This window comes from Semicossyphus pulcher, unplaced genomic scaffold, assembly GCF_022749685.1.
Source record: "Semicossyphus pulcher isolate SPU_LCO1_2020_fin unplaced genomic scaffold, fSemPul1.0.p SCAF_13, whole genome shotgun sequence".
NCBI classification, from domain to species: Eukaryota; Metazoa; Chordata; class Actinopteri; order Labriformes; family Labridae; genus Semicossyphus; species Semicossyphus pulcher.
In genome coordinates, this window is record NW_027211637.1 from 8,342,039 (window position 1) to 8,414,127 (window position 72,089).

At 40.0% G+C, this 72,089-nt stretch overlaps 2 protein-coding genes across 2 annotated transcripts; both read left to right on the forward strand.

Moving 5' to 3' along the window:
* Positions 1-9,541: 9,541 nt before the first annotated feature.
* Positions 9,542-28,217, forward strand: LOC138589185 (uncharacterized). Its single transcript, XM_069659376.1, has 11 exons — positions 9,542-9,626; positions 11,889-11,997; positions 21,262-21,366; positions 21,448-21,552; positions 21,634-21,738; positions 21,820-21,924; positions 22,006-22,110; positions 22,192-22,296; positions 22,509-22,564; positions 26,609-27,027; positions 28,179-28,217. Exons 2-11 carry the CDS (start codon positions 11,960-11,962, stop codon positions 28,215-28,217), a joined length of 1,182 nt encoding a protein of 393 aa, XP_069515477.1. The 5' UTR covers positions 9,542-9,626; positions 11,889-11,959.
* A 14,305-nt stretch (positions 28,218-42,522) lies between these two features.
* LOC138589731 (protein NLRC3-like) lies at positions 42,523-53,131 on the forward strand. The gene is made up of 6 exons (XM_069660150.1): positions 42,523-42,638; positions 43,583-45,374; positions 46,897-47,073; positions 48,896-49,072; positions 49,914-49,960; positions 51,560-53,131. Exons 2-6 carry the CDS (start codon positions 43,663-43,665, stop codon positions 52,417-52,419), a joined length of 2,973 nt encoding a protein of 990 aa, XP_069516251.1. The 5' UTR covers positions 42,523-42,638; positions 43,583-43,662; the 3' UTR covers positions 52,420-53,131.
* Positions 53,132-72,089: the final 18,958 nt, after the last annotated feature.

The window sequence follows — 72,089 nt, forward strand, 5'->3', positions numbered from 1 at the left end:
CCTCCAGCTGCACAACAAAGAGAATATTTTTACTCTCTTACATACTTAAATAAAATGTATTAATTTTTCTTAAATACAATGCTAACGATGTTGATTACTTGCTACAAAGGGAACTGAAAATCAGTTATATTATTAAGAGAATGGGGTTTGATTCAGTGACAGAAAATGTTCCAACCTTCAGTTAATATCTGGACCAGAATCAGAACTGTCTGAAGTCTCACTTGTGTGACAGCGTCAACAACACAGGGAACAGTTTCACAATGAATGAGGAGGAATATTTCTGAAACACAAATACCATGCTGTCCCGTACAAACCACGTGTCTCCAAAAAATCTTTCTACACCGTTAGAAACAGCCTGTTTTAAACTGTTCAGGAATTTCTCTTGAAAAAGACACTTAAATTTGATCTTTTGACTTTAAGCTACTTTATTCAAATCACTTCAGACCAACATCTCTAAGGATTTTATGACTCATGAGTCATTGTTTTCTATTTCTTAGAAGATAATTACAGTATATAGTCCGAGTGTAATTTATTAGTGCAAGTTCATGAGTTTGTCCACTAGATGGTGCTAAACATGAGCAAGTCATGGAAATGGCTCTGCTGGGCTTTAAAATTGAATCACTTGCTGAAGTTCAACTTGACAATGCAAAGTCAAAAGTTAGACAGATAAAAAGAAATATCAAAAGCAAAATATATATTAAATCTATTTATACAATGACAAATAAGTTAAAAGGTATTTTGACATACTGGTATTACGTTTTTTTTGATGTTCTATTATTTTAGATATATTTGTGAGAATTTGAAAATTGTAAAAAAATAATAACTTAGAGGGGCGTCTTTTAAATCCCTTATATATGAACATTTTATATTTACTGTCAAATAATCCAGAAAACCAAATAATTTTTATTCATTTTTTAAAATGAGTTTTTAGGGGTAAACAAAACAAAACAGAAATAACTTGATACATAGAAAACATGGACATGTAACGTAAGGTGAAATAAAGAAATACAAAATACAAATACAAGTGAGAATAATTAAAATGCTGAAAAGTACAACAGATGTATCAAGAGCAGCAAATGTAAAAGAGACAACAGAGTTCATAATAGACGTAATTATTATATTTAAAATATGAAATATTACAATAGTTATAATAATAATAGTAATAATAATAATAATAATAATAAAGAAGAAAACAAACATATTTAAGGATTTTATAACTTATCAATCATTGGTTATTTCTTAGAAGACTAATACACAGTCTAAGTGTGATTTATGAGTTTGTCCACTAGATGGTGCTAATCATGAGCGAGTCATTATGGAAATGGCTCTGCTGGGCTTTCAAATTGACCCACTTGCTGAAGATCAACTTGACAATGCAATGTCAAAGTTCGACAGATAAAAAATATACCTTTTAACTTAATATTATGCTTTTGATATTTATTTTTATTTATATTTACTATCAAATAATCCGGAAAAACAGAGAATTATTTTTTTCCCTTTTCTTTTTTAACAAAACAGAAATAACATGAAACATAAATAACATGGACATGTTGTAACATAAGGTGAAATAAAGAAATAAAAAATACAAATAAAACAGACAATCATTAAAATGCTGCAGAGTACAACAGACGTATCAAGAGCAGCAATTATAAAAGAGTCATTCAAGTGAGACAAGAGTTAATAATAGATGCACTAATAATATCAAGTAATAAAATAGTAGTAAAGAATATCAAAGACAGCTCTTTTTACATAAAGTGTAATTACAGAACCAATATCTAGAATCCTAAATTCAGGTGCGTATGTGGCTTCAGAGAAAGTTGTGTTGGAGGTGGTCGTCCATTTGTCCATGAGGGGTTGCCATACTTCCAAGAATGTCTCTCTAAATGTGATATATTTCCCAGATCTCTGCGCCGTCTCTGAAATGAAGGACCGCCCTCTGGCTTCCACAATTGTAGAATAAGACGTTCAGCCAGCAATGTGCAGACGGAAACAGCTCGCCCTAAATATTTGTCAATACACAGGTTTGTCACTACTGAACCAAAGATGGCAAGAAGTGGGTCTGGATCAATAGTTCTATTGAATTCTGCTGATATATAGTCGATACAAGGCACCAGAAGGAGGCTAACTTAGGGCAGCCCCAAAACTGATGAGGAAGTGTCCCGGTGTCTTGTTTACATTCGTCACATAAGAGGGAAGTGTTCGGGTATAAAAACAGATTTTTAAATGGTAAAAAGATCTGACAGGACAATTATGACGTGAAATCAGATCAGAGTGATTTAACTGAAAGGATGTATTTTCTCACGGAGACATCGTCATCTGAGAAAACAGAAGGGTGAACATTTTTTTAAGCTCCCTTAAGGTTAGTCTTTAATCAGTTATTAGCAATCAATAAGTCTGTGTTACAACATTTACTATAACTCAAGATTCACAGATCTTTAGAGCATAAACATGACAAAGAAGGCCAAAACACTTATTCAAATCAAGTCTCTCTTCATTGGCATCCCATTTTCTTCACATAATAGATAAAAGGTTTGTATATGTATGTATAGGTACGACTGAAATCACTTCTGTCATCATCTGTTTCACTGTGAGTCTGAACTCTGAACAGGAAGTGTTGAATCTTTATTTATTAAGTATAAAAGTTTATTCCAAATGTTCATGCAGCCCTAAACGGATGAAAATCAGCGTGTACAGCAGTGTGGGGGTCCAGAAAGCAAACAGGTACAAAGTTTTGTTACAGTACAACACCGCATCCTCCACAGGACGGGCCTGTGGGGCGTTCAGGTGCACTCTGTTAGTCTGATTGCTGCTGTTGCTGAGTGACAAAGTTTGAATCTGATTCATTAAAGCCTAGTTGGTGTTGCTGATCATCCCAGTCTGGTTTAAAGTCGAGGTGAAATGAAAAATGTCATTTTAATCCTTTTAGATCACATCCCCGGTAATATTGTGCATCTATTTGACAATATAGGCCAAGAAAATACAGAAAATCAATTTCTTTGTTTGCTTATATCAAAATCCAATAATTTTTTCTTCCTGTAAAACAAAATATCATGTGTGCCTACGTAAGCGAGGACCAACCAATCTCAACCAATCAATCTGCAACATTTAGCCGCAGAGCACCAAGAACGCTCGGTCAGTTAGCTAGCTACTGCGCTGTGGAGAACGTCTGTCTACGCCCACTTCTCAACGATCAAATCAAATCCCTCTAATGATATGTCCCGCCTGCACGTCCTGTTTCACTCGGAAATACGTCACGATATGGAAAGCTAGATACTCTTGAAATACCGTTTCAGCTCTACTTTAAGATCGAGAGGCTCAGGTTCTGGTTCTTCAGGGTGAAGTCAGGCTTGTTGTGAGGTGAAGCAGTAGTAAACATGTTGGTGTTAGTGCTGTTTGGAGGGTGGTCTTGATGTAGTTGGGTTGATAAATCGAATAAACCAGGTAACTACCTGTAGAGGGAAAGAGACGAATGAATGACCTACGACCTTTAGAGACGTAAAGTTATGTAAAATCTCCAACAGATCAGGACAAGGAGCTGGATCAAGATGATTCCTGTTATATGACCAAAAGTCTAAATCATGTGTGTTCAGTCCCTCCAGGAAATTGTGATGTTGCGTTCAGGTGCACACGTTGTCATGTACGTCACCAAACTCACTTCTTTGATATTCAAATATTGATCCCCTGAGGTCTGCAAAGTTAGAACTTTTTTTTACTGTGTCTTTAATATGTTTGTTGGTCTGCAGATGCACTGATGTGAAGTGGGTGGGTCTTGTCTCAATCACATTTGATGGTTCCTACGCCCATGGCTCCAGCTCTTTACTCTTCGCTGGCCCGGTGAGAAGGCCAAACGGCTGTGATTGGCTGGATTGCCAATGACTTGACCAATAGGTTTTCATCAATAAAAAGTGGGGGGATGGAATTATGTTTCATCGAAAGTGCAGGTGTCACATCACCCACAACACCCACGGGTGCGACGCGCCTGGTCAAACTACTGCTGAAGCCTCAACCTCTGAATGTGAGGAGCCAGCTGAGTTGAGTCCCTCTTGCCTGGTGCAGTCAGTGAGTAGGAGGAGGAGGTGTCCATGCCCTCCATCAGCTCCCCGGCACTTCCAAGAAGGGCAAAGAGGGGTGTAGGAATTTTGGCCTTAAAAAAAAAAAGAGAATAAAAAAAGCAGGCTAAAAAACATGAGGCCATAGATGCTGCACTTTTAAAGCAAAATGAAATGGGTCTTAACCTCTTGACTGCAATTGCTAAAAAAAAACCCCTGCTCTTTCAAAAAGAGCCTGAGCAGAGTACCACGCTGAACAGACAATCTGGAGAAGAGTGGGAGACTCTGCTGGGCTTTTATCCTGTAGAGTGGGTAGGTGGCTTGATTGCAGATGAGCGACAGGTGTGCAGGCTTGATTGGCAGCGAGGTGTGTGGATCCATGTCCAGCTCCTGATGAACACGGACACACACACAAAGAAGACGTACTATAAGACCACAGTAACACACACAGAGAAAGGGGAAAGAGGGAGTAAAGGAAACTAGGATCCTCACGAAAACATTCAGCCCACTTGACTAACTCCCTGCACCGTACAAACACCTGTCTTCCATATGGTCAACAGCAACAGAGATGAGGAGCCCCTCCACATGTGACATTTTTGCAGCACAGACCACATTTCTTTACTGCGAGGGCATAGAAGGTTTTTAAAAGTAAAAGCCCCTGAATACAAAGTTAAAGAACTAAATAGCTCCTGCATTTACAGTATAAACTATAAATATAAAACTATATAAAACTAGTGATGCTATGTATATTTCTTCTCCACTGAATTATAAGTAAACAATAATTAACTGGGTTTATTACTTGGTAGAGCAGACTTGGTCAGCTTTGGTCCACTTAGAGACATTTTGAAGCTGCTTGTTTGCTAAAAGTTGGCTAATGGGACATTTTCTGTAAATTGCCTGTGAAGAGTTCATATTGAAAGTGCAGCAGAGGTGAAATGTATATACCTCTCCTGTCTTCACACACACAGTGTTTCTCCCCGTGTGTCCGCTCCGACGACTTTCTCTATCGGCTATATGTTTCATGAATTCGCCTAAAAGCACAACTCTTTTTCCACCCGCAGTCTGTTTCACAACAGCAGGTGACTTGCGTGTGGAGGACGTTTGTTGATAATTGCCTGGCGTATTGAAATGAGCGGAACCAATGTGTTAGTGTCACCTGAATGACATCAGACACAACCAGCTGCACTCAGATTAGTAGGCATTTAAAAGGAGAGGTCCCACAACAATCCTCTCTCGTGTGCGTAGTAAGAGTGTTCGAAGCAGAGCGTGATCGGCCTCCTACAGTCTGAGACAGAAGGGGAGACTTTAGAAATGCCTTTTAACACATTTTTCTATAGCAAGATTAAAAAACAAACAAAAAAAAGAAAAACAGGATCATAACATCTAACATTAACATCAACATAACTGAATTCCTGAGAGACTGAATTCCTGTAATAGACTGAGGTTTAAAGGGATAGTTCGGATATTTGAAAACCAAGTTGTATGAAATACTTGCTAGTAGTGTAGTGGATGCAAAGCTATTAGCTCACTCACCGAGTCCCGTGGTCGGAGTTCTGGCCTGTTCCGAACGTAGAATAAATAGATGCCAGGTGCTGAAACCAAAAAGTTTTATCCTACAAAGACATGCAGGAAATGGTGATCCATTTTCAACAGAAAATCATCATCCTAGGATTTCATATACTGCGCCGTTTGTTGGCCACTATTTTCTCTCTTGACAAATCCAGTATCACTACGCCTGTGGCAGGCCGGTTTCTCAGGTGACGTGATCCATCCGCTGTTTCTAAGAGAACATGCAGGAATTGGTAACTTGGGAGATGATGTTTTTTGTCACAGTGGAAAATACATGTCAAAATGGTGAGAATTTGTGATTTTCCTGGCTGTAGTAATAAAAATATTCCACCGCACGTATTTCATCATTTGCCTGACATGGATTGTAGAGAAGTTTGACTTGTTGCAGTCGGTTAACGCAGATACCAAGGGTAAATAACATTTGCAGTGCAGAAGATTTTGTCCCTACATGTCCAGGACAGAAGAAAATGCATGTTTTGAAGAGCATGGCTGTGTTCGCAGCACGGGTAAGAGAGACGAAGGCCATGTCCACAAGTAACGGGTATTTTTCAAAACGTAGCTTAACACTTTTGGCCTTTCGTCCACACACAAACGCAGTTTTAGGTCACTGATCTTTTGTAAAACTCCAGGCCAGGGTGAAGACTTTTAGAAACTCTGTTTCCGTGGACACATGTAGACGGGGTAAACTGATTTTTTGGCTCGTGGAAAATGAATTGTTTCTGTATTATCTTGGCACAGACGCAGCCATGATGATGGTCTGGTCTGAGACAGTATTGAGGAGTAATGAGTTTGACTGATGAGGCTTCTCTTTGGGGAAAAAACATCAGGTAGTGGGGGTCTTGCATGCTTCATGGTCTTTAAGGATTCAGTGAATTGTTAACCCCCTCCTTTTCAGCCCCCTCTCTATCTGAGAAAACAAAAAAGGCGGCCTACTGGTTCTCTTCAATCCTCTTTATCTGAAGCTCCTTATGCCTCTAACACAAACCTTATCACACCCACTTAATTAAACTCACACACCGGTTGACACAGATAATCTCAAATACAAACATGAGATCTCTGTCATACCACGGATACTGAATATGTGAATAACAAATACATTTGGATCATTTCTGACAGAATATTGTTTTTAGTTTAAACAGGTTTAAGACAAAAATATATTATATAAGTAGAGGAGATATTTCTGTTTGTACATCAGTTAATGCTGATACAAGTACTTTGAATTGACAAAAGACATTCAAGAAGCACTGATATAGAATCCAACAGCACTGGGACTTTCACCTTCAGGTGTTTTTAAATACTATTAAGTTAAGGTTACAGCTAACGGCCTTTCTTTCTCGTCTTTATTGATCAGGCTGCTACTTCAGAATCACACACGCCTCCAAAGGAACTGTTACCAGTTACATATACTGTAGTGTGGGGGGCCAAAATGTGTTTTTATTTGTGTTTGTTTTATCCTTATATTCAAACAATGTGAACACAGACTCTTTTATGTGCATGTTATGACACCATACACAGGCTGGAGCCTGGATTTAGGTTGTGCCAGGCTCCAGGTGATTGCAGCCAGGTGCATGAATTTGGGGCCACAGTTTTTGACCGTGACAGCGTGTTACCAGAGTTTATACTAAGTTTATCCTCTGTATAATTTATTTTAGATTTATTGAATGGAAGGTCATTTTTATGTGGATTAAAGGACAATATGTTGGTATGAATTGGAACCTAAACTGTAAATGAATGGATCGTGGTATACAAAGTGGAACAATGCATTGGACATTGTTTTGTTGCTTTGCCAGAACAGACGTCTGACACTTGTTACACAGTTCACCACTCAGTGACTTAGTCAGATAAATATACATGTAGGTTTATGGAAATGAAGTAACGTACAAATGGACAAACACATTGTAGAAAGAAGGAACATTTTTAAGTGTGGCTTAGCAACAGTCCAGTTGTGTATGCGGAGCAAAATGAATGATGAGATAAACAAAAAAAATCCTAATCTGTTCCTGACAATGCTTCTTACAACTACATGCCACTCCTGGAATTGTTGTATAAAAGCCATATCACACTCAAGGTTGTGCAGTTGTACTGAATATCCGCGCAGTTGTGATACAGCACTCTCTTGTGTTTTGCTGCTTCATTACAGATAGTCTATGAACAAATTGTTGTTCAGTCCATGTTAAGTGCGGCAGCAGGTCATAGCTTGTGTTTGGCGCCTATAGGCTCAGACCTCATCGCTCCTCGCAGACTTAACCCTTTAATACAAATGAAGCTCAGATACATCAGGTGTGTAAAGCACATTTCTAACAGACTTTTTTGAAAATGCTTCAACTCCAATAATTGAAAACTAATGCAAAACAGAAACCAACACTAAATTTGTGGATTTTTTTCTGTTTGATTTCTAGAAATCTAAACATCAGTGTGTTTATCTGGATTGTACAGTTCAATCACAAGAGAAACAAATCTTTCCCCTCCAAATTCCTGGTCATTAAATCATTCTCAATCCTTTAAAACCCCCTCTCACTTCAGAGTTAAGGCATGAGCAGTAAAATTTCACACACCATATTTCAAAGCACAACAGGGTTCAAATCCCTGACGAGCTTAGAGCTGTCAGCATCTCGGCTGTGAAACTGTTCAGTAAGTTTGCTCAGCAGACAGCCTAAAACTATACTTTCACAAGGAAAGGTTGTAAACTAATAACAGGTTATTTTAAATGCTGCAGATGATAAAAAGATTTGCTAATCTGCAGAATTCCTAAAGATGTACTCTGATGGTCAGGCTGCCTGCAGTCTGGTTTGGCAGATTCTCAACATAAAGGACGTCCTTGTTTTTATGTCACACATTTGCTTGAACACCTGCCCAGGAGCAGAAGACAGACGTGACTGTTAGAATAAAATGACAAAAATAAAAATTTTTTGGTCTTTCATGCCTTTATTGAGAGAGGACAGTGGATAGTGTCGGAAACAGGGGAAGAAGAGGGGGGAAGACACACGGCAAAGTGCCAAGGGCGGGAGTTCAACCCAGGGCCGCCGCATCGAGCACCATAGCCTATGACTGCCAATTTAACCGCTGAGCTAAACCGTCACCACAAAAATAATAATAATTCATTAATATATCGTGACTGCATTTCATCCACTTTGTGTTCTGGGTTAAATTGGAACTAGGTTGAAGACTTCCCCAATACATCCCTTTGGAAATCAACACCTGAAAATTGTAAAATCACAATCACACACAAACACTTCACTTTGAAATAATGCTTCAGAATAATTACAGAAGTAACAAACGTGATCGTGATTTAAATAAATCTTTCCTCTCTGGCTTGACCCTTCTGTCATCTCTTTCTCTGCTCCTCCCTCACTCTGTTCTCACTCCACTCTCTCCATTCTCTGTTACGCCTCACTATTTAGTATTTCAGAAACCTGTGCCACTCTAAGTCACGATTTCTCTTAGAACTTGAAGGAGTGCTAACCTTGTGCTCCAGAGGAAAGAGCACTGTCAACTTGTGGTGAGAGAGAGAGAGAGAGAGAGAGATGAACTTTGCCAACTGTATAACATTGTTTTTACTTTGAACATATTGCTACAACACATGTGACAGTGACACTATGTATGAAACCACATTCAGAGTCACTAACAGGAAGAGGAAGTGGCTCAGCAAAGCACAACCACCCTCTGTGGAAAGAACTCATAAATTGTGACGCAGTCAGAGGCACTAAATAAACCACCCTAGTTTCAGGATGGATTTGGCTCTTGATCATTGATGTGGAAACACTGGTGATCGTAGCTCTCGTGTTTACCATGTGTATTTTATTCCTTAATTTGCACGGCTCCTTGTCAAACATACTCAAATCAAATAAACTAGACTTGTAGCTTTAAGAGGAGGGGGAGGGGGGCTGCCGATTAAAAGTGAAACTAAAAGTTAAGCTGTCAGCATCCCATGATAGAGCAGCACATGTACAAGAGTGAGGCCTGCATTAGACAGAACTATTGAAGAATTTTATCTTCTGCATGTATCTGGTAAGATTGAAAGTCTATGTATTTGTATGTATGTACGTAACATTTTGATCACAAATTTGTCTGTGGTTCAATCTGACATCTCATTTCTGTTCTGATGTAACGTTTTCTGGGGTTGTACATGCTGGACAGTAGAATTTCTTTAACAATGTGGGTGTTCACCAGGCACATATTTGACAAACAAATTACATTATGGGATGTGTGGTTTTGGAGCTGGACCTCAAAATAAGACAGGAAAAACAATATATCCTTGCGCTGCGTAGATTTTGACGAGACTTCTTTTGGTGTGTCTTTCACGAGTCAGCTTTATGGGAGAGCAAAGCAGAATTGTTTTATGGGTGCTTGGCAGAAGTCAGAGAGACGTTAGATGTTATAAAGAGATGAGGAGAAAGAAGCGGGAAGGCGTGTGTCAGGGTTGATGGTTAATGATGGCTCAATAAGCCGCATGGGTAATAAAAGACATGGAGGGGAGCAGTGAGCAGGTGCTGACCATGTATGCATAGTTTCAAAGAGCTGAAATCACACACGCACACGCACACACAGACTAATTCTATGCCTTTCCTACACACACTTTTTCAGAAAAAACACAGCACAGGTCTGCAGGGTCATGTGTGTCTGTCATTCTGCATGTTTGCGATGTGTGTGTGTGAGCTCACCAGTGGCGAAGCCTGACAGAGTGAGATTGAAGACGTTGTAAATTCCTACATTTAAATGGGGAGTGTTCTCAATTATTCGCCTTCCTTGCAGTATGCTTTTATTTTGAAACATACACACACACACACGCACACACGCACACACACACACACACACACACACACACACACACACACACACGCACACACACACACACACACACACACACACACACACACTATTGCTACTGTGTGTGTGTTCTGTAATGGATGGACCTTCATTTTGGGGTTAGTAAGGATGAAGGTGTATTCTAACCTTTGGAGTAATCTAGGACAAACATTTAACTTCTCTACTTGTGAGGACCCTTGTTGTTAGCATTGCCTAGCCCCCAATCAACTATCACAACAGTACGCCCAAACCCAACCCTTACTCTTAACTTAAACCAAATCTTAACTAATCTTAAACCAAAACCAAGTAAATATCAACTGTGAATACCAGGTAATCCAAAAGACATCTTTTTAATTGTTAAAGAGGGGACACAATGTTTGCAGTCAGTAATGAGACACAAGTGAATAGTACAAATAGATTGCATTATTGTATCACCGGACTGTCAATCACTAACTACTTTATATTCTGACTGGGCAGTAAAACTCAAACTGGCCCTCACAAAGGTAACGCTCAAAGAGCAAGACACAAAACACAAACACTTTAACTTTACAGTTAGCTAAAAAGTGAAACTATTGCTTTGCTGAAACTCTCCCTCCCTTCAAAGTTTACATGTGTTAGTATGTGTGCTTCAGCCCAGAGGCACTTCAACAAAAAGGGGGCAGTCATTGGATATTGATGAAGAGGTACAGACAAAAGCTTTCATCCTAAAATACTGCATGGGTCTGTGTACAAGTGTGTTACATTTTCAGACTAAATACATGGTTTATTCATATGTCTATATGATCTTCCCATTTTGAATTAACAGTGCATCGACTAAGTATGAGAGAGCTTTCACAGTTATTATGTCTAAAAAAATATATACATTTATACATTTATGGTGTAGCATAGTAGCCTCTTATTGCTGCACATGAACAGTTTTGCAAATGGAGATTTTTGTAGTCAGATATCTTACCAGCTCTGTTAGTCTACTTTGATTTATACAAGCATCATATTTGACGTGTAAGCTTCACATTAGTGCCAAGGTCCAGATATTGTATTTATGAATCATTAACTACTGTCCTCTTCCCTCCACAATAACTCAGAGTTCCTCCTAGACTTCGATCAAATGTTTCAGATAGGGATAGTCAGAGCAACTGAAAAAAGAACAATTTCCAGGACTACTCGAAATGGACTTTCTACTGTCTCTGGGGAACTGTTTTAAAGGAGAAGTTTTTTCCATTCAGTGTCTGTGTCAAGTAAAACTTGAAGTGCGTTTAAATTGAGGTATGTGTTAATGACTGGATATGAGGAGGTTAAAATGAGTCAGTGTACAGAGAGACTGCCTTAAAGCCTACAACATGCTGTAGAGAAGGTGATGTACAATCTTTGTGTCAAAGGCAAGCGTTTCTATAAAACACAGAGAATGGGACAAGCAAGGAGGTGAGAAAGTCAAGGACCTTGAAATAATGCCATTCTGTTACACAGGAATGGGATACAACTGTCGCATTCAGCCTCACTGGAGAGCAGAAAACAGGTCAGACTGCCTGTAAATCAAGATGTCTGAGGAACAGGCCAAAGCTTCATCAACAGACAAGTAAGTGGAAGATGATTTTTTAAAGTTGCACTAGAAATGTGTCTGACCTCCGTGCCCTAAAGATATGTTAAACTTTTTACTGTGACATTTGTGGTGGCAGAAAATTAATGGAAATTGACGGATTTTCCTCTGAATTGTTAAAATGGTGATTTCTTAACTGCATTAAATGAGACCCTGGGTGAGATATTTTCGTAATATTGGATTTTTGATGTGTAAGTTTTACAATATGAATGTTTTTTACATCTCTTTTAAAGCTTGCACTGTTAACTTCAGTCATGATATTTATATTTGTATAATGTTCTTGCTCTTTTAGAAAGACATTCAAAGACTAAGAACATATAAACTACAGTGAAAGTCTTTGACATCGTGAGGGAAATACTGTAAGTTCATTCGGGGCCCTATTTACACGGTGCACGGTCTAAAGCGCATGGCGTTAAGTTATTAGGGCGTGTCCGACCTACTTTTGCTAGTTACGCGGCGCACAATCTTGGTGCAAAGTGAGGTGCAAGGCACAAAGAGGTTGGCTTAAGTCCCTTGATTATTCATCGGTGTGTTTTGAGCAATAACATGAAAACCAATCAGTGTCAGCTCTCATTCTCTGCTCGGGGCAGCATATTGAACTTCCTTTGCCCCTGTACACGCAGATCACACACAGGTCACTGTATGATATATGTCAGTGCATGGACTGATGTTAAAACCACTGAAGCGATCCCACTGCCCAGCAGAAACATGAAGAGAGATGCTGTGTACATTTACGCACGAGGCACAGCAGCAAAACTTCATTAATTATTTAAATCTTCAGACACGCCCTCAGATCGGACAGGATCTTATGTTTATTAAAGTCCTGTGTGCTTATTGTTAAAAAAGGTTGGCTGTACATGTTTATTTATTGATTGTTGCTGCTGGATCACAATGCTGTATTCTCCAGTGTGTGCGTAATGGACACTGGACAGTGTATTAATATATGTGGGCACAATTGTCGGTGCTGTTTAGTTTCATGTGTGTATTTCTGCGTGTATTAGAGAGATGGAGAGTTTGGTGCTGGTCTCGGGCTTGAGTTTTTGGCCTGTGCGTGGCTCTAGCAAGCATCTCCCTGAGGTGAAGCAGGCGCGTGTGGAGGCAGTGGTGAACTTGTCCACATCTTCCAGCATCACCAGATCGGCAGCAAACTGAAAGCAGTATCATGATTAAAGGACAAACAAAAGCTTGCAGTCTCACAGTCCTCTGTCCCATAAACAATGTTATTTCACTGTATCTGCAAATACACTGCTTTTTCTTATGAGTCAAAGCGCTGCTGTGCATCCCAGTGTGTAACAAGCAGACTCACCTGTGGTGAACTCGCCGATGTATGCCCATGATGCGCCCTTTAATTAGCAGGAACATATTCCACCATAGACTTTGGACTTCATACTAGATTTTTTGTTGGTCTATGGCGCAGTCGCTTTTTGCGTCGTCAAGATAGCAATGCACCACCTTTTGCCTGACCACAGCTAATTTTAAGACCAGCACGCCCATGAGCGCTAATGTGGGTGCAAGATCAGTTGCTAAAAACTGGGCACTGGGCGTGAAAATCACAACTGCATCTGGAAATACTGATGACACTTGAGCTGCGCGCCATGGAGCTACGTGCCTTGTGTAGGATAGGGCCCCATGTCATTAAGAAGCACATTTAATGTGTTTGGAGAAACCAGCTCCAACACAGATTCAAATAGTGTTGCAGCTGATCCTAAGAAGAAGGAGCAGCGTATTTAAATGCCTCTTTCCCCAGTTCAATACGGACTTCTGTTGTGTTTGAAATTGGATACTATATATTACATACTGCATACTATATACTATATACTACATACTGCATACTGCGTTCGGCGGTAGTATGTAGTATGGAGGAGCTTTTTAAATTCATTATGCAGTGTGCTACGCCAGCCGCCAGCTTCCGGTTTTGGACAAAAGCAAACCGCTGCTTCTTTAGCTATAGTGCCCCCTTCAGCTGGAATGCTGCTGCTGTCCGTTATTTTAACTGTTGTTGTGACGTTTCAGCGCTTTGCATTGTAGGATACAGTAGGCAAGATAGACTTGTCCGATGCATACTGGAGATTTTTTCAGAATCAGTACGACATCCGGGTATTTTTGGCATACTGCACATTTTGCCTTTGTTTGCATACTGCATACTACATACTACATTTCGGCATATGGCATTTCGAAAAGCAAAGCAAGCAAATGAAAATCTGGAAGATTTCAGTTTCGTTCTCTTGGGCGCCACCTAATGGAGATATACGCTAATTGCAGGAGGAAACTTCCCATTTTAACATCTATGGCTGGCTCTCACTCTTGATTTTCCTTACTGACGGTCGCTTTCCTTTTTAGACTGTTTGCCTTCATCTGACCTTTAAATTTGTTCCTTTTTCTTTGGATTTTCACTTGTTTTTGAAGTTGTATCTGTAGTCATCGATCTTTTCTTTGTTCAGCCGTAGTAGATTACTGTTTACTCGCAACATTTACAGAAACCAGAAATGCATCCGCTTAGCTCTGCCTACCCTCTCTGACAGACCAACCACTGCTGGGTGATGGAAAACGTGTCACTAACTGGGGGCCGCTTGTGATTTTTTCCACGAATGTTGCCACACACACCCAGTCCATAATACTATATACTGCAAATTCAAAGGCTTTCATCAGTAGGCTATAGGCTCAATCACCATTGTGTTACCTCTTTTGGTGATAGATAGTGACATTTATTAACATGAAAATCTTATCGAGATTATTACTTTAAGGGACAAATAGTAAAGTATACCTACGAGCAGAGATACTTCAGATACATTTACAAACGATGTACATTCATTGGTAAGATGAAAGAGGTAAGAGTAGCCTTATAGATAGGAAAAAGCCAATGGTATAGCCCACGGCTGGACAAGGCTGGCCATCCAACGCTTGTATACAAGGAGCAATGGCAAGTAAGGACTCAAACATTGCAATAAACCTCTGTGCACAATGGTAGACAGATTCCAGCTTTTGTAATCATTGAGAAATTGAATGCATATCCAAAACATTGCCAAAGACAAAAAAAATATGTAGAGTGACATGAAGAGACATAAAGCTCAAAGGAAAGCAGGGCTTATTGCTTAACCGTATAAGTTTTTGTGAAATCTCCTTTCAGCTGCAGTAAATGGGAGGGGGAATGTGTTTGTTAATTTTCTTTCTTGGTACAGACAGTTCCAGTAAGAGCAAAATCACTGAAATCAATCTGTTATTTTCGTTTGCACGCTCCCAGCCCTGTAATCACTCCAATTTAATCCAAGTCTGCCTGCAACCTCTGCCACCCCCTGTTTTTAACTGCAACCCAGCAAATTTTAGTCTTTTAAATATCAGATCCCTAAACAATAAATCTAATAACGGGTAATAAATTGGACTTTTTTTATAATGACAGAGACTTGGCTGACCCCAGGAGACTGTAGTGCTCCTATGGAAGCAACCCCCCCTGATTTTACTCACATCCACCAACCCCGACTGTCAGGCAGGGGAGGGGGGGTTGCCGTCATCTACAGAAAAACTTTTAAATGCACACCTATTTTACATAACAGTTTTACATCATTTGAGCATCTTGGTTTTATGGTTCATTTAAAGGATCCTGTGCTAATTTTAATCATCTACAGACCACCCAGACCAAACAATGTTTTTATCCAAGAGTTTTCAGAGTTTTTATCCCATCTCGTTTCTAAATCTGACAGAATCCTTATTTTAGGTGATGTTAACATACATGTCTGTTGCCCTGGTCAAACTTTTGTTGGTGATTTTATGGACCCTCTGGAATCATTTAACTTCATTCCATATTTTAGATTTAGTGTTATACAGTGGTCTCAGCCCTGACAACTTTGAGACAAAGGATATTGATAGGACACAAAAAAGGACCCAAGAGCTCGACTCAAAATTCAGAAAAACAAAACGGTTTATTTTAACAAAGAAGTCCACAAAAATTCCAAAGAAACACAAAGTACAACATAAAATCGCTGCTAAGCAGGAAAACTAAGATTAGGTTTGGAAAAACAAAAAATCACAGCAATGCTGGAAAAGAGGCTTGACCAAAGTACAAACAAAAAATCACAGCTAAGCTGGAAACTAAAGACAAGAGCACAGACCACACTAAGACGAATGAAGCTTACTTGGACGAGAGGGATCAGTACGAGACTAGAGACAAGACGATCTGACACAGGACACAGGTAGACAGACTTACAATATATGAGGAAATGGGGAACAGGTGGACACAATCAGGGGTGGAGCAGACAATCACACTGACGAGGAAACACCAGGGCAGGAAGTATAGTTTCTGAAACGAGAGAGGACAGTTACTACAAAATAAAAGCGGACATGGCAAACATGGAAGACATGACTAAAAACATAAAACTTAACATAACCGACGAGACATGACAGATATCTGTGTGTCTGATCATAAGGCTGTTTTGTTTAGAATGGTTTTTATCCCAGCCACCTTTTACTGACAATGCACCTGTCCGCCGTCGTGTTTTTAACTCAATGTCTTCTAGCAAGTTTTCAGAGCTTTTTATTTCAGCCTCTTCAACTGCCTTTTACCCAAATTTTAACACAGAGGAGCTGAGCTCCTTTTTTAATCACACCTGTCAGATCGTCCTGGACTCTGTTGCTCCTTACTGAGACAAAAAATGTAACAGAGCACCCCAGCCATGACTTACAGAGTCAACACATGAACTAAAAAGAGACTGTTGACTGTCATCTTACTGATAAGTTGTGCGAGAGGTTTTTAATTTCTTTTACTGGCAAAGTCAAGGACATAAGACAAAAAATCACCCAGCCAGAGCGTATTTTACACACCAGGAGGGACATTTTTATTTATTATTATTATGTATTTATTTAAGCAGTTTTGAGCCTATATCCTTGTCCTTTTTATCTGAAATCTTATCACACATGAAATCAACTACATGCAGTCTTGATTTATTTCCAACCAAGTTTCTCAAAGAGGGTTTTAACACTGTTTGACCCAGTATGTTATCGATTATCAACAGCTCCATGGACGGAAGGCACATTCCCATCTGTTTTTAAACATGCTGTGGTCTAACCCCTCTGATTTGAGCAATTTTAGGCCAGTTTCTAAATTGCCATTTTTATCAAAAGTTTTAGAAAAAGTGGTTTCAACACAACTTTCATCTTTTATGTCTTTTAACAATCTCTTTGAGAAATTTCAATCTGGTTTTAGAGCTCAACACGGTACAGAAACAGCCTTCCTCAAGGTAACCAATGACCTACTTTTAGCAGCAGACAGGGGGGAGGGCACAATTTTAATCCTTTTAGACTTAAGTGCCGCTTTTGACACCTTGGATCATGCCATTTTAATTGATCGTCTTAAAAATTGGGTTGGTATCAGGGACACTGCACTTAGTTGGTTTTATTCTTACCTTTTAGAACGAACCCTTGCAGGTAAATACTCGTCTTCTACCACTACAATTACCTGTGGTGTACCGCAAGGTTCAGTTTTAGGTCTGATTTTATTTTCAATTTACATGCTGCCACTTGGCCAAATAATGCAGCGCCACATTGTCTCCTTTCATTGCTATGCAGACTACACACAGATATACCTTCCACTGAGACCTGGGGACCCTAGTAGCCTAGCTGCTGTTAAAGATTGTCTCAGTGACATAGGCTGTTGGATGGCTGAGAACTTTCTCCAATTAAATAACTCCAAAACAGAAATAGTACTAATCAATCCACATAACTCCACCCTCCATATCGATAGCGGCCTTGTAACTCCCTCCTCTCCGGAATTAGCCCGAAAGCCCTCTCTCGCCTCCAAATAGTCCAGAATGCAGTAGCTAGGCTTCTTACCGGTTTTAACAGACGACATCACATCACCCCCGTCCTGGCTTCTCTACATTTGCTTCCAGTGACTTCTAGAATTGATTTTAAGATTTTACTGATCATTTTTAAAGCATGTATGGGTCTGGCTCCAAGCTATATCACAGAGTTATTGACACCATATGAGCCAGCCTGCAGCCTTAGATCCTTAGGTGGGTGCTTGTATTGCTTTAGCTCTTTTATTGTTTTTATTGACTTTTATTTGTGTAGCGGCTCGAAGGACTAATAATTAACAACTAAGAAATATCAAATCATGTAACAATAATCCATAACTCAAGATTTTGCATCATTATTACAGACATTGGTGTAAAAGCTGACGGAGAGTGAGGGCACTCATCTTCGGCTCCTAGAAACGATTAGTTCATTACTAAATAACAGAATTTAGGTGTACCTTAAGTTCAATGTTGGACGCCACCCAATTTTGACAAAACAGGGAAAACTTATAATTAGTTATTAATCAATTTAGGCTTGTGATCTCAGGGTTGCTACGAGGTTCTTGGCCATGGTGTACAGTGACTTTACCATTTCATACACACACAAATCACAGAATCAAGTTCTTTATAAATGAGATATTTATTAAACTACTGACTACATGACTAAACTACTGAATAGAAAATACATGAATGAATGAGGAATAAATGAGTGAGCACAATGAATAGGTTGCACAATGAACAATCTCTAAATAGGATTGACATTAAGTCAAGTCAAATCAGTGACCGTATCTTTGGAGGTTTATCAATTGACTGAATGTATAAAACACCATTCTGCAGTGGAGAGTTTGAGGAGCATCATGGAAGACTGTGAAGCAATTGAATATTAGGTTTAACTGTAATTTTGATTAAGGATCCTAGTTTAGGTCTAATGCTTATTAAATCTCTTGATTAATTTCTCAATTGGTAATTTAGCATCAGTTGTCTGACATCAACTCTTAACACTTGAAATAGTATTGTTCACCTGACGATGGGCAGAGTGGCAGCAACAGAAGTTCTTCCTGGCGGCCTCAGCATTTTGGGCCCCACGTTGCAGACTGCAGGCTTTGAGTCTGTGTCTCTCCATCTCTCTCAGCAGCAGCTGGAGCATCTCTTCATGTCCTTTGGCTGAGGGGGGTCATAATGGCAGCTTTGCCATATTTAAAGTCTCTTCCGTTCAAAGTCTTTGTCTCTAACGTCATCTTCATTCAAAAGCTTTTACTCAATAGTCGCAAGATTTGGCTCTCAGGCAAGTTCAGTGCAACTTAGGATTCAGGATTCAGGAGTCGCAGCAGGCGACGTTTCCTGACCCAGCATTCCACAGGGCAGCATCAAGGTGAGAACCAGAGGCGAAGAGCACAAGCAGCAATAAGGGATCCAGGCTGACAGGACTCAAAGTTCTAATTGTTTCCGAAATCAGAAGTTTTCTTCACGGGTTGGTTGGATGTCCCTTCCAACATGCTCGGTGTGGGTAGAACTCTGCAGCGGGCGTGGGGCTGCCAGACGGCAGGCTTTACCCCCCCTCTCTCCGGCCTTCGGCCATTAGGCCAGAGAGAGGGAGAATCACATCAGTACATCAGTCCTGGGGTTTCAGCAGAAGGCCAGTCTTATCCCTTCTCCTTGGGTATTATCCTTTGTGATAGCAGTGTTTTGCATTGGCGGGAGCTGCTGACCACTCCCCATCATAAACCATCTGTTGATTCTTTCAGTTAAACTTCTTTAACAAACTTAATATTAATTCGCTTCACCTTTTTAATTCTACCATATTTGAAAGTTTTGCTCTCTCTCCTTTGAAATAAGACCAAATACTTAATATCACTCACCGAATAAAACTTCATCAATTGAAATAAAAGTATTAAACGATTTCAACAACCACATAGATGATGACCTTAGTTGTTAAGACAAATATGCATATCTGTACACATACATTTCATATATGTGCATCTGTATACCCTTTTGTAGACCAAGTGAGTGAAATAACTTTAATAGTCTTATCAATGCTCCCTCTTCCACAGGAATGTGTCTGTGCCCTGTGGCGTGCAGAGGTGCTCAGAGAAATATTGCAGGCAGATAAATTCACACAATATACAAAACACAGAAAAGGCAACCATTGTCAGTTAGTGTCCTTATCAACCAGTTCTTGTTGATTCACTTTGTTTTGTCTGAGCGTTGTTCAGTCCATAAGAAAGTGTTTATTTAATAAGTAATTAATTAAGTTTTATTTAATCCCTTGTTAGGGGGTCCATGGTATAAGAGGTAGAAGGGTTGTTGCTGTTTAACCCCTTTATCTTCTGAAAGGTCATTTCCTGAGGTGTCTGCTGACCTGGGATATCCCTGGGAAGCATGACTTTTGTTATCTTTATGACTTTGAGTGCAAAGCCCATGAGGAGGTGCACATATGCATTCCTATCAGAGACTTTAGGAAACATGTTACAGAAATATAAGTCTAACATGATAATGTAAAATAATTGAGGTAATAGAATACGTATTAATTAAGGTTTCGGCCTATAGGTTTAGGAATTGTCTGTTTCTTGAACAACTGAAATTCAGAGAGTCCCAGAACTGTAGTATCTGTAGGCAAAGGGGGGATGAGAGGGAGAGTGGGCAGATAGCCACTCATCCTCTCTGTACATTTAGAATCAACAATCAACATTAAGCATCAGTCCAGTAACTTCAGTTGGTTATTACATATAACATATTAGTAAATGTACATTTTAATCATAAAGTTCTCCATCTTGTTGCTCGAGTGAGTCTTTTGATGTTAGCCAGAAATCAAGGAAAGTCGTCCTCCTACAAGAGCCATAAATTAGCTGGCTTCACTTGTCATTATTGACCCAGAGGTCATGTGAACAGGAAGAAAAAGATTCCGTTTTTGTTAAGGAGTTAATGATTTTAATTCTTCATCATCGGATCATCTGCTACACTGGTTTCTATCTCTCCTATTGCTTTACAGATTTTATTTCTTTTTGCATTATTTCCTTTCTTTATCTCTTTTAGTTATATTATTTCATTTTATTTACTCTTTCTACTTCTTCCTGCTTCGTCCTCTTGGTCTTGGTTGTGTGGGTTCTCCTGCTGCCTATTGGGTATTGGGTTTTGTGCGTTGCTTGTTTTGTGATTTGCTGGTTTTATGATCTGCTTGTTCTCTGCTTTACTTTGTTTGCTTGGCTGACAAAGCACTTTGTAAACTCTTGTTTTTAAAGGTAATATAAATAAAGTTATTATTATTATTATTATTATTATTATTATTATACAGTAGGCCACTTATGAAAGAAACACCAGACTCTCCTTCACCCAGCAGCTTTTCCATGAAAAGTGATCGGTCCAAGGATGAACTGGGGTAAGATGTTTGGTGAAGCTCTTGTTTTGATACAGAAAGATTAAAAGGCACTAAAATTACTAAAACCATTCTGTATTACAGGTCACTTGTGCCAGAAAGACCAGACTCTCCTTCACCCAGCAACTTTTCCATGAAAAGTGATCGGTCCAAGGATGATCCTCCCAACTTCAGCAGAGGAGAACTGGGGTAAGACGTTTGGTGAAGCTCTTGTTTTGATACAGAAAGATTAAAAGGCACTAAAATTACTAAAACCATTCTGTATTACAGGTCACTTGTGCCAGAAAGACCAGACTCTCCTTCACCCAGCAACTTTTCCATGAAAAGTGATCGGTCCAAGGATGATCCTCCCAACTTCAGCAGAGGAGAACTGGGGTAAGACGTTTGGTGAAGCTCTTGTTTTGATACAGAAAGATTAAAAGGCACTAAAATTACTAAAACCATTCTGTATTACAGGTCACTTGTGCCAGAAAGACCAGACTCTCCTTCACCCAGCAACATTTCCATGAAAAGTGACCGGTCCAAGGATGATCCTCCCAACTTCAGCAGAGGAGAACTGGGGTAAGACGTTTGGTGAAGCTCTTGTTTTGATACAGAAAGATTAAAAGGCACTAAAATTACTAAAACCATTCTGTATTACAGGTCACTTGTGCCAGAAAGACCAGACTCTCCTTCACCCAGCAACATTTCCATGAAAAGTGACCGGTCCAAGGATGATCCTCCCAACTTCAGCAGAGGAGAACTGGGGTAAGACGTTTGGTGAAGCTCTTGTTTTGATACAGAAAGATTAAAAGGCACTAAAATTACTAAAACCATTCTGTATTACAGGTCACTTGTGCCAGAAAGACCAGACTCTCCTTCACCCAGCAACATTTCCATGAAAAGTGACCGGTCCAAGGATGATCCTCCCAACTTCAGCAGAGGAGAACTGGGGTAAGACGTTTGGTGAAGCTCTTGTTTTGATACAGAAAGATTAAAAGGCACTAAAATTACTAAAACCATTCTGTATTACAGGTCACTTGTGCCAGAAAGAACAGACTCTCCTTCACCCAGCAACATTTCCATGAAAAGTGACCGGTCCAAGGATGATCCTCCCAACTTCAGCAGAGGAGAACTGGGGTAAGACGTTTGGTGAAGCTCTTGTTTTGATACAGAAAGATAAAAAAAAAAGTGGTGACTGATGATACTGATTGAAATAATGTAAGTTTCACTTTGAGGCTCAACTCTATATTTTTTTTAAAGCGCTAGTCTTTAAATGCCTTTTACAATCTTTGTCAAAGTCTTCATGGGCATGAAAGACCTCTCATTTTTCCATCCTACGATGTTTCCAGGAAGAGTGACCAGTCCCAGGATAAACCTCTCAACGTCAGTGAAGGAGAACCTGGGGGTAAGATATTTTGATTCAGAAGGACAGTAAACTCACTAAAATAGTCAGTTTCTACCACTTGTGCTTTATAACATTCAATCTTGTAGTTTTAAGGGTGGTATGGAAGCAAATCTGTCTCACCAGATTTTGAAATTTTCAAGCACTGAATTTTTCTGCATTGAAATTATGTATCTGAATTGTTTGCCTCTGAATTCAGCTCTTTTAATTTTCAATAACCAATTTTCACTTTTATTTTTCAATGTTCAAAAATTCAAAATCAAAAATTCAAACAATAAAAATTCACTTGCTCAAATTCGGTAGGCGAAATTCAGATCCCAAAAATATCAGTTAAAAAAATTCAGATGCAACATACGGGACACCAAGGAAGAACAATCGATTCAGTCTCAAATCGAACCAACATCCAGCCAATCAAGTCGAAAACTTTGCTGCTTTATTTTATTAATAATCGGTGTCTTTTCAGACATTGTAAGAAACGATGTTTGCTGGGACATTCATTTTTGTGTTGACAACATTACATGACAATAGTAAACCCTGCACTCGCCATAACTGCTCCATAATCTCTGCATATGCTTTCTAAAAATGTTATTCCAAAGAAACATCGAGTCAATAGAGGGGACAGTCAAATCGGAACATGCGTCAATAATTACACCTCAGTAAATTTCAATATAACAACTGTGTGCGGCTGTGATTGCAAAAGCGATCTCAGCTTGTTTTTATGATGCCTCCAGAAGTAACAGTCATGAATCTTTTTGAAGTTTTATCTTGCTCCACAGTTGCGGGGAACTTCAACCTGCAAATTAGTTTAAAGATGTCTAATGAAATTGACTGTGTCCATACCTGTTCAACTGTAACATTGTTCATATTGTGATTTTTTTATTTGTGCTATCAGAGTTTCAAGTGTTTACACTTTTATACAGACTGTAATAACCTGGTAAGAGCAGAGAACTTGCTGTGTAAATGAATATCCAGAGGCTTGACTTGAATTCACTTTATCAATACTTTGTGCGCCCTGGTTGACTTTTCTATCAATAAAGTTGACATAAGGTTGACGCGTCGTTGATGACATCATCACATACACGCGCGTGCAAAAAACACAGAGGGCCCTATTTAGACGGCAGAAGGCACACAGTCTAAAGCGCATGGTGCTAAGCGATTTAGGGCGCGTCTGACGTAGTTACACGGCGCACAATCTGGGAGCAAACCGAGGCGCAAGCCGCAAAGAGGTTGGTTTAAGTCCCTGGATTGTTCATAGGCGTGTTTTTGGCATAACATGAGTCAAACCAATCAAAATGTCAGCTGTCATTCCCTTTAAGAGCCCGGTGCGCTTGCAGGCAGGCGTGTTGCTATAGGCTTGTTTGAGATGAGCGAGGCCTGCGCAGAATCGATCGCCGCCTTGCCAAGCATAGTGCATGATGGTTAGATTGTTGTCCGACTTGCTCTGAAAATCCGACTGCGCAAGGCTTTGAAGTCCCGCGATAGCGAGGCGGCCGCAGTTTGCAGGGCCAGGCGCCGAAGTTGCTCTCCATCGACTGCACAACTCCATGCATGATGGGAAACGACTTGCTCTGGTTTGAATGAAGCGCCTATTGGCTGAAAAAAGCCTTGACAACACAAGGAAGTGATGAGACTTCTGTCTTATTCATCATTATTCATTAAACTTCATGAAGTGTCAGACAGACACCAAACAGGTTCATCAAAGTACTGTCATTCACAATGTAATGCTTTACTCATTCCTCCTGAACGGTCTCTTAATAAACATAAATGCAATGACGTTTATATCGAAATAACTATCAAAAGCCCTGAATAAAGTAGAATGAGAACTTAATATTAAATCAATTAAAATAATAATGATAGTAATAACAATAATGATAACAACAACAACAACAACAACAACAACAAAGGAAGACTTTTTTCACTTCAATTTACAGTGAGGTGTTGGTATTATAGATGGTGACGAGGCGAGCAGCAAACTTGTCAACAAAGAAGTGTCCGACTTTATGACTCCTCCTCCGACTGCAATCGGCTACTCTCGCCTCCTGCGTGTGTAATTGGCACTAGACAGTGTTTTAATATCTGTGGGCATGATTGTCGGTGCCACAGGGAGTTATGTTTGAGTATGGTTATATATTTACCTCATAGTTCCGTGTGTGTGAGTGTGTCTGTTTCGTGCACATTAGATAGAGCGTGCGTCAGAATGAGCGCGCATGATGGAGAGCTTGGTGTCGGTCTCTGCCGTTTTTGGCCCTCCTGAGGTGAGGAAGGTGTGTGTGGGGGCAGCGGTGAGCTTGTCCACGTCTTCCTGTGCTTCTCAGCAGATCGGTAACAACTAGAAAGCAGTATTATAATTTAAGGAGAAGGGGGAAACAAAAGCCTGCAGTCTGTCCCTTAAACAACGCCTTTTCACAGAATCTGCAAACACACTGTTTTTTCCTTATGAGTCAAAGCGCTGCTGTGCTTCCCCATGTGAGTGACAAGCAGAGACAGACTGCGCCATAGACTTTAGACTTTGGACCAGCTTGTTGTTGGTCTAAGGCGCAGTAGTGTGTGTTCTGCTTATTCTATTGGCTGTAGTGTGCGTGTGCACTTTATTTGGCAGAAATGGGTGGGTAAAAAAATAACGCTGTGTGAAATCATGAGCTCAACGACTCGTCGACGTCACCCAATAGACGTCGACTTGTGGTAGTGGCGTCAACGCATCGATAAGTCCACTTTTCTGTGCAAGCTCTAGCCTCTATTGACTCAATGTTTCCATGGAATAACATTAAGAGAGCATAAGAGAGATGACACGTTTGTAGCGATCATTGGTATGGCGAGTGCAGGGTTTACTATTGTCATGTAATGTTGTCAACACAAAAATGAAAGTCCCAGCAAACATCGTTTCTTACAATGTCTGAAGATACCGATTATTAATGAAATAAAGCAGCAAAGTTTTCGACTCGTTTATTTCCTGGACTCAAAAGCCATGCCACGCGTGACCAACAGAGCCTAACTAGATTGGCTGGATGTTGGTTCAATTTCAGACTGAATCGATTGCTCTTCCTTGGTGTCCCGAATGTTACATCTGAATTTTTTAACTCATATTTTTTGGGATCTGAATTTGCCCAGCGAATTTGAGCAAGTGAATTTTTATTGTTTGAATTTTTTGTAGCTTGAATTTTTTATTTTTATTTTATAAAATTCAGATATATCATTTCAATGCAGAAAAAATCAGTGCTTGAAATTTGAACGCTTTAAATTTCAAAATTTGGTGATACAGATTGGCCTTCATAGGATGGTTGAAAAGCATTTTAGATGGTAAATCTTTCAATTTACCAGATAGCAGGGAGACTAACAAGTGATTCTGGGTCCTGGAAGCCATTAAAGAGGATACCAGATCAAGTGGGCCAGCTACTTCTTCGCTGGTTGATATTCCACGCTGAGGATCCGTGGCTTGGCTCATTTCTAGATGAGGTTGTGTTTGACCCCATTACATATTACAGGGATACAGTGGTGTGACTTAGTGGAGTGTGCAGATAAAGATCTGCTAATTAAACACATTCAGGGAGAAAGAAATGTGATCCAAGTGACAAGAGAGAACAGACCTCACAGGTGCCTGTAATGTCTGTTGCAACATTACAATTTATGTCATTAAGACATAAATGTTGAGCAGTATGTCTTGTGTTTTCTAAATCATTTAGTTTTTCAGAGTTATGCCGGACCAATCGGAGATAGTTGCAACAGTGAAATAATAACAATAATTTATTCATGTTCAGTTGCCTTTAACAAAATTCTGTTCGCTAAAGTGGCTTTATTTTGACCATGTCAAACTAAATAAGTAATGAAAAGTACAACTAAAATATAAAGCATGTAGCTCAGACTGTCAAGTAAAGTGTTTTTTTTTAATATTGGTGTCTTTAAAATTCAGTTTTTGAATTACTTGCTGTGTTGAATTATAACATTTCAGAGACAGTTTTGAACACAGCCAGGAAAAAACTGTCACCTAAAGATGAACGATTCATGCTTCACTCATCATAACTAACTTGCTGAACTGTTTTGTTTTTTCAGACAGAATGAAGGAGATGATATCAACCCTCAAAAGAAGATTTAGAGAAGCCATTCAAGATGAAGACAAAAATCATTCTAACCAGAAAATCACAGAACACATCATAAGACATGACAGAAGTAGTGATGCCAATGATACAAAGAAAAAAGGACGAGCTGAGGCAAAATCAGCGACTCAAGTTCATTCAGTATCTGATATCTTCAAAGATACAAAAGAACAACCAATCAGAAATGTGCTGACTACCGGAGAGGCTGGTATTGGTAAATCTGTCTGTGTGCAGAAATTCATAAAAGAGTGGGCTGAGAATGACCAGGGGTGGTATAACTGGATAAAAGGTAGCGTATTTGGCAAAGAAGATGAAGTTATTTTTCCACTTTACTTCTCTGAGCTTAATTCACTAAGAGGGAAAAAGTTCTCTTTTGTGGGACTTCTTCTTCATTTATTTCAAGACATGAATGAATCAGTAATCTCTAACTTTGAACAGTTCAAAGTTCTGTTTGTCCTGGATGGATTGGATGCTTTTCAACCTGCTCTTGACTTTAAAAACACGGACACATTGACCGATGTCCAGGAGTCAGCTTCAGTGGATGTGTTACTGACAAACCTCATCAGAGGAAATCTGTTTCCTTCTGCTCAGCTCTGGATAACCTCCCGACCTCCAGCTGCCGAGCAGTTGCCTGATAAATTAGTCAACAGGAGGACAGAAATAAGATGTAAGTATATGTGTGCAGATGAAGGCTGTCAAAGAAAGCTGCATCAATAGCTTTGCGATCAGTAGACTTTTACAAATGGACTTAAATTAAACACAAAATATTAAGTTCATAATTAAATGTCAATGTTCTTGTGCCACTTCGCTCTGAGGTTTGATCTGAGAATGTAACACTTAATACTGTATTTTTTTGTTTTATTCATATTTAATTTAAATTTGTTTAAAATTAATTTCAGTGATTTTTTTCTGATTTCTTTTTCTTGTCTTCATTTCTTTAGACAAAGATATCACACACAAACTCACTGCAGACCTGAAGACGAGGATCCTCAGTCAGCATGAAAGCAAACTGAGAGGACTTAAAACTGACTCAGAACTCTATGAGATTCATGCAGCAACAAACAAGGAAAATAATGTGCTTTCTTTGGATGCATTATTTCCTGATCCAAAGAACAAGAGGGCCAGAACAGTGCTAATGAAGGGAGTTCCTGGTGTTGGTAAAACATATCAAGCAAGGAGGTTCATGGTGGACTGGGCACAAGGAACATCACACAAACACATAGACTTTATTGTGCCACTTGATTTCAGCGAGCTGAATTTGAGTAGAGACAAAGTTGAAAACATGAAAGACCTGCTTCGTCACTCGCTCAATCCCAAAGAAGAAAAAGGATTTTGCAATTACAAGGAGTGTAAAGTCCTATTTGTCCTTGATGGTTTGGAAAAATGTGAGCTTCCTCTGGACTTTGCAAATAACAAGGAGCTGACTGATTTGAAGGAGGCAGCCTCGATGGATGTGCTGCTAACAAACCTCATCACGGGGAAGTTGCTCCCCTCAGCTCTCCTCTGGATCATCTCTCAACCTTCAGGAGCTGACAAGATTCCTCCTGAATATATTCAGAGAGTGACAGAATGTCGAGGTATGACACTATGACCGTAGTAACTAATACCTGTATTGTTGATCTGCATTGTGTGTCTTTCTTTATGTTAGTCATTTATGCAGCTTTTGCAGTTTTTACTTTCAAATAAAATTCAATCAAACTTTAACTCTTACGACATTAAATTAACTTGACACCAATTTGTTTCAACAAAAATATTTGTAGTTTTATTAAAACACTAGTTACTTTTTACTTGCCTTTAACTTGTTAATTGCAGTTAATTTTAGTTTGCTATTTAAAAAAAATGTCTTTATGATAAAGAAAGTTGAGACATAATATAGCATCTATCCTTCATCAATAATGTGCAGAATTTTGTTTTATTTATTCAGAGACGTTGGAGCGACGGCAGAAGCTGATATCAGCACTCAGAAAAAGGTTTGAAGAAAACATTCAAGATGAAGACATGAATCATTCTCACCAGAAAACCACAGAACACGTCCTGAGAGAAGACAGAAGTAGTGAGGCCAACCATGAAGAGAAAAAAGGAGGAGCTGAGGCAAAATCAGTGACTCAAGTTCATTCAGTATCTGATATCTTCAAAGATACAAAAGGACAAGCAATCAGAAATGTGCTGACTACCGGAAAGGCTGGTATTGGTAAATCTGTCTGTGTGCAGAAATTCATAAAAGAGTGGGCTGAGAATGACCAGAGGACCCTTTTTGGCAAAACTAAAGAAGATGAAGTTATTTTTCCACTTTACTTCTCTGAGCTTAATTCACTAAGAGGGATAAAGTTCTCTTTAGTGGGACTTCTTCATCATTTCTTCCAAGACATGAATGAATCAGTAATCTCTAACTTTGAACAGTTCAAAGTTCTGTTTGTCCTGGATGGATTGGATGCTTTTCAACCTGCTCTTGACTTTGACAACATGGACACATTGACCGATGTCCAGGAGTCAGCTTCAGTGGATGTGTTAGTGACAAACCTCATCAGAGGAAATCTGTTTCCTTCTGCCCGTCTCTGGATAACCTCCCGACCTCCAGCTGCCGAGCAGTTGCCTGATAAATTAGTCAACAGGAGGACAGTAATAAGATGTAAGTATATGTGCGCAGATGAAGGCTGTCAAAGAAAGCTGCATCAATAGCTTTGCCATCAGTAGACTTTTACAAATGGACTTAAATTAAACACAAAATATTAAGTTCATAATTAAATGTCAATGTTCTTGTGCCACTTCCCTCTGAGGTTTGATCTGAGAATGTAACACTTAATACTGTATTTTTTTGTTTTATTCATATTTAATTTAAATTTGTTAGTTTAAAATTAATTTCAGTGATTTTTTTCTGATATCTTTTTCTTGTCTTCATTTCTTTAGACAAAGATATCACGCACAAACTCACTGCAGACCTGAAGACGAGGATCCTCAGTCAGCATGAAAGCAAACTGAGAGGACTTAAAACTGACTCAGAACTCTATGAGATTCATGCAGCAACAAACAAGGAAAATAATGTGCTTTCTTTGGATGCATTATTTCCTGATCCAAAGAACAAGAGGGCCAGAACAGTGCTAATGAAGGGAGTTCCTGGTGTTGGTAAAACATATCAAGCAAGGAGGTTCATGGTGGACTGGGCACAAGGAACATCACACAAACACATAGACTTTATTGTGCCACTTGATTTCAGCGAGCTGAATTTGAGTAGAGACAAAGTTGAAAACATGAAAGACCTGCTTCGTCACTCGCTCAATCCCAATGAAGAAAAAGGATTTTGCAATTACAAGGAGTGTAAAGTCCTATTTGTCCTTGATGGTTTGGAAAAATGTGAGCTTCCTCTGGACTTTGAAAATAACAAGGACCTGACTGATTTGAAGGAGGCAGCCTCGATGGATGTGCTGCTAACAAACCTCATCACGGGGAAGTTGCTCCCCTCAGCTCTCCTCTGGATCATCTCTCAACCTTCAGGAGCTGACAAGATTCCTCCTGAATATATTCAGAGAGTGACAGAATGTCGAGGTATGACACTATGACAGTAGTAACTAATACCTGTATTGTTGATCTGCATTGTGTGTCTTTCTTTATGTTAGTCATTTATGCAGCTTTTGCAGTTTTTACTTTCAAATAAAATTCAATCAAACTTTAACTCTTACGACATTAAAATAAATTGACACCAATTTGTTTCAACAAAAATATTTGTAGTTTTATTTAAACACTAGTTACTTTTTACTTGCCTTTAACTTGTTAATTGCAGTTAATTTTAATTTTTTATTTAGAAAAAATGTCTTTATGATAAAGAATGTTGAGACATAGTTTTGTGCCTATCCTTCATCAATAATGTGCTGAATTTTGTTTTATTCAGAGACGTTGGAGCGACGGCAGAAGCTGATATCAGCACTCAGAAAAAGGTTTGAAGAAAACATTCAAGATGAAGACATGAATCATTCTCACCAGAAAATCACAGAACACGTCCTGAGAGAAGACAGAAGTAGTGAGGCCAACCATGAAGAGAAAAAAGGACGAGCTGAGGCAAAATCAGTGACTCAAGTTCATTCAGTATCTGATATCTTCAAAGATACAAAAGAACAACCAATCAGAAATGTGCTGACTACCGGAGAGGCTGGTATTGGTAAATCTGTCTGTGTGCAGAAATTCGTAAAAGAGTGGGCTGAGAATGACCAGGGGTGGTATAACTGGATAAAAGGTAGCGTATTTGGCAAAGAAGATGAAGTTATTTTTCCACTTTACTTCTCTGAGCTTAATTCACTAAGAGGGAAAAAGTTCTCTTTTGTGGGACTTCTTCTTCGTTTATTTCAAGACATGAATGAATCAGTAATCTCTAACTACGAACAGTTCAAAGTTCTGTTTGTCCTGGATGGATTGGACGCTTTTCAACCTGCTCTTGACTTTAACAACATGGACACACTGACCGATGTCCAGGAGTCAGCTTCAGTGGATGTGTTACTGACAAACCTCATCAGAGGAAATCTGTTTCCTTCTGCCCGGCTCTGGATAACCTCCCGACCTCCAGCTGCCGAGCAGTTGCCTGATAAATTAGTCAACAGGAGGACAGTAATAAGATGTAAGTATATGTGCGCAGATGAAGGCTGTCAAAGAAAGCTGCATCAATAGCTTTGCGATCAGTAGACTTTTACAAATGGACTTAAATTAAACACAAAATATTAAGTTCATAATTAAATGTCAATGTTCTTGTGCCAGTTTCCTCTGAGGTTTGATCTGAGAATGTAACATTTAACACTGTATTTTTGTGTTTAATTCATATTTAATTTAAATTTGTTAGTTTAAAATTCATTTCAGTGACTTTATTCTGATTTCTTTTTCTTGTCTTCATTTATTTAGACAAAGATATCACACACAAACTCACTGCAGACCTGAAGAAGAGGATCATCAGTCAGCATGAAAGCAAACTGAGAGAACTTGAAACTGACTCAGAACTCTATGAGATTCATGCAGCAACAAACAAGGAAAATAAAGTGCTTTCTTTGGATGCATTATTTCCTGATCCAGAGAACAAGAGGGCCAGAACAGTGCTAATGAAGGGAGTTCCTGGTGTTGGTAAAACATATCAAACAAGGAGGTTCATGGTGGACTGGGCACAAGGAACATCACACAAACACATAGACTTTATTGTGCCACTTGATTTCAGCGAGCTGAATTTGAGTAGAGACAAAGTTGAAAACATGAAAGACCTGCTTCGTCACTCGCTCAATCCCAAAGAAGAAAAAGGATTTTGCAATTACAAGGAGTGTAAAGTCCTATTTGTCCTTGATGGTTTGGAAAAATGTGAGCTTCCTCTGGACTTTGCAAATAACAAGGACCTGACTGATTTGAAGGAGGCAGCCTCGATGGATGTGCTGCTAACAAACCTCATCAAGGGGAAGTTGCTCCCCTCAGCTCTCCTCTGGATCATCTCTCAACCTTCAGGAGCTGACAAGATTCCTCCTGAATATATTCAGAGGGTAACAGAATGTCGAGGTATGACACTATGACCGTAGTAACTAATACCTGTATTGGTGATCTGCATTGTGTGTCTTTCTTTATGTTAGTCATTTATGCAGCTTTTGCAGTTTTTACTGTCAGATAAAATTAAATCAAACTTTAACTCTTACGACATTAAAATAACTTGACACCAATTTGTTTCAACAAAAATATTTGTAGTTTCATTTAAACACTGGTTACTCTTTACTTGCTGGATAACCTCCCGACCTCCAGCTGCCGAGCAGTTGCCTGATAAATTAGTCAACAGGAGGACAGAAATAAGATGTGAGTATATGTGTGCAGATGAAGGCTGTCAAAGAAAACTGCATGAATAGATTTGCAATCAATAGACTTTTACAAATGGACTAAAAATTAAACATAAAATATTAAGTTCACAATTAAATGTCTATGTTCTTGTACCAGTTTCCTCCTAGGTTTATTCTGAGAATACAACATATAACACTGTATTTTTGTTTAATTTATAATTTAAATCGTATTTCTTAGTTTAAAATTAATTAATATATATATAATAATAAATTAATTTCAGTGACTGTATTCTGATTTATTTTTGTTGTCTTCATCATTTCTTTAGACAAAGATGTCAAACACATACCAACTGAAGACCAGAAGAGAGGAATCCCTAGTACAGACTCTCCTTCACCCAGCACAGTCTCCATGAAAAGTGATCAGTCCAGTGATGTTGATCCTAACTTCAGCAAAGGAGATTTGGGGTAAGAAGTTTGGTAGAGCTCTTGCTTTGACACAGAAAGATAAAAAAAAAAAAATCAAGTCTTTGACAGACTGATTGAAATAATGTTTGTTTCACTTTAAGGCTCAACTCTATGTTTTTAAAAACATTAGTTTGTCTTCAAATGCCTTTTGCAATCTTTGTCAAAGCCTTCGTGGGCATGAAAGACCACTCATTATTCCATCCAACGATGTTTCCAGGAAAAGTGACCAGTCCCAGGATGAACCTTTCAACGTCAGTGAAGGAGAACCTGGGGGTAAGATATTTTGATGTTCTTGCTTCGATTCAGAAGGACAGTAAAATCACTAAAATATTCACGTTCTATCACTTCTTCTTGATAACATTCAATCCTGTAGTTTTAAGAATGGTTGAAAAACATTTTAGATGGTAAATCTTTCAATTTACCAGATAGCAGGGAGACTAAAAAGTTATTTTGGCTCCTGGAAGCCATTAAAGAGGATGCCAGATCAAGTGGGCCAGCTACTTCCTTGCTTGTTGATATTCCACGCTGAGGATCCGTGGCTTGGCTCATTTCTAGATGAGGTTGTGTTTGACCCCATTACATATTACAGGGAAACAGTGGTGTGACTTAGTGGAGTGTGCAGATAAAGATCTGCTAATTAAACACATTCAGGGAGAAAGAAATGTGATCCAAGTGACAAGAGAGAACAGACCTCACAGGTGCCTGTAATGTCTGTTGCAACATTACAATTTATGTCATTAAGAAATAAATGTTGAGCAGTATGTCTTGTGTTTTCTAAATCATATAGTTTTTCAGAGTTATGCCGGACCAATCGGAGATAGTTGCAACAGTGAAATAAAACAATAATTTATTCATGTTCAGTTGCCTTTAACAAAATTCTGTTTGCTAAAGTGGCTTTATTTTGACCATGTCAAACTAAATAAGTAATAAAAAGTACAACTAAAATATAAAGCATGTAGCTCAGACTGTCAAGTAAAGTGATTTTTTTTTAACATTGGTGTCTTTAAAATTCAGTTTTTGAATAATTTGCTGTGTTGAACTATAAGAGTCTTTTCCTGGCAGTGTTCAAAACTGTCACTTAAATGATACCTAAAGATGAATGATTCATGCTTCACTCATCATAACTAACTTGCTGAACTGTTTTGTTTTTTCAGACAGAATGAAGGAGATGATATCAACCCTCAAAAGAAGATTTAGAGAAGCCATTCAAGATGAAGACAAAAATCATTCTCACCAGAAACGGACAGAACACGTCCTGAGAGAAGACAGAAGTAGTGAGGCCAACCATGAAGAGAAAAAAGGACAAGCTCTGCCAAAATCAGGGACTAAAGTTAAATCAGTATCTGATATCTTCAAAGATACAAAAGGACAACCAATCAGAACTGTCCTGACTGTCGGAAAGGCTGGTATTGGTAAATCTGTCTGTGTGCAGAAATTCATAAAAGAGTGGGCTAAGAATGAACAGGGGTCACTTTTAACGCGGCTCACAGATAAAGTAAGGGGCACAGCCAAAGTTGATGACGAAGTTATATTTCCAATTAACTTCTCTGAGCTTAATTTGAGGAGAGAGGAAAAAGTCAGCCTGTTGGGACTTCTTAATCATTTCTTCAAGGAAACTAAAGACTTTGGGATCTCTAACTTTGAACAGTTCAAAGTTCTGTTTGTCCTGGATGGATTGGATGCTTTTCAACCTGCTCTTGACTTTAACAACATGGACACATTGACCGATGTCCAGGAGTCAGCTTCAGTGGATGTGTTAGTGACAAACCTCATCAGAGGAACCCTGTTTCCTTCTGCCCGGCTCTGGATAACCTCCCGACCTCCAGCTGCCGAACGGTTGCCTGATCAATTAGTCAACAGGAGGACAGAAATAAGATGTGAGTATATGTGTGCAGATGAAGGCTGTCAAAGAAAGCTGCAAGGATATCTTTGCTATCAATAGACTTATACAAATGGACTTAAATTAAACACAAAATATTAAGTTCATAATTAAATGTCAATGTTCTTGTGCCAGTTTCCTCTGAGGTTTAATCTGAGAATATAACATGTAAAACTGTATTTTGTGTTTAATTTATAATTTTTACAGTTTAAAATTCATTTCAGTGACTGTATTCTGAGTTATTTTTCTCTTCATCATTTCTTTAGACACAAAAGTCAAATACGAAGTCACTGCAGACCTGAAGAAGAGGATCCTCAGTCAGCATGAAAGCAAACTGAGAGAACTTGAAACTGACTCAGAACTCTATGAGATTCATGCAGCAACAAACAAGAGAGATAAAGTGCTTTCTTTGGATGCATTATTTCCTGATGCAAAGAACAAGAAGGCCAGAACAGTGCTAATGAAGGGAGTTCCTGGTGTTGGTAAAACATATCAAACAAGGAGGTTCATGGTGGACTGGGCACAAGGAACATTACACAAACACATAGACTTTATTGTGCCACTTGATTTCAGCGAGCTGAATTCATGTAGAGACAAAGTTCAAAACATGAAAGACCTGCTTCGTCACTCGCTCAATCCCAACGAAGAAACAGGATTTTGCAATTACAAGGAGTGTAAAGTCCTATTTGTCCTTGATGGTTTGGAAAAATGTGAGCTTCCTCTGGACTTTGCAAATAACAAGGAGCTGACTGATTTGAAGGAGGCAGCCTCGATGGATGTGCTGCTAACAAACCTCATCAAGGGGAAGTTGCTCCCCTCAGCTCTCCTCTGGATCATCTCTCAACCTTCAGGAGCTGACAAGATTCCTCCTGAATATATTCAGAGAGTGACAGAATGTCGAGGTATGACACTATGACCGTAGTAACTAATACCTGTATTGGTGATCTGCATTGTGTGTCTTTCTTTATGTGAGTCATTTATGCAGCTTTTGCAGTTTTTACTTTCAAATAAAATTCAATCAAACTTTAACTCTTACGACATTAAAATAACTTGACACCAATTTGTTTCAACAAAAGTATTTGTAGATTTATTTAAACACTGGTTACTTTTTACTTGCCTATCACTTGTTAATTGCAGTTAATTTTAGTTTGCTAATTAAAAAAAATGCCTTTAGGATAAAGAAAGTTGTTATATATTGTGTCTATCCTTCATCAATAATGTGCTGAAATGTATTTGTTTATTCAGAGACGTTGGAGCGACGGCAGAAGCTGATATCAGCACTCAGAAAAAGGTTTGAAGAAAACATTCAAGATGAAGACATGAATCATTCTCACCAGAAAATCACAGAACACGTCCTGAGAGAAGACAGAAGTAGTGAGGCCAACCATGAAGAGAAAAAAGGACGAGCTGAGGCAAAATCAGTGACTCAAGTTAATTCAGTATCTGATATCTTCAGAGATACAAAAGAACAAGCAATCAGAAATGTGCTGACTACCGGAGAGGCTGGTATTGGTAAATCTGTCTGTGTGCAGAAATTCATAAAAGAGTGGGCTGAGAATGACCAGAGGACCCTTTTTGGCAAAACCAAAGAAGATGAAGTTATTTTTCCACTTTACTTCTCTGAGCTTAATTCACTAAGAGGGAAAAAGTTCTCTTTAGTGGGACTTCTTCATCATTTCTTCCAAGACATGAATGAATCAGTAATCTCTAACTACGAACAGTTCAAAGTTCTGTTTGTCCTGGATGGATTGGATGCTTTTCAACCTGCTCTTGACTTAAACAACATGGACACACTGACCGATGTCCAGGAGTCAGCTTCAGTGGATGTGTTAGTGACAAACCTCATCAGAGGAACCCTGTTTCCTTCTGCTCGTCTCTGGATAACCTCCCGACCTCCAGCTGCCGAGCAGTTGCCTGATAAATTAGTCAACAGGAGGACAGTAATAAGATGTAAGTATATGTGCGCAGATGAAGGCTGTCAAAGAAAGCTGCATGAATAGATTTGCAATCAGTAGACTTTTACAAATGGACTTAAATTAAACACAAAATATTAAGTTCATAATTAAATGTCAATGTTTTTGTGCCAGTTTCCTCTGAGGTTTAATCTGAGAATGTAACATGTAACACTGTATTTTGTGTTTAAATGATATTTTTTACAGTTTGAAAATCATTTCAGTGACTGTATTCTGATTTCTTTTTCTTGTCTTCATTTCTTTAGACAAAGATATCACACACAAACTCACTGCAGACCTGAAGACGAGAATCCTCAGTCAGCATGAAAGCAAACTGAGAGGACTTAAAACTGACTCAGAACTCTATGAGATTCATGCAGCAACAAACAAGGAAAAAAATGTGCTTTCTTTGGATGCATTATTTCCTGATCCAAAGAAAAAGAGGGCCAGAACAGTGCTAATGAAGGGAGTTCCTGGTGTTGGTAAAACATATCAAACAAGGAGGTTCATGGTGGACTGGGCACAAGGAAAATCAAACAAACACATAGACTTTATTGTGCCACTTGATTTCAGGGAGCTGAATTCAAGTGGAGACAAAGTTGAAAACATGAAAGACCTGCTTCGTCACTCGCTCAATCCCAATGAAGAAAAAGGATTTTGCAATTACAAGGAGTGTAAAGTCCTATTTGTCCTTGATGGTTTGGAAAAACGTGAGCTTCCTCTGGACTTTGCAAATAACAAGGAGCTGACTGATTTGAAGGAGGCAGCCTCGATGGATGTGCTGCTAACAAACCTCATCAAGGGGAAGTTGCTCCCCTCAGCTCTCCTCTGGATCATCTCTCAACCTTCAGGAGCTGACAAGATTCCTCCTGAATATATTCAGAGAGTGACAGAATGTCGAGGTATGACACTATGACCGTAGTAACTAATACCTGTATTGGTGATCTGCATTGTGTGTCTTTCTTTATGTGAGTCATTTATGCAGCTTTTGCAGTTTTTACTTTCAAATAAAATTCAATCAAACTTTAACTCTTACGACATTAAAATAACTTGACACCAATTTGTTTCAACAAAAGTATTTGTAGATTTATTTAAACACTGGTTACTTTTTACTTGCCTATCACTTGTTAATTGCAGTTAATTTTAGTTTGCTAATTAAAAAAAATGCCTTTAGGATAAAGAAAGTTGTTATATATTGTGTCTATCCTTCATCAATAATGTGCTGAAATGTATTTGTTTATTCAGAGACGTTGGAGCGACGGCAGAAGCTGATATCAGCACTCAGAAAAAGGTTTGAAGAAAACATTCAAGATGAAGACATGAATCATTCTCACCAGAAAATCACAGAACACGTCCTGAGAGAAGACAGAAGTAGTGAGGCCAACCATGAAGAGAAAAAAGGACGAGCTGAGGCAAAATCAGTGACTCAAGTTAATTCAGTATCTGATATCTTCAGAGATACAAAAGGACAAGCAATCAGAAATGTGCTGACTACCGGAGAGGCTGGTATTGGTAAATCTGTCTGTGTGCAGAAATTCATAAAAGAGTGGGCTAAGAATGACCAGGGGTGGTATAACTGGATAAAAGGTAGCGTATTTGGCAAAGAAGATGAAGTTATTTTTCCACTTTACTTCTCTGAGCTTAATTCACGAAGAGGGAAAAAGTTCTCTTTAGTGGGACTTCTTCATCATTTCTTCCAAGACATGAATGAATCAGTAATCTCTAACTATGAACAGTTCAAAGTTCTGTTTGTCCTGGATGGATTGGATGCTTTTCAACCTGCTCTTGACTTTGACAACATGGACAAATTGACCGATGTCCAGGAGTCAGCTTCAGTGGATGTGTTAGTGACAAACCTCATCAGAGGAACCCTGTTTCCTTCTGCTCGTCTCTGGATAACCTCCCGACCTCCAGCTGCCGAGCAGTTGCCTGATAAATTAGTCAACAGGAGGACAGTAATAAGATGTGAGTATATGTGTGCAGATGAAGGCTGTCAAAGAAAGCTGCAAGGATATCTTTGCTATCAATAGACTTATACAAATGGACTTAAATTAAACACAAAATATTAAGTTCATAATTAAATGTCAATGTTCTTGTGCCAGTTCCCTCTGAGGTTTAATCTGAGAATATAACATGTAAAACTGTATTTTGTGTTTAATTTATAATTTTTACAGTTTAAAATTCATTTCAGTGACTGTATTCTGATTTCTTTTTTATGTCTTCATCATTTCTTTAGACAAAGATATCACACACAAACTCACTGCAGACCTGAAGAAGAGGATCCTCAGTCAGCATGAAAGCAAACTGAGAGGACTTGAAACTGACTCAGAACTCTATGAGATTCATGCAGCAACAAACAAGGGAGATAAAGTGCTTTCTTTGGATGCATTATTTCCTGATGCAAAGAACAAGAGGGCCAGAACAGTGCTAATGAAGGGAGTTCCTGGTGTTGGTAAAACATATCAAAAAAGGAGGTTCATGGTGGACTGGGCACAAGGAACATCACACAAACACATAGACTTTATTGTGCCACTTGATTTCAGCGAGCTGAATTTGAGTAGAGACAAAGTTCAAAACATGAAAGACCTGCTTCGTCACTCGCTCAATCCCAATGAAGAAAAAGGATTTTGCAATTACAAGGAGTGTAAAGTCCTATTTGTCCTTGATGGTTTGGAAAAATGTGAGCTTCCTCTGGACTTTGCAAATAACGAGGACCTGACTGATTTGAAGGAGGCAGCCTCGATGGATGTGCTGCTAACAAACCTCATCAAGGGGAAGTTGCTCCCCTCAGCTCTCCTCTGGATCATCTCTCAACCTTCAGGAGCTGACAAGATTCCTCCTGAATATATTCAGAGAGTGACAGAATGTCGAGGTATGACACTATGACAGTAGTAACTAATACCTGTATTGGTGATCTGCATTGTGTGTCTTTCTTTATGTTAGTCATTTATGCAGCTTTTGCAGTTTTTACTTTCAAATAAAATTCAATCAAACTTTAACTCTTACGACATTAAAATAAATTGACACCAATTTGTTTCAGCAAAAATATTTGTAGATTTATTTAAACACCGGTTACTTTTTACTTGCCTATCACTTGTTAATTGCAGTTAATTTTAGTTTGCTAATTAAAAAAATGTCTTCATGATAAAGAAAGTTGAGACATAATATTGCATCTATCCTTCATCAATAATGTGCTGAGCTTTGTTTATTCAGAGACGTTGCAGCGACGGCAGAAGCTGATATCAGCACTCAGAAAAAGGTTTGAAGAAAACATTCAAGATGAAGACATGAATCATTCTCACCAGAAAATCACAGAACACGTCCTGAGAGAAGACAGAAGTAGTGAGGCCAACCATGAAGAGAAAAAAGGACGAGCTGAGGCAAAATCAGTGACTCAAGTTAATTCAGTATCTGATATCTTCAGAGATACAAAAGGACAAGCAATCAGAAATGTGCTGACTACCGGAAAGGCTGGTATTGGTAAATCTGTCTGTGTGCAGAAATTCATTAAAGAGTGGGCTAAGAATGACCAGAAGACCCTTTTTGGCAAAACCAAAGAAGATGAAGTTATTTTTCCACTTTACTTCTCTGAGCTTAATTCACTAAGAGGGAAAAAGTTCTCTTTAGTGGGACTTCTTCTTCATTTCTTCCAAGACATGAATGAATCAGTAATCTCTAACTACGAACAGTTCAAAGTTCTGTTTGTCCTGGATGGATTGGATGCTTTTCAACCTGCTCTTGACTTTGACAACATGGACACATTGACCGATGTCCAGGAGTCAGCTTCAGTGGATGTGTTAGTGACACACCTCATCAGAGGAACCCTGTTTCCTTCTGCTCGGCTCTGGATAACCTCCCGACCTCCAGCTGCCGAGCAGTTGCCTGATAAATCAGTCAACAGGAGGACAGTAATAAGATGTAAGTATATGTGTGCAGATGAAGGCTGTCAAAGAAAGCTGCATGAATAGCTTTGCTATCAGTAGACTTATACAAATGGACTTAAATTAAACACAAAATATTAAGTTCTTAATCAAATATCAATCTTCTCATGCCACTTCCCTCTGAGGTTTGATCTGAGAATACAACGTGTAACACTGTATCTTTTTTTTAAATTCATATTTAATTTAAATTTGTTAGTTTAAAATTAATTTCAGTGACTGCATTCTGATTTTTTCTTGTCTTCATCATTTCTTTAGACAAAGATATCACACACAAACTCACTGCAGACCTGAAGAAGACGATCCTCAGTCAGCATGAAAGCAAACTGAGAGGACTTAAAACTGACTCAGAACTCTATGAGATTAATGCAGCAACAAACAAGGAAAATAAAGTGCTTTCTTTGGATGCATTATTTCCTTATCCAAAGAAAGACGGGGCCAGAACAGTGCTAATGAAGGGAGTTCCTGGTGTTGGTAAAACATATCAAACAAAGAGGTTCATGGTGGACTGGGCACAAGGAACATCAAACAAACACATAGACTTTATTGTGCCACTTGATTTCAGCAAGCTGAATTCAAGTAGAGACAAAGTTCAAAACATGAAAGACCTGCTTCGTCAATCGCTCAATCCCAATGAAGAAACAGGATTTTGCAATTACAAGGAGTGTAAAGTCCTATTTGTCCTTGATGGTTTGGAAAAATGTGAGCTTCCTCTGGTGTTTGAAAATAACAAGGACCTGACTGATTTGAAGGAGGCAGCCTCGATGGATGTGCTGCTAACAAACCTCATCAAGGGGAAGTTGCTCCCCTCAGCTCTCCTCTGGATCATCTCTCAACCTTCAGGAGCTGACAAGATTCCTCCTGAATATATTCAGAGAGTGACAGAATGTCGAGGTATGACACTATGACAGTAGTAACTAATACCTGTATTGGTGATCTGCATTGTGTGTCTTTCTTTATGTGAGTCATTTATGCAGCTTTTGCAGTTTTTACTTTCAAATAAAATTCAATCAAACTTTAACTCTTACGACATTAAAATAACTTGACACCAATTTGTTAAAAAAAAAAAAAAAAAGTTTTATTAAAACACTGGTTACATTTTACTTCCCCTGTCAATAGCAATTAATTTAAGCTTGCTAATTAAAACAAATTGCCTTTATGATAAAGAAAGTTGAGACATAATATTCAATCCTTCATCAATAATGTGCTGAACTTTGTTTTGTTTATTCAGAGACGTTGGAGCGACGGCAGAAGCTGATATCAGCACTCAGAAAAAGGTTTAAAGAAAACATTCAAGATGAAGACATGAATCATTTTAACAAGGAAAACACAGAACACGTCCTGAGAGAAGACAGAAGTAGTGAGTCCAACAATGGAGAAGAAAATGGACGAGCTGTGGCAAAATCAGTAACTCAAGTTAATTCAGTATCTGATATCTTCAAAGATACAAAAGAGCAACCAATCAGAAATGTGCTGACTACCGGAGAGGCTGGTATTGGTAAATCTGTCTGTGTGCAGAAATTCATAAAAGAGTGGGCTAAGAATGACCAGAGGTCAGTTTTAACGTGGCTCACAGACAAAGTATGGGGCACAGCCAAAGTTGATGATGAAGTTATATTTCCTCTTAACTTCTCTGCCCTTTATTTGAGAAGAGAGGAAAAAGTCAGCCTGTTGGGACTTCTTAATCATTTCTTCAAGGAAACTAAAGAATTTGTGATCTCTAACTTTGAACAGTTTAAAGTTCTGTTTGTCCTGGATGGATTGGATGCTTTTCAATCAGCTCTTGTCTTTGACAACAACAACACACTGACCCATGTCTGGGAGTCAGCTTCAGTGGATGTGTTACTGACAAACCTCATCAGAGGAAATCTCCTTCCTTCTGCTCGGCTCTGGATAACCTCGCGACCTGAAGCCGCCAAGCAGTTGCCTGATGATTGTGTCAACAGAACCTCTGAAATAAGATGTAAGTTTCTAGGTGAATAGAAATACAATACAAACATACAGGGAGAACAGACAACTTTATTATCTATGAAGTACTAACTGTCACGACAAGGTTTCAAACAAAAAAGGTAGAGGACCCAGATGCAGACAATGAAATTATTTAATAATAAAAACTCATACTAAAAAATACAAAACAAGGCAAAAACAAAGGTTTAATGTTCGTAACCAAGCAAAACAAAAGTCCAACATAAAACAGCCACAAGGAAAATCCAAACTGCAAACACCAGGAGCAAAGTTTCGGGACCAAAGACGACAACGAACGAGCACAGGGACATGAGAAGACTAAGGCTGTGTTTGAAATGCCATCTATATACTACATACTATACACTGCATACTGCGTTCGGCGGTAGTATGTAGTACAGAGCGTTTCAAATTTAATTTGCAGTGTGCAACACAGACGACAGTTTCCGGTTTGGGAAAGCAAGTAAACAATAGCCCGCCAATAGCCAAAACCAATATGCCCAATATATTTTTCTTACAAACTGTAGTAATACACTCTAATTTATACTTAATGTTGCAGAAAAATCTAACTTAAGGATGTTATAATGAAGAGCAGTGCTTCAGCAGCACAGTACAGCAAACATATGATCAGAACATGATTGTTTCTGATGCCAATCCTTAAGATCGGCTCACGAAATCTCTACCTCTGATACCACAATTCAGCAGAGAAGGCTTTTTCAAACGGCCTAAGTGAGTTCAGCCTCTTCTTACATTGATTCTTGGTGTTTTAAACACTGCTTCACTTTCAGTCGGCCAGCATGTGCTAAAACAACTACAACAACTTCATTTGATGCTAGGGCTGTTTTTGTTTACTTTACTAATACCTGACTGTAATTGCACTCTTAACTTGTAATTACAACAACTGGCTAGTTTCTTCCAACAATAACTGTTTTTTCCCCTCTACAGTTAAACCTGATCTTGCAAGTCAATGGTCACTCAAATCTCAGCTGAAGGAGCAATTTACCCGAGTGTCTGAGGGTATCGACATGCAGAAAACCTCTTCTCTTCTTAATGACATCTACACAGATCTCTACATCATAGAGGGGGAAAGAGGAGAGGTCAATGACCAGCATGAGACCAGACAGATTGAAGGCGCTAAGTTCAAACCAGAAGAAACATCCATTAAATATCACGCCATCTTTGAACCAGCTTTGGGAAAAAATAAACAGATTAGATCTGTGCTAACAACAGGAGTGGCAGGCATTGGGAAATCATTTGCAACAATGAAGTACATGCTAGACTGGGCTGAGAACAAGTCCAGCAACGATGTCTTTTTTATGTTTCCACTTTCTTTCCGGGAGCTGAATTTGAGAAAAGAAGAAAATTACAGCTTGGAGGAACTTATTCACAGTTTCTTTCCAGGAATGAAGACATCAGAAATAAAGGACTATGACAAGTACAGAATCCTGATTGTGCTGGATGGTTTTGATGAATGTCGCCTTGATCTTGTCTTCAATGAAAGTGAACACTGGTCCGATGTGAAAAAGCCAAACTCAGTGAAGGTTCTGCTGACAAACCTCATCCAAGGCAATCTGCTTTCTAAAGCTCAAATCTGGATCACCTCCCGACCTGCAGCATCCAACAATATCCCTGCTAGCAAAGTCGACCGGGTAACAGAAGTGCGAGGATTTAATGATGAGCAGAAGGAAGAGTACTTCAAGAAGAGATTTGAAGATAAGGACTTGGCTGAAAAAATCTTGTCACATGTCAAGAATTCAAGGACACTTTATATCATGTGTCATATCCCTGTCTTCTGTTGGCTCACGTCAAAAGTTCTGGAGGACTTTGTGATAAGAAAAGAAGAAGGTAGGATGCCCAGCACTATGACTGACATGTACATATACTTCCTTTTGTTACAATGCAGACAGGCCAATGTTAAGTATGGCGGAGATGAGACAAGTCAGAGTTCTGAGACTGATTGTTGGAACACAAGAAACAAGAACACAGTGGTTTCTCTGGGGAAGCTGGCTTTTGATGGTCTAGAGAAAGGAGACCTTGTCTTCACTGAAGAAATCTTGACAGAATGTGGTATTGAAATCACAGAAGCAGCTGTCTTCTCAGGACTATTCACTCAGATTAAACGAGAAGGCCATGGGGTGTCCCTACAGAAATTGTTCTGCTTTGTCCATATGAGCATTCAGGAGTTCCTGGCAGCTTCCTATGTCTTTCACACATTCAATAACAGTGGTGAAAATCTGCTTACAAAACCCACTTCAACGGTCGCAGATCTGCCTGCATCAGACTTCTACAAGAAGGCTGTGGACAAGGCTTTAGGTAGCAAAAATGGAGACTGGGATATGTTTCTGCGCTTCCTGCTCGGCCTCTCTCTGGAGACTAATCAAAATCTCCTTCAAGAGCTGCTGAAGAAGACAGAAAATAACAAGGAGACCAACGAGGAAACAATTAAGTACATCAAAGAAAAGATCGGAGAAGATAACAGTGATGCTGATCATAATTTCAATCTTTTCCACTGTCTGAATGAGCTGAATGACCAGTCTCTTGTGGAAGAAGTGAAAAAGTACCTGCGCTCAGAAACAGTCACATTTGAAAACTTCTCCACCTCCCAGTGGTCAGCTCTGACCTTTGTGCTGATGACCTCAGATGAGAAGCTTGATGTGTTTGATTTGAAAAAGTATCGGAAATCAGAGAAGGTACTTCTGGGAATGTTGCCGGTGGTCAAAGTCGCCCAAACTGCTTTGTAAGTACTCTGCAACACTTCAACAAAAAACTCTTGTTATCTTGGTATACACTTCTTACAAGATAAGTTCATTTAGTTCAAATCTGCAACCTATTCAAAATTCTCATGTTGGCTGACAGTGGTCTGTAGAAACTCCTGTATATGCAATAGAAATGAAGCCGGTAAAAAATGTAACACCAGAACTGCCAAGCACTTGTGGGGTACTTGTTTGGTCAACTCTGACGCTCATGCGTCTGTATCCTTTTCTTCTCATTCCTGGGCCAATGACAAATCACTTTACATCTCTATAAGTGCGTGCAAGAACACTATTCCCCTACCCCCAACAAACAAAGCCAGATAGCTGCTCTAATAACAGGTTGCACCTGGGATGCTATAAGCAAATTAAATTCTACTATTTTCACTTGCTAATGTCTAAGAAATAATCAAAGAAGATAGCACAAATGATCACATTTGTCTAACAAAAGAATGACACGAAGCACTGCTCCTGTGGTCTTCTTTGCACACAGAGCTCAAGTCTCTCCATCCCTCATAATCAATTTCAGCATTTGTATTTGAGTAAGTAATATAGTTAGAAATAAAAGTGAAAATAATCATGCTTTTTGTCAGACTATAAACGTTATGTAAAAACTAAAGTCCACTGTCCCGCCGGTGTGCTGTATGCGCTCACTCTCTCAGGCTCTAGCTCCAGTTCAGGCTCAGAATCAGCCGCGTCATTTTCCTCTTCAACTTCAAATTCTATGTCCGACATGCCATCAGAGTCCGCAAAGTCCATGTTCTGTAGCATTTCCAATGCCTCCACACATTGATCCTGCTTTGTCTGCAATGTCGTATTTCAATAATCTCCATGTCACCGAAGTTGAATTTATAAAGCATTTTTTAGCCTTTCCTAAATAATAAGACCGCCTAAAATTATTAATTTCTTTTGTGCAAAATTCACGTGATAAGTGCTTGTGTGCATAATTAGTTTTGATGTCCAAGCCATTGTCTCGTGTGCTTACCAGGCCATTAGCAAATGCGTTTATTCTCCTCCTGGATGAAAGTACCAATGCTCAACAATGTCACTCAGGGCGATTGGGGGGTGTCGTTGAGGTTGAAAAACAACAATAAAATGCATCTATCTGCTTTTCTAAATGTAATTAAATCATTGTGACAATGCAGGCATGTACAGGATGGGTATTCAGGAAAGTCAGGGTAGGAAGGAAATGCATTACACATAATAATAATAATAATAATAATAATAACGGAATAATTTAACACCAAATGACGTCGTCTGGGGCTGTTCTAGTCTTAAATTTAGGCCTCTTTTGTGTCTGGTCACATGGTTAAGGTGGGCTTCAAACTGCTTTGAATCCCCCAAAGTGGGAACAAACCTTGTTTGTCAATACACACGAATGAATGAAAGAAAGCTTAATGATGACCTGTTAAAAATGAGGGATTAATATGTTGAAGCTGTAATAGTGATTCTGTGTTTGCTACTGCTGCTATTTTTAGTTCAGTTTCTGATTACAAATATTTTTTACAGGCTTGATTGGTGTGAGCTCACTGAAGAATCCTGCAAAGGTCTCTTATCTTCAGTCCTCAACTCTGCATCTTCGAATCTCACCAAGCTGGACCTGAGTCATAATGACCTGCTTGATTCAGGTGTGCAGCTTCTCGCTGATGGCCTGAAAAGTTTACAATGTAAACTAGAGATTCTCAAGTAAGTGTGCATTACATTTACTGTACATTTCATTGTAAGTTACAGAAAACCCACACAATATTGTTGACAGGAAAGGGGGCTATTATGGGTAGTTTTTGGAAGACAGGAATCCTGGAAAACCAGCAATGGGAAACAGGCGGGTAAACAAAGGCAAGTTATGCACAAAGACATTTCAAAACTAAAAATACAGATCAATACAGCAGAATAGTCAAAGCAAAGCACGTAGTGACAATTAAACTAAGGAGATAGTATATAGGGAATAAGGAGAAGGAGAGGAATGCAGACAGGTGAGCAGGTGGGCAGGGGAGGTCAGTTCAACTCCCAGGCTGATTATAACAGTGGACATGTGTGGATCTGTAAAAGGCGAGAAAGTCTGCAGCAGTGTGCGGAGAGTTGGAGCAGGAGCAAAGTCCATGTCGTGGGAAAAGTGAGCAGATGAGAGCAGATTGTAACAAAATGCCCACCTCAAAAAAGTCAGATTCCAAATGTCCCATCAGGCTGATTAGGAACACGAGGTAGGGTTAGTGAAGGGGGTCTGGAGGAGAGTTTAAGGGTTAAGTGGTTTTGGAGCTGAGGAATAGAGCTGGGGATTTAAGGCAGCAAGACTGCGGTCTGGGCATAGGCGCAGCAGGAGACCCAAGGCAGACAACTTTGGGGCAGGGAAAAGGGGAAGCAGGAGTTCTAGGGCGAACTGCCTGGGGGCAGGGCTGTAGCAATGCAGATCCCCTCAGGTGAACTGGCTCAAGGTTGAACACATTGGGGGAGCCACTCTGGAGGATGAGCAGGAGGTCGACCAAATGGGCCAAGCCTCTCCGAAGGACAGGCAGGAGGATGACCAGACAGCCAGTGACATAGGTAAGACTGCTCAGGGTCAGTGACGGAGGTAGGAGGTTAACCAGCTCTGGAGAACAGGCAGGAAGTTGACCAGATCAGACCAGACCAGGATCATCGGTCGAGGGCTCCATGGCACTGGGCATCAGAGGCTCCAGGTTGCTGACAGCAGATGATCTGCAGCAGTGGGCAGCTTGGGCTCTGGAATGATGGATAGCTGTACCACTGAGGCAATGGGCAGCTGAGAGGGCTGATGACATCTGTACCCATGATTACCACTGGTTTACTGGCAGGCTAGCTGGCTCAAGATGGGAATGCTGAAGGCTCAAAAAGCTGTTTGGTGAGCTGAGTTTAACAGACAGGAGAGCTGGCTGAGTAGAAGGCTGAGGGCTTTGAATCAGATTGGCAGCTAACAAGAAAGATCCTTGTTGACAGGGATGTAAGGTATAAGCTATCAGACATGATGCAAGCAGACTTGGAGAGGTGATAAGAAAGTCTGTGGTCTACCCAGGTAAGGACACTTTCCTGTGTATCATTGACAGGACCGCCTCTCTAACCTCAACAGAAGCGACCTCCCTCAAAACATCTTTATGACAAACTGTATGATCTTATCTAAGACTTTTTTGTCTGAGTGAGCTGGGTCAATGGCAGGTAGTTTGTTCTGTCAAGGCATTGATGGTGACAGGAAGTGCAGTGCAATACAGTTATTTATTACCCAATAGAAAACTTAGAGACAGGTTTGGAAGGTAGGAAGGCTGGCAAACCCTTTTAGCTATATAGGCACGAAGGCAGCTCCAGAACAAAACTAAAAACAAATCATAAATAAGGCTGAAACCCACAATCTTTATGTGAATATGCCTACAGGTACTACAGGTAACCTACAACACGACACTTCTATTCCAACCACATAACTCTCGTGTGTGTGTGTGTGTGTGTGTGTGTGTGTGTGTGTGTGTGTGTCTCTGTGTGTTTACATGTGTGTGCTCTGAAGGTTGTCAGGTTGTCAGGTGACAGAGAAAGGCTGCTCTTTCCTGGCCTCAGCACTCAGATCCAACACGGCCTCCTCCCTGAAACAGCTGGATCTGAGTTATAACCATCCAGGAGACGGGGGGGCGGCGATGCTCTCCGCTATAAAGGAGGATCCAAACATGAGCCTGAATACACTCTGGTAAGAGAAGATGGAATGCTTCTTTACTAAGTTTACATTTTAGCAATAGCTTGTTTTCCTTGTTGTAATAAGACCAACCTACATCCAAAACTTAACTTAAACTTTTATACTATGAAGTAGGCTACATTTTGAAACACTCAAGAATCACCTTAGTGCTGTTAAGAAAATGTGCAATGGCAGTAGTGTCACTAAGATCAAATATACACTTGGCATTACAATGCTATTTGTATACTATATAAAATGCAAGTTTCTGCAGGGTGCAAATACCTGCAGAACACATTGTGATCATATGTACAGGGGGACTACAATCATAAGAAAAAATTGCCTAATCCTATCACCTTATTTTACCTCTTATTTATACCCAATACAAGCATGGCAAAAGCTTGAAGTAACTTGCAAGCCTCCCTTTGAAAACTGATTCAAAATTAAATAAGCCTGTCTATGGTGTTGCTCTCCTTAACCTGGGATGTGTCAGGTTTGTTGACATGTAAGCCTGCCCGACCTTACTCATTAGTGTTATGTTCAGAATAATGTATACCATTTCAGCTCACCTGTTAACACTAGAGGTGTCTGAGTCTTTTTTTATTAATTTGGTTGATATAAAATGCATTTTTCTACTCGTTATCATTTGACATCGAGCCATCTCCACATACACACACCTCTCCTAAACACTTAGCGGCAGGTATGCGTCAACCCACAATCTTCTTGCAACCCCTAATCACAGGCCTTTTATGTTTTGAAGGCACATCCCTATAAACCTCTCAGAAATCACAGAAGCCCTATATTCATGTTTTTTTCTTCATGGGCCAAAGCCTTTTAACACTATTTTTCTCCTGTGCAGTTTGGACCATTGTGGACAGCACCGTTTAAAGCCAGGGATAAAGAAATGTAAGTCTCATGGCACCGATTTCTAAAATTGTATCACTTCAGTATACTTTTAGACACAAAGGGCCCTATTGTCCACCCGGTGCAAGGCGCCAAAGCACACAGCGCAAGTGTCGTTGCTATCTTCCACCCAGCGCAGTCGTCATTGTCACGCCAAGCGCCCACGTTGTGTAAATAGCAAGTGATCTTGCTCCACCATTAGCGCCTGTGGGCATGTTGGTTTTGAAATGAAGTGTGGTCAGGCAAACGGGTGGCGCATTGCTAACTTGAGGACGCAGAAAGCGACTGCGCCTTAGACCAACAAAAACCTGGTCCAAGGTCTAAAGTCTATGGCGCAGTCTGTGTTTGTTATTTAGAGGGCACATTATGGACATACATCGGCGGAGTCTGTGCTTGTCACTCACACGGGGACGCACAGCAGCGCTTCCACTCATAAGGAAAAAACTGTGTTTGCAGATACAGTGAAAAAACGTTGTTTAAGGGACAGGCTGCAAGCTTTTGTTTCCCTCGTCTCCTTAAATCATGATACTGCTTTCAGTTTGTTAACGATCTGCTGAGAAGTGCAGGAAGACGTGGACAAGCTCACCGCTGCCTCCACACAGACCTGCTTCACGTCAGGGAGATTCCCGCTTGAGCCACACACGGGCAAATAACTAACGAGAACGACACCTAACTCTCCATAATGCGCGTTCATTCTGACGCACGCTGTCTTTGATACAGCAGAAACCGAGACACACTCACACATGCGCAACTAGGAGGTATTAATTAATAGTAGTAATTAATTACCATACTCAAACAAAACTACCTGTGGCACCGACAATTGTGCCCACAGATATTAAAACATTGTCCAGTACCAATTACACATGCCGGAGACAATAAAGCCATGTGATCCAGCAGCAACAACAAGTAAACATTTAAAGCCGACCTTTCTTTGATGGTCAGCACACAGAACTTTAATAAACATAAGATCCTGTCCGCTTGGAAATTTAAATAAGTAAATAATGCTGTGCCTTGTGTGTACATGTACACAGCATGCCTCTTTTCAATTTCATTCCTGTTGGGCAATGGGATTGCTTCAGTGGCTTTAACATCAATCCGTGCTTCGACATGTATCGTACAGTAACCTGTGCTTTTTCTGCATGTTCAAGGACACAGTGAAAAGAAATAAGTTGAATATGCCTGTTGGGGTCCGGTTTATTTAAGAAGAAAGACTGAAATCCGCCGTGTAAATAGCAACACGCCTGCCTGCAGGCACACCAGGCTGACAGCAGGGAATGACAGTTTACACAATGATTGGTTTGATTCATGTTATGCCGAAAACACACCTATGAATAATCCAGGGACTCAAGCTAACCTCTTTGCGCCTTGTGCCTATTTGCGCCCAGATTGTGTGCCGTGTAGGGCCCTAAGCCTGTTAAATTTGAATGTACTTCAGATAATGAGCATTTGTCACTATAGGTTTTAACAGTATGCACTTTTGACATGTGACATGCTCATATTTTTAGAGGTAAAACTTTCTAATATATCTTTGAAAGTTTTTTTCTTTACAAAAAAACAAACACTTCACACACTGAAGTTTTTTATTTTTCATTTCTCTATCAGATGATGGAGATCTAAAGTTTGATGAAAATACGGCAGGAAAGAGGCTTGTTCTTTCTGATGGAAACAGAGAGGTGAAAACTATAAAGAAGTTGGAGGAGAAGGTGCAACGACTTCAAAACAAAGACAGGTTTAAGAGGTCGCAGGTAATTTGTGATGAGCGTCAGCAGGGCCTCTGCTACTGGGAGGTGGAGTGGAAAGGGACTGTCGGTATCGCAGTGGCGTATACAGGAGTGGGTAGAAGATGGGACAGTAAAGGTGGCTTGGGCTGCAATGACATGTCCTGGAGTCTGCTCTGCTCGAAGGATGGATACACTGCCATTCATGGGAAGACATCCAAACATATTACAGAGCCATTTTCCCAAAAAGTAGCTGTGTATCTGGATTGGAAAGCTGGTACTTTGACTTATTACAGTGACAAATCAGGAGAGCTGAGTCTCATACACACCTTCCATGCCAATTTCACTGAACCAATCTATCCAGGCTTCTGGTTTAAGAGTGGCTCTGTAACTCTGTGCAAGATTGACGAAACCCCTCTGCGATGGAGTCAAATCAAGCCTCAACAACCGGTGCTGAAAGAAAAAGCTAAAGCCAAAGTGCCAAAATCTGCAGTTCCTCGAGGGGCCACTGGAGGCAGGATCCAAAATAGGCCCAAGCAGCAACAGCAGGTGTTGAAAAATGAAGCCAATGCAGAAGTGCCAAAATCTGCAGTTCCTCGAGGGGCCACTGGAGGCAGGATCCAAAATAGGCCCAAGCAGCAACCACAGGTGTTGAAAAATGAAGCCAATGCAGAAGTGCAAAAATCTGCAGTTCCTCGAGGGGCCACTGGTGGCAGGATCCAAAAGGCAGTCAATCCCCATTAGGCCCCATAATGATCTCATTGCATCCTTGGGAACCTCTTGCTAACCAGCATCATTTAATTACCATGAGGTGAAACATAAGTATATCATGCTGTATTTTTTTACCTGTTCATACTTTAAGTCTATACATGAACATTCTCACAGAAGTATTTTTCTCATGTTATCAAATTGTCTTTGAATGCATTATGCCCTCGAGACATTGTTCTTTTACAAATATGTTTGCTTTTAATGTATATAGTGTTCATAGTATTAAAGACTTTCAGATACTGTAGAAGATAACAGACTTATTCGTGGCATGTCTTGTGAGTTTTCTATGTGTTACTCACAATCCCAGGAAATTACTTATTATTTACATTTTAATATATTTCATGTTACAACGCATAAGTATGGGTTGGACTGTAATAACAATTGCAAAGTGTCACAGAACGTTCTGTAAGACAACTACTGTTTCAATCTACTGTGAAAACAAAAATAATGTTGGCATGGATGCTGGAGGCATGCACTGGTGCAAAATATGCTTCCTGTCATTTATGTTTTAATAGCTGTAAGGTGCCCTGATAATATAAAGATAGTGAATCAAACTGACCTGAAGGTGTGTAATGTGTACATATGTATGTACAAAATAAAAGCTTATTTCTTTGTTAATATACTGTAGTTTAAATATTATTTTTCTTACATTAGCGATACAACCAATAAAGTGTCTGATTTTCCTTTTTATTTTATTACCTAGAATATGTTTTATTGTAAATTAATGTCTTTGTCTGATTTATAATGCTGTGTGTGTAGCGCAGAGGCTTTACAATAAAATTGTACAATATATCATTTTAAATTTTATTCTTGAAGGGCCAGTTCGACGATTTTCAACCTCAGTCCTATCATGCTATTATGGGGAGCTAATGCCATTATGGTAGGAAAAAAAATTGTTTTGCTATGTGCCTTTGGAGGACGTTATCCGCTTCTCCAATGGGCCCTGGAAAACCTCCGCCAATTTCAAATATTATTTCTTCTACCGATTAGAGCTGGCGTTCCCCACCTTTTTGACTACACGGACCAGATAGTAGCAATATTATTTTTGACGGGCCGGGGGGTTCGACACGCATGCGCATAAATCACGGTCACACGCACGGAAATACAGACAGATCATATCTGTATTTATTCATTGAGGAGACTGCATCTAAGTTTATAATACGGGACGAGCTGACGAGAGGGACGGCGCGATCCATATGATATATATATATATATAATAAATATATAATCATGCAGCGCAGTGACTGATCTGTGTGTTTCTCAGGCTCTGCGCCTGACTTAACATTGTGATCGGTCCCGTATTTCTGTGAAAACCCTTTATAAAGCATAAAATACGTCTTCACACGCTGTGACTGAGATGAGCCGGAGGTGATCCACGCGTAGTTTATCAGAGTTATCATGCCGTGCGGCAGGGGCGTTTTTAGGACTTCAGGAAAACATCTGGGGCTTAGCCAAATACATCTGGGGCTAACCTCACACCTTGTAGGGGGGTCCGGGGGCAGCCGGGGGCAGTTCATTTTGTGGCCATAATTAAATCGCTCATCTCATCAGATATAACAAATCTCTCTCACTCAATCTCATTCTCACATATACATCTCTCTCTCTCTCTCTCTCTCTCTCTCACACACACACACACACACACACACACACACACACACACACACACAAACACAGGCTGCCACACTCTGCTGGACACCTTTAAATAATATAATGTTCTTCATTTGATTAAACTATGACACTTATTTACAGTTAAAGCTTGACAAGATGTATTGCAAATGCAACAAGCCTCTCATGACATATTCTCAAGGCTGTATTACTATTGTATTCATAGTTTTCGGTTGCAGACATCTAGGTGGCAAACACAGGTGACAGAAATCAAATAGCAGGTGATAATCAATAAATGACAACTAATGGCATAGCCCAAAGAGCTGTGGCCTTGTGCCAGATTGAAAGGGAAACACGTAATGAGAATACCACCAAAAAGAGCCAAAACGGACAGAAACAACCTGTTCAGCATTCAGATTTCCCGACTCCCCCGAATGAGGGCAAAGGTAAGACTCGTTAATTACAAGTCTTTAAAAAACATCATAGGCTATAATACAAAAGACACTCGCAGCACACAGAGGGGGAGAGCTGCTGTGCAGGCGCTCAGAGGGAGGGAGGGAGCGGTTGATCACGGACTGAAGTGATGACGTGATATGAAACTTTGTTTGATCATGAAGCCTGATGATCCTCTAAACAACCATTGACATGACAATGCTGTCATGCTTGTGCAGAGCTCTATTGCGTCCCCAATAACAATTGAAACTACAGCTAAAGTTCCATTCCACTACAGTACATAAAAATCAAGTCTGGACCAATAACCTTTGGGGCTAGGATCAAAACATTCGGGGCTAAAGACACGGATGTTTGGCTCCAACGACACCACTGCCGCGCGGGGAGGAGAGATGTTAGGAGAGGAGCAGATTTGACGCAGACCTGTGTGTGTTTTGATGCTCATACCTGAATACTAATGTTGCAATCCATCCGTATTTCTGCGCACAGTTAAAGTATAAACTTCGTCTCCACAGGCTGTCATATGCCCATATGCTGTGTAGTTCATATATTTCACTGATAAACACAGAGCTTTAGAGGGGCATCAGGCTTCATGATCAAAGTTCATGGGCTGCGAAGCCTGGGTTGCCAGGTCTGGGTTTTTTTTTCAGCTGAATTGACTTTTGAAGTGTCTTTAGATGCGCGAGGCCCTGTGTGATTGCACACTTCACACAGCCCATTCGACGGTTCTGACTCTGCGTATGTTTGGAATGTCACAGACACCTATTGGGTTTCGCGGCCCGGTGCTGAACCACCTGCCCCCGGTGCTGAACAACCTGCGGCCCGGTAACGGTCCGTGGACCGGGGCTTGGGAACCCCTGGATTAGAGAACACCAGCTTTAACTGACAGTGCCTTTTTCCAAGGCCAAATTGCTCCCTTAAAGTTCTAGATATAATGCAGCCCCAAATGCCAAAGTTGTCACATTTTTTGTCAGAAGATTTTCCCTGTATCAAATCCTACTTGTAACTCATCCTGCCTTCTCTCCTTTTGTTATCTTCCTTTAACTCTCTCTATTTTCCAGTCTACTTTCATCTGCAGGACTGTTGTGGTTACACAACACAGCCAATGGCTTTGGCACTGGCCTCCTCTCAATAATTTCGGGAACCCATTTTAGCCCTCCCACAGCTTAACTGGTCGCTCTCCAAATCAAACATTGAAAAAGTAAATGTCAAATATCCTGAACATCCTGATTATTGAATTATTTCAGCTGAACAATGACACTGGTTGTCCTCCTATGGCCAATTCAAAAATCTTTTATAGACATACAGGGTGGTTTACTAAACGAGGCACAGGGACACATTTTCATACCAAAGATTACAAAAGTAGTCATAACTGTACATTATTTTTATAACAAACACACCTATACAAGCACATACAGACTTTTAACTGTACACATTTGATGTTCCTCTTTGATAGCCAAATGTATGTACTACTGGTATGTGTGTGCCTGTGAGCATCTGAACGTAGGCGGTAACGAATTACAACCGTGAAAAAAGGCTTGAATGAAAGCTCAAGAAAGAAAAGGAGGGGAAGATGGCTACTGAAAGGAAAAGTTCAGGACAATGAAGCAACCAGCACACTGAAGGCCTCTTCGCACAAGCTGCCTCATTGCGTATAAAAACCTAATTCTTGACCAACTCTTTGAAGAGGCGGAAAAACTCCCAACTGAGCATTTAGTTCCGGGTCCACATCAGAGGCCCTTAAAAACAACAGACTTGTTTGATTCATTCATTTCCCTCTGCACCATTGATCTGCTGCTGCTAATTGACAACACATTCAGAGCGCCTCACGCTCTTTCTGCCTCGCCTTGCCTCTGTTGATTTGTTTTGATTAGAGTGCTGCCTCTGCAAGCAGGGAGTTGAATGAACAAGCGTTTGTATGGACTTTCTGAGTGTGTGATTGTGACTGCTTTATAACTGAAAAAGTCTTCCTTTTGCAGTGATGAAGACATGTTTCAAAACCTGGCATCATATGTAAAAAAGGGCCCTCACATTTGATTACACAAAAAGATCCATATGGGTTCTAATTTCCTTGGAAAAAAATGGAGGTGGAGGAGTGGAGGTGTCATGTGTCTGCACATGTAAGTCCAATACTGTCAGTGACTGTCTTACCCCAACGTATGGAAATAAAATCAGGTGTAAGAACTAGTGGAAACAGACAGGAAACCAGACTCATAAACATGCACCACATTATCAAACCTAGTAGAGACTTTGGCTTCATCGAATTACAAACCATGTTTTAATGGGAATTTATATATAAAGGGATGCACAATATTGGATTTTTTGCCAATATGCCGATATTTTCCAACTCTTTTTGACGATTGACGATTTTGATACCAATATATTAGGCACATGTTTTTTTCCAGTCCTTTTTCCAAGTTAAATTCATGGATGTTTAAGTTTAATCAATAGGTAAAGTACATATTTTGCTTAATAACTTAGGTAAACAGATAAAGATATACATTAATTCACAGAAATTCTATTTAATTCATGCTTATTTTGTTATGTATTAAAATGCATTATGTTACTGTCTCTTTAAGAGAAGCAGGTCATTGCTGGGGACACGCCCAGACACATTTTTTGTTTCAGTAGAAGCTCAATGAAGGACAGAGCCACACGGTTTTCTGACCGTAGTTCAGTTGAATAGGGAAAATAGCTTTGAATGTTCCTATAAACAGTAACTTTAGAATTAAAATATTTTTTAATGTTTTTACATTGGAGTCAGCGTGGAAGTTTTTTCCTCATGTCACTGCAAACGAGTCAGCCAAGGCAACATTGAGTTTCTACGGACTACATCTCCCCTGTAGTGGAATTTATATCATGCCTACTCTACTCTGCCTCCACTCATACAATTGTATGGCCAAAAACTGTCATACTGCAGACACCTTGCACCCTTCTTCACCCTTGACGGAAGAGGCGTGGCACAAAAGATTTCTGAGCGCACCTGAATGCAGCATCCCTCGAAACATGGCACTGAGGGAAACATGCCTGGACTTGTTTACTACACCTACTACGAAAAAAAAAAGTGATCGCCGATGGACTCTTTTTATCATGTGTGTGCTCCCATGAATATGTAAGTTAGTTTTGCGCTGATGTTATGTTACACTCTGTTAGCGTTGGCTGTGGGTGCGAGTATTTTCGGCATGTTTGATGTTGTTAAGCCCGGTAAAATAACGAGAATGTGAGCTAACTGTTAGCTAGTTAAGAGTTGTGAAAGTTGTTTACCTTCTATTGATTGGCTCGAGTTTCTGTGACTTTTTGGTCTGTATTTGTATATTGTTGATAACTTAGCACAGGCAGTGCGCGCACACTCGTGCTGAGTTAATGTTGTAGCATTATGTCAAGCTTTTTCAGGGAATCATTGAGCAATAAGGCAAAATGTGCCAAGAATATTGCGCATTTCTAATATAAACATACAGAAAGTTGAAATGAATAAAATGACAAAAGTTAAGGCAATTCAAAAGATACACAACAAGTGTAATTGGACGGAGCCGTGTGTGATACTCAGCTAACTAAAACAAAGAAAAATGTGGTTTAAGCTTTAAAGGGATAGTTCGGATTTTCTTCTGTCCGGTTCCAAATGTAGAATAAGTAGTTCCTGTGAGATGCCAGGATCATGAAACCAAAAAGTTTTACCCTACAAAAACAACACAGAGGCAAAGGTGATCCATTTCCAACACAAAATCGCCGTCTGCGGAATTCATATACTGCGCCGTGTTTTTGTCACTATTTTCTCTCTTGAACAATCCAGTATACAGTCATGGCCAAAAATATTGGCACCCCTGCATTTCTGTCAGATAATGCACCATTTCTCCCAGAAAATTGTTGCAATTACAAATGCTTTGGTATTCACATGTTTATTTATTTTATTTGCATTGGAACAACACAAAAAAGCAGAGAAAAAAAGTCAAATCTGATATAATTCTACACAGAACTCCAAAAATGGACTGGACAAAATTATTGGCACTCTCAACTTAATATTTGGTAGCACACCCTTTGGAAAAAATAACTGAAATCAATCACTTCCTATAACCATCAATGAGTTTCTTACACTTCTCTACTGGAATTTTGGACCACTCTTCTTTTGCCAACTGCTCCAGGTCTCTCAGATTTGAAGGGTGCCTTCTCCCAACTGCTGTTTTGAGATCTCTCCACAGGTGTTCTATGGGATTTAGATCTGGACTCATTGCTGGCCACTTCAGAACTCTCCAGCGCTTTGTCTTAAACCATTTCTGGGTGCTTTTTGAAGTATGCTTTGGGTCATTGTCCTGCTGGAAGACCCATGACCTCTGACGGAGACCCAGCTTTCTGACACTGGGCCCTACATTGCGCCTCAAAATTCTTTGGTAGTCTTTATATTTCATGATGCCATGCACACAGTCAAGGCATCCAGTGCCAGAAGCAGCAAAGCAACCCCAAAACATCTGTGAACCTCCACCATGTTTGACCGTAGGGACCGTGTTCTTTTCTTTGAAGGCCTCATTTTGTTTTCTGTAAACAGTACAATGATGTACTTTACCAAAAAGCTCTACTTTGGTCTCATCTGTCCACAGGACGTTCTCCCAGAAGGATTTTGGCTTCCTCGGGTAAGTTTAGGCAAACTCCAGTCTGGCTTTTTTATGTCTCTGTGTCAGCAGTGGGGTCCTCCTGGGCCTCCTGCCATAGCGTCCCATTTCATTCAGATGGCGACTGATAGTGCAAGCTGACACTGTTGTACCCTGTGTCTGCAGGTCAGCTTGAATTTGTTTGGAAGTTGACTGAGGTTCTTTATCCACCATTCAAACAATCCTTCGTTGCAATCTTTTATCAATTTTTCTCTTCCATCCACGTCCAGGGAGGTTAGCTACAGTACCATGGGCTGTAAACTTCTTGATGACATTGCGCACAGTGGACACAGGAACATTAAGATCTCTGGAGATGGACTTGTAGCCTTGAGATTGTCCATGCTTTTCCACGATTTTGGTTCTCAAATCCTCGGACAATTCTTTGCTCTTTCTTTTCTCCATGCTCAGTGTGGTACACACAGACACACAACACAAAGGTTTAGTCAACTTTTCTCCATTTTAACTGGCTGTAAGTGTGATTTCTATATTGCCAGCACTTGTTACTTGCCACAGGTGAGTTTAAATGCAAATTAAAGGAGCATCACATACATGAAATACAATTATTTCTTACAATTTTGAAAAGGTGCCAATAATTTTGTCCAATCCATTTTTGGAGTTCTGTGTAGAATTAGATCAGATTTGACTTTTTTCTCTGCTTTTTTGTGTTGTTCCAATGCAAACAAAATAAATAAACATGTGAATACCAAAGCATTTGTAATTGCAGAAATTTTCTGGGAGAAGTGGTGCATTATCAGACAGAAGTGCAGGGGTGCCAATATTTTTGGCCATGACTGTAACTAAGCCTGCGGCAGGCCGGTCTCTCAGGTGACCTGATTCATCAGCTGTTTTTGAAAGAACATGCTGGAATTGGTAACTTGGCAGAGGACGTTTGTTGTCACACAGGAAATACAGGTAGAAGCAGATGCGCTGGCTTCCTCTGAGATTGAAAAGGAAAGAGACCATCAGCGAGGAAAATCAGGAGTTACAACCGGAGCCAACCATGGACATCACACATGCAACACTCTCTGGATATCTGGGAAGTGTGGTCCCGCATTACCGTTTATCGCCACAGGTGCCACTAAAGAGAATGAAACTGAGATCTTCAAGATTTCAACTTCAAGTGTTAGTAGACCTTTTTTGGTCAAGTTGGTGCTACAGCAAAGAGCTATTCTGTCGGTCTTTAAGCAGTCAACTTAATATATCACTGTAATGTAACTGAAATTAATGGGGCGACGCCTGCGAGGTAGTTCAGGCAAACAACTGGAGCTGCACTGATTTCATAATTGATATGCGTCACTTCCGCAGTCACCTGACAACACTTCCCAATTGGCAGTCTATTTAAGCTGCAAGATTTCCGGTCTCTCCCTCTGCTCTGTCATTGCCATCGCTGCCATGCACCATTACTGCGCTCTTACTTTCAGTCCCACCACCACCCCAGCATCCACCTGCAGGCTCCAAATAAGGGGTTTAAGATATTATCTCATCATTCCTCAAATTTCTGCATGTAAAATAAATCTGCGAGGAGTGATGTGGTCGGAGCCTAGACACCAAACACAAGCTATGTTCTGCTGCTGCAATAAACATTTCATTTCACAACAACCTGAGTTGTCTGACTGAACTACATTAAAAGGGTTTGATCCAACTTAGTTTATTTGTCTTTTGACTTTATTGAATGGGGCTGGTCCAACTAATTTAACACTTGTTAAAATCCATCCAGCCACAAGTGTTAAAGCTACAGGCAAGCGACAATATAGGATTTTTGAAAGCTGCGGTTCTGGTCTGCTGTGTTCTGTTCTGGTTCTGCACTATGCCCATAACCCTGGCCTCATCAACTTCTTTAGAAATCAAACACAAAAATGTTTAATCTACACTTGGAACAACACTATAGAGAAGCAACTCTGTTTAACTAACCGTAACATAAATCATATCTTAAGCCCTAAATCAAAGATTAACCTTAACCCAGAAACCAGGTTTTGACCTCAAAATAGCCTTTTAGAGATTAAATATCTTCAATTTTCAAAAATGTCTTCACTCTTCAAAGAACTTTGTCCTCACTCCTCACAAAGATATGAGAGTAAGAGCACAACACACAGAGACAGATACGCACAAGAATAAGCAGGCTATAAAACTGTCCAACGCATCTGACTCTCTCTTCATGACTTCTATACCCTTTACCCGTTTGAGTCATCGCTAAATATTTAAACTTTAAAGTCTGTAAATATAAACCTGAACAGCTATTTGGTTCAGTGATTTGTGGCTTTACATTCTCTTCTTGTATGTATCTTTTTTCACCGCTGTTTGTTTGCCCAACGTGAACCTTTTTCACCATTAGGGTCAACTATGTGAGGTGAGCTTGATTTACATCCAGGGAACATCAGAAGTGCTTTAACAGTTCAAAAGGAAGCTGTTTTGGCACTGTGATTTAGTAAGCTGCAGTAAAGCCAGTGCAACTAAAGTATTTAAAATATTTCAACTCTGACATGCAGGAAAATAAGGGCTTTCAGCACCCTTCACTTCCACTACTCCACTCCTCTGCCCTGCAGCCTGCACAGACAAAGTGAATTAGACTCTGATAGCTGCTCTACACGTATCACGTTTGTGAAATAATGTGTGTGTGCGTGCGTGTGCGTGCGTGCGTGCGTATCCTAGCTGTCATTTAATCCAGCCATCCTCAGCTTGCTCCGCTCCCACCCTGCATGTCCACTCTGCCTCACACAGACCAATCGCATTCCACATTCCTCCACCTTCCCAGGATCCCAGGGACCCAGGGTGCATGGCTACAGGGCGTAACCATGGCATTGGGGTGATGAGGTCATCCCCCTTTAGTACTTCAGTGATGAGATGAGAGCTGATAGGAAGGGATAAAGAGAGGGAGACAGTGAGAGTGGGGGGGCCTTGAAAACACCCTCAATTCAAACATTGGTATGTTGCAAACACACACGTATATACATTGATGCTTCTGACAACCCTTGTTGGCACTCTGCATCGCCTATAAAATACCAGGCACCAACCCTTAAACCTGAGCCTTTTTAACTACTTAACCCTAAAATCAAGTCCTAGCCTTGAAAAAGAAATCCATCCTCACAAAGGTAGATATACTGTACTAGAGCACACACACACCAACACAATGTCATCTTCCACATCTAGTACCGGTCATGGCGACCTCACTTGACTGTGGGGGGAGTGTTTTGGTTTTGTCCATTACACTCATTTAGGCTGCACTTAGGGATGTAACGATACACTCAACTCACGAATCGATACGACTCCCGATACTGGGTTCACGATACGATTTACTCAAGATACAATTTTCTCATATTTATAAAGAAATATAAATTTAAATAGGCCTAATCCTTTTTTGAGGTTGTATAGTTGATTTATTGTGATGTAAAAAGAAAACAGGAAATTATAGCCTATATGATAAATGCAGTGTGTCATAATTCACATATATACAATAAACAAGAAAAAACAGGTTATATTAGGCTATTAGGGACTTTTCAGTCTGTTATCTTAAAACTAAATAAATCCCCCTCCCTACTATTACCACTCTTGGTTAACAAACTCACCAGCATGAAAGTAGAGAGTTCAGGTGGAGTGGCATGTTTCTTTATATAATAAATACAAACAGACCTGTGGGCTGCAGTCGTGTTATTTATATGGCATTTCATGTACCGTTTCTAACGGCGATCAAATGTATGTCTAATTAGCGTGAGAAGCCTGGTGACAGTAACTTTTGGAGACAAAGGCTCAAGTCTTCTACTTCCTGCAGTCTTATTTAGTTATTTTCCCGAGCCTCTCCTTCCTCCTGAAACGAACTAGCCGTTTTGCCATTCAAAGGTCAGAACATAGCCAGCTTAAGGTGCTGAGGTCTGTCCTTTCCTTAAAAATCATTGTGGGTCCAAGGGATAGAGAGAGTTGTTTTGTACAGGAAAAAGATGAGAAGCATAATAAGATGTGCTAAACAGTATGAAATTCAGGCTCTCCTCTTTCACTGTCTGATTCCTCCAAAGTTGCACCATGAGTGTCCAAAGAATGTTTAGAATAATGTAAACACACAGCGGTGGTTAACATCACATGTCTTGCCACCATCAGCTTTCCATACACAGATAGTAAAACAGAAATGTAAGCATGTCAGGGGATAGATCTTCTATGGTGAGTCTTTAATAACACAGAGTTGCACTTCAGGCACAATGATGAGCTAAACCATCACTACCACCATGTTTTAATGTCCTTATGGCACCTTAGAGGACCAGATGTAAAGATGTTAAAGCTGCAGGACATATTGCAGTCAAGAGCCAGTAGTTTTGAAAATAAACTTACATCCTGTGTTGTGAGGGATGCTGACAGAAAAACGTTTGCAGAACTTTTGTTAAATGTCCATCCATCCATCTATTTTCCTCCGCTTATCCAGAGTCAGGTCGCTGAGGCTGCAGGCTAAGCAAGCTAGCCCATACCTCCCTCTCCTTAGCAACACTTTCCAGCTCCTCCTGGGGGATCCTGAGGCGTTCCCAGGCCATGTGAGACATGTAATCCCTCCAATGAGCTCTGGGTCCACCCCGGGGTCTCCTCCCAGTTGGACATGCCCGGAAAACCTCCACAGGGAGGCCCCCGGGAGGCATTCTAATGAGATGCCAGAACCACCTCAACTGGTCGGTTACACTCCAAGTTCCCTCCAAGTTGTTAAATGTTTTAAAGCTTTAACATCCTTAAATGAAGAGATGGTGTGCATGATGTGATATATGATTTAATATGATTTAATGAAGAGGGGCTATTTTTGTACAAAAACATTTCATTTTCTATTTTTGTACAAACACATTTCATTTTCTATTTTTCTTCCCTTATTTCAAGCTACTATGAGGAGGTTTATGCTGATTATGAAACAGGTTGTAATTTATACTGATTTCTCTATATGAGCTACAAAAGCAAACGAGATGCCTGCAAGCGTGTTGGTTTCAGCTAATTTGATTTACAATACACTGCCAAACCAGCACTTTTTAAAAAAACTTTTTCCCTATGACTGAAACGTTACTGTTTTTAAAATAGAACAAAGTTTTCTATCATTAAACAGCATTTACACATGTACAGGACAAGATCAGCTCATGCTCGGTTACGTGTAACACGTGTGTGTGGCTTCTAAACAAGCCGCGAGTTTGTCATCCATCTGAATGACAGCAAATGGACTTTTAATCTGAATTAACTAGTGGATTATTATCTCTGTTTTTATCAACACGACATGGATACCAGGAAACCTGGATGTTTTTTATGAACTTTCTTGGCGGAGGATGGATTATATGCACGGACAGGCACAGGGGAGAAGGCTGCGTCACACAGGTAGGACAAAAAGGTTTTTTTTGACAGCTGACTAACGGCAACTTGCTAATATTAATCAGCTGTGAAGTCGGTGCTGATCGGGTCTGTTTAGTCCGGCCGGGGTCGGGTCCGACATAACTCCATTCGGGCCCCATCTTTCAAATAATAGACAGGTCCGGGTCCGGCATTTCTCAGTTTTTTACAGGTCCGGATTGCACAATAACGGGTCTGTTAGGGTTCGGGCATGAAATTTTGGACCTGTGAAGACCTCTAATGCAAATCCACTTGAATTGAAGTAAATATTGTCTTACTTAATTAATGCAAGAGTATCTAGAAAGCACATGCTCAACACCAGTTAATCCTCAAAGAGAGATGAAAGGATGAACTGTGCATTGCTGACGCTTTTAGGTTGAAGTCAGAGACATAAAGGGTTGGAATGGTTAACATAGCAAATAAATCTCTTCTGCTTCCCCCTCCCTTTTCTGTTGGTAGCAACAGTATTGTATTGTCTTCTGCTGAAGGCTTCTGGTGTAATATGTCTCTGTGTATTTATTATCCTGTCACACACATGGGTTGGGAAATCGGCCTGTATCTGTTAGTTATATCGCCTGATCGATTCCCTGCACTTGTTAGTTTTTATGTGCTCATCACACACATTTAATGTCTGTAAAGACATAAATTATGATTAATTCATAACAGAACAGCAGCATCTGCTTCTCTCATCTCCCTCACTGTCTCGCTTACTCTACTTCCTTCATTTTTTCTTTTGTGTCCTGTTGTCTCTTTAAATTTATGACATGTTGGCTCTGTGATAACCCGTCTGTGTTTCCATGTATTGGCTCCCCATTTCATGTCAAGCACATACAGCAGTGACCTTTTATTTATGATCCACCATCAACCTGCTTTCTGTTTCTCTTTCTCTCCACGCACACACACACACACACACACACACACACACACACACACACACACACAACGACACAGGCATACACACTTGCTGAGAGACAGAGTGCAGACAGTCAGGATGGAGAAGAGTGTTGAGGGATATATGACCACACTTCTCACCGAAAATCTGCACAAACTCGCTGTTGTGGTGTGGACACCGATCAGCCATAACATTATGACCACTGACTGGTGAACTAAGGATAGGAAAACCGTCACACCAGCAACAGGGTCATGGGCGGCCAAGACTCATTGATGGGCATAGGGAGCGAAGGCTGGCCCGTGTGGTCTGATCCAATAGAAGAGCTACCGCAGCTGAAAAAGCTGAAAAAGTTGATGCTGCTTTTGATAGAAAGGTGTCAGAACACACAGTGCATCACAGTTTGTTGCGTATCCACAGACCAGTCAGGGTGCCCATGCTGACCCCTGTCTACTGCCGTAAGCACCTGCAATGGGCACATGAGCATCAGAATTGGACCAGGAAGCAATGGAAGAAAGTGACCTGGTCCTGATGAATCATGTTTTCTGTTACATTATATGGATGGCCTGGTGCGTGTGCATCGCTTACCTGGGGATGGCAGCAGGATGCACTATGGGAAGAAGGTAAGCCGGCAGAGGCAGTGTGATACTGTGGGCAATTTACTGCTAGGGAACCTTATGTAACCAATATTTGTTACGATTAAGTACAGTGTAAAAAAACTTCCAACAAAAGTAACTGTAAAGATTGGACCAGACTCAGAAGAATTTAGGAACGACGGGAGCCAAGAGGAAGGATGACCATAGTGAAATAGATACACAGGACACAGCTGTAAATTTTAACTGCATATATTGAACAGTGGATCAAGTAGCAGGTCGGACCCAAAGTAAGTTCACGTTACAATGTACATATATCCACAGATTCAGTTAGGAAAATAACAAACTAAAAAAACTGTGTGCACATAAAACAATAAAGACCCGGGTCTTTGTAAGAGTCAGTTCTCACTCCAACCCCTCCGGGAGACAATTATTAAGAAAGGTAAAAGGCTCTTTCTCCAGAGCTGTATGTGTGTGTACAGTTCAATCCTACCGCCCTTGACGCAGGAGTTAAGTTCACAGCCTTCTTGCTGCAGGCCACAGGTTCTGTATCTCGTGGGCTGCGCTCGCCATCCAGTACTGGAAAAGGGTTTCTCTAGAATCTCTTGAATCTCAAATCCTCCCTGATGGCTCTGAAATCTCCTCTGAAAACTCAAAACTCAAAAAACCTGATCTAGAAATAAGGTCAAGATAAAATTACCTTTATGCTAATTCTATGAGTATTCCTTATCATATGTCAGGACACACCATTCGTCGATGATTTCATCATTATTCCAGTCGATCTCCTGGGGTCCCTGAGGTTCTCCTGTCAGATGCTCCTCTGACTGGGTTGGTTGAGGTCTGACTGGGTTGGTTGCTTCAGGTTCCTCAGCCTGAATCATTTGAGGGTCCTCTGACAGTGGAGGGAAGATGAAGTGCTGAAACATGTGCAGGACAGGTTCTTCAATGTGGCACACAGACAGCTCACATCCCTGGAGATCAAGTGGCCTTTTCTGTTGGTAACCACCTGATGTATTCGCATTGTCCCTGGGACCGATGGGATGTTTACTGGCATGTTGCGGTATGCATCCACAATGTCATCAGTTTCCACATAGAAGAGCTTCACTGTAGTGCCAGTTGTCAGTAGCGCTCGGTAGAGTGTGGCGGCATCAGGGATGTCATGCCCTTGACTCATAACCTCTCTTTCCTCTAACTCTAACCTTGAGGGCCCTGGTGCTGGCTCTGGATCTGGCTCTGGTTCTGGACTTAGAGGGGGCGTCATGCACTGATCTATGGTTGCTGCACTTGCTGCTTTGGCTGTTCTGCATTTCACTTGTGCTGCTCTCCATTTCAATCGCTTGGCTCTCCTTTCTCTTTCATTTACTTCACTTACAGACAGCTTTTTCCCTGTGTCTCTGTCCTTTCTCCACTTTTCCTTCTCTTTCCCTGAATATGCTTCTCGTCTCTCAGGATCAGCATCTCTACGTTGTCTGTATCTGCGTTGTTTTTCAGCTGCAGAAAGAGGCATCCTAACAAAATCATATAAAACACATAAATCACTTTATTGTTAACACTAACCTATTTCATGTAGTAAGTTATAATAATAATAATAAAAATAACAATGAATTTGATTTATAAAGCTCATTCCTAAAATAAAAAGATCTAAATCTATCTAAAAAGATAGATCAGTATAGGTCAGTAACCTCAACAAATTGTAGCCCGCCTATCAGTAGAATAAATAGAAAAACATGATATTTAGGTATGAAACCTGCAAAAACATGTAAATTATGTAAATAGTATTGGAAAGAAAAGTATATTTTCATGTACACACAAAAGCATATACTTTCGTCAACCCTGTTACCCTAGAATGGTAACAGGGTTGACGGTAAGAGGGTTGACGAAAAATGTTATTGGCAGCCATTACTAGCCATGTGGTAAATGTCATGACACCACATGGTGTGCATTCATGAGAGGCTTAAATGTTGTTATATATGTACATTTAAAATCAAACAAATAACTTTTTAAAGTATGCTTTTGTGGTAACGGGGCTGACACAATTCAAAGAAAAATCATTAAAAAAAGAGGACACTCATTTGTCTTTTCACCATCAACTTCATTAAAGGCAGATGATTTCACTTCCAGGAATGATGCAACTTTCGGAACAGTCCATTATCTCTGAAGGGGTGTTTTCATTGAAATTAACAGGGTTGACAACAACCCAGGGACCCGAGTAAATTGTTGTTTTTTTCAACATTTAACACATATTAAGAATAAAACCCATTCATTAGTAATGAAACAACACTTGAGGCTTTATATAAGTTTAAGTTTTTATATGATAGTTTTACTTTTTTGGCCTTAAGAGCTAGTAAAGGTAGAAAAATCATACTGTGGGACAGGCCATTTTTACATTTCTTGAAAGTTGCTTTGCACAAAAAAGGGTTTAAAACTCTAGAAACAAAAGAAAAAAACTTTTAATTAGTTTTTATGTTACTAGACTTATCAAGGAAACAAAACTATATATAAAACTATATAGATATATATATATTTTATTTATTGTTTATTCAGATTTACAGTGCAGTTTTGTTGGAGGGACACAAAATGGCAAGTTTTCGTATAACCATGATGTGTTCTTAATTTTCTCCATTTAACTATTGGTGGTTTTTTTTTTAGTTTTTGGAATATGTTTTAAGTAACTGTCCTCCCCTTCTTAACTCTTGTCTTCTTGCTGCAAACAAACTTTTCTTGCAACCTGTGGAATAAAGGTAGAGTACATGGCAATCACCGATCATCCGACCATAATTTACCCTCTGGTGCTAACGGGGAATATTTTGGGGCTTCCGGTGTAGGGATCAGACTCTTCCATGCGCTGGTTGTTGTTTACAGGTAGGGAAGCACTTTGGTTAGCACTGTTGCCTCACAGCAAGAAGGCTTTGGGTTCCAATCTTCCGGCTGACAGGGGCCTTTTTGTGTGGAGTTTGCTTGTTTGCCCTGGTCTGTGTTGGTTCTATCTGGGGACTCCAGCTTCCTCCCACATTCCAAAGATATGCAGGTTTATGAGTTTGTGACTATTAATTGTAGGTGTGAGTGTGAATGGTTGTCAGCCCTGTGATTGACTGGCAACCTGTCCTGAGTGTACCCCGCCTCCTGCCCAATGTCACATGGGATTGTCTCCAGCCCCCTGCAACCCTCAAACGGATAAGCAGTATAGATAGGTTTTGTTTACAGAAAAACTAACATGCCAAGAAAGTATGGAATAGGAATTCAGAGATGTGACCAAGACCGGATTGTTATCTGCACTCATATGCAGGTATCCATTTTACAAAGATAAATAAAAGGTTAAATAGTCTTTAGACTAAATCAATGCGCTCCAGGATTGCATTCTTGCCAATGCTTTCCTTGTCTTTTTTACTCAACCATGAATTATCAGATACCGTGACACAAACAGGTCACAGAAACAAGAGTTAATTTATAAGGCGTGACATAACAAAATCTTCACTTTACATAAATAGAATAGAAAACAATGATGACCATAATGGAGGTTGTATTTAGGGAGCAAATAAAGCCTCAAATGTGCGGAGCAGAGACATATTGTCTGACCCTCTTTGTAGTGACCGGACTTCATCCTTATATCTCACATGTGAACAAGGCCTATAACTGACAAACTGACCCTCATAGATGTCTCTTGGGGAGAGATGCAGCGTAAAGTCCCGCCAAGGACAGGAAACCTTGAAAGACATAACTGCAAAATGTTGTCTCTTTTACTGAGGAGACAAGCAGGGAAGACATATGCTGCATGTTTTCCCAAACAATACAATATAGAGAGGAAACTTTAACCATGTCTAGACCAGGTTTGGCCCCAATTATGAACATTGAGTCATAAATATTCACAGCAGGTTTTTAAACCCAAATAACCATGAAAAGATGTCTGGATTAATAATAACATAATGCTCTTGATTCTGGAAAAGCGTATTTCCTCCTCTCATCTGTTAGATCAGAGGATGTCAGCAGATAAAATTCCATGGCTGAGGACAGCGACAGCGCAGTCTTCAGACCGTGTCAGCAGCAAAGCCGCAATAGTAGGGGTGGATAGTTCAAAGTTGGTTTTAAATCCGGTATTGAACTCAAAGGAGACGACAAATGTTGTGATACTGATGCAATTCTTTCAGCGTGTTTGAGTTAACCTTTGGCTGCAATTTAAGTCACAAGCAAATTAAATATCGGAGGCCAGACCAAAATACCTCTATGAGGTTCTGACTTGTTGGACTGGTCTCAGAGTCTCATAGCGTGCATTCAGTCTCAGTGTTGCGTCTCATCTCCCCTGTGGTCTGAGATAACATCGACTTATTAACATAAACATTTACGCCATACATTGAAGAGTCACAGTTCATGCGTGCGTGTTTGTAATGTGTGCAATCAACACGTTCCTCTTTTTGTCTGTGTTTCCTGCAAGTAGCTTACATCAGATTTAACAATTACAGAGTGTTTCCACGGCCACTGATCTGCATCGTGGAGAAACGTTTTCCCTCTCTCTCTCTCCCAGGCAGAAACACATTCACATGGGGTAGTGTTGATTACCCATGTCTAAACACAGCATGTTCGATGAGGGTCGCCGGCAGCCTGCAGGTAAAGAGTAATGGGTTCCAGATTTTGTGTGTCGGTGTGTGTTTGCGCCTGTATCTGCTGGTCAAAAGTGCAACAACTGTTTGCACTTAATTAACACAATTATGATGGAGGCTGAGAGTAATAGCAGCTGATAACATTTCCGCTGCCTCTTGTTCTGCTTTTTTAGGCCTTCATATTTTCTTCCTTTTCTTTTAGCCATATTTAATTGAAGTATTTCTCTCTCTCTCTCCCTGTCTGCCTTGTTTTTTTTTCCTCCAACACTTGGCAAAAACGAGCCAACACATGAACACTTTTAATTTTTTAATGCATCATTTTGGTCTCCTGTGAAATTCCAAAACCTGTCACTTAGGGAATCATATATTTGGCTCGACCCAGACGTTTAACTGACCTTCGTTCCTTCTGTTAAACTGTGACCTTCGGACCTGTGGATACACACGTGTCAAAACAACATTCATCACCTCTGAAACGGCTGCTGTTCCCCAAGCGCTGCCCTCATTTCTTTTCATCCTTCTCTTCTGCCTTCATCTCTTCCTGTCATAACTCCAGTTTTTCCATCCCCCTCATTGACCCTTTCCTCAAAACTTTCAGAACAAATCTTGCGATTACTTATTTAAGTGTGTTGCAGTTATTAAATGTAGATACTTTTCTTATAAAAGTAAAGCTTCAACGTTTTTTATTCACCTGTTTGGTGTTCTCTTTAACAACTCTGGAGTTTCTCCCTCCTCAGTCTGAAGAAATGTGTCATAATTCAAAACGAAAACTCAACTACGTAAACAGAAAATGCTTAATTACTAATTAAACCGATTATAATTCAATGCATTGCGTTAATCTTAATTTCTTATCCGTTTTTTCCTCCTCGTATCTTCATCTCTCCATCTCTCTTCCATTTTACCTTTCTGTAATATTCTCCCTCCTCTTCTGCTGTGTTTCGCTGTTCCCTCCCTTCTTTTCCTCCTCTGCTGTGGAAAGATGGATGAGTGGGTAATAAATCAGAAGAAGTGAAGCGTTGTGGAAGAACAGTGTTGAGGGTCAGCGCCTTGGGAACCCACCTTTTTATAACTCCCATTGGGACCTGCAGATTGAATATACCAGCGCTCAGTCTCAGTGTCTGTTTTGCTTTTCTGCAATGACTCTCGCTTTAGCTAGTTTAGTACTTTAGGGTGCTTTCACACCTAAAGTCTGTTTGTTTGATCCGAATCAAAGACCACATTGTTACAATGTTGCATTTTGTTCAAGTTTGGTTTGTGTTCAGACGGCAGCTTTTACCAGCGAGGACACTGCTTTCTGATAGGTCAGAAAACTCCCTGACGTAAACAAAGAGAGAAAACAAGAAGAGAGAGAATTGCCGACTTTAATGTACTGTTGTCGACATTTTTTACTTTTAACCGACATTGTTCCACAGATTAATCAGTTCTATTCTCCTTTAGTTTTTCACTGAACAGTTTGAATACCTCCGTGTTCTTGTGCGTTTCCACAAGCATTTGTGAAATATTTTGGTCAGCCCATATTTCTATTCGAGCCCTC

Coding starts and splice junctions, on each gene's coding strand:
- LOC138589731 (XM_069660150.1), top strand. CDS start 43,663: ATGCAGAAAACCTCTTCTCTTCTTAATGACATCTACACAGATCTCTAC. Junction 45,375..46,896: donor AAAGTCGCCCAAACTGCTTT/GTAAGTACTCTG, acceptor TATTTTTTACAG/GCTTGATTGGTGTGAGCTCA. Junction 49,073..49,913: donor ATGAGCCTGAATACACTCTG/GTAAGAGAAGAT, acceptor TCTCCTGTGCAG/TTTGGACCATTGTGGACAGC.
- LOC138589185 (XM_069659376.1), top strand. CDS start 11,960: ATGTCTGAGGAACAGGCCAAAGCTTCATCAACAGACAA. Junction 21,739..21,819: donor TTCAGCAGAGGAGAACTGGG/GTAAGACGTTTG, acceptor TCTGTATTACAG/GTCACTTGTGCCAGAAAGAC. Junction 21,925..22,005: donor TTCAGCAGAGGAGAACTGGG/GTAAGACGTTTG, acceptor TCTGTATTACAG/GTCACTTGTGCCAGAAAGAC.